This window comes from Pinus tabuliformis, chromosome 8, assembly GCF_031772625.1.
Source record: "Pinus tabuliformis cultivar Carrire ecotype Pingquan chromosome 8, CPIR1, whole genome shotgun sequence".
Lineage (NCBI taxonomy): Eukaryota > Viridiplantae > Streptophyta > Pinopsida > Pinales > Pinaceae > Pinus > Pinus tabuliformis.
In genome coordinates, this window is record NC_142294.1 from 1230510676 (window position 1) to 1230582764 (window position 72089).

Sequence of the window (72089 nt, forward strand, 5' to 3'; positions counted from 1 at the left end):
GAGCTAAGTGCATCCTCTCATCACAAGGAGTTTTCCTCACCCTTGGTCACAAGTGTGGAAATTCTATTGCAAAGTATCACTTTTGTTTGCTTTTGTCATTTTTAGTGCTTCTTTTTCTTTCCTTAGAGGCGTTTTGATAAGATTTTTGCATATTAGGTGTGATTTTTTATGTATTCTTGCTCCTACAAGTCTCATCTTGTTGTCGCAAGTGGCAATTCTATTAAATCTTCACATTCCATGACCTTTCACCTTCTAGTCATGATTGAGACAGGATATATATTAACAATTTCAAACTTGTTTCTCTCACTTTTACTGTGCTATTGACTTGTTAATGATTATCACTTAGTCATTCTGGATTTTGTCTCTCTCTTTAAGCAGAGAGCACTTGCAGGTAACAGACACTCATTGTGATAATGACCTGCACCCGACTGATAAGAATCCCTCCTTTATAGTGCATGGTGCTCTTCGAAGTCACACTGAGGCATCCCTTACCCATTGCAATTGCAACCTGTGCCCTTTCTAATCCTCCTTAATGCATTGCACCCTTTTAGTCAGCAATAGGTCTCACCCTTTCTCACTGCAACTGTGACTTGTGCTCAAGAGAATCCCCTCTCTCTCACAAGTGCACACTAAATAGTTATAAGCTCTAAAATTAACCCCCCTTGTGCATTTTCATCTTGACTTGCACCCTCTTCGACCCTCTCTTCCTTGCCTAGGTGCAATGTCCACTTCCAATGGCTAGCGAAGCCACCCTATATCATCCTTGTTCAACTTGTGCAATTCTCTCCCACTCAATGTATTATGCATAGATTGCATGTGATAACTAGGAGATTTCTAAGAACTAATATTTGTTCACCATGAGTGATATTCCACTTGAATATGCTATAGATAAAGAATACGTTAGCGTTTCATATTATGTAGAGACAATGCCTCCCACCACTCGATAGGCTACATCAAAAGAAATTTTAGAAAACAATACTAAGGAGGTATTGGAATGTTCCAAGCCAACCATTCCCATCTTATCAGACATAGAATGCCTCATTGATAAATCTCTCAAAGTCTCATGGAATGATATAAAATATGCCTTCATGCAAAAGTAATTCTCAGAAAACCTAGAAGACAAGGAAGTATACATAAACATTAAGAGGTCCAAATTGCATAGAGTAGCATGTTGATTTCTAGTACTATCCTATGCGGAAGGTACTGAATGGATCTTGCTATAGATGGATAGCAAGAATATGGTTCTCAACATTGAAAGGTTCCAAGGAAGTATTTGAATAAACAAATCTATGTAACATGGGCTAACTTTAATACTAGGGAGATTATCAAGTCATGGTTGTAAGAGCCTACAAAGTTTCACCAAAATCCAAGTGTGGTTTATAAAACTAAATCCTTGAGAAAAGTCTGTCAATATCTTATGGCGATGTTGTCGATTGCATGGGCAAAAGAACAAAAAATATCTTGAAGAGAGATGGATTTATTCATTCAACTTGGTTGTTTCTAGAGGTATGATCTTCAACTAGGCTGAAATCCTCTCTCACCAACTGCAAATCAATGTACCACAAGGCAAAACAACTTTATAAGCCAAAAAATATCCAAAATTCTATATGTCTGCTTATTTGCTGGATGGAATTTGCGATCACTATGCATTTATAGGGATTAAATGGAATTGGACCCCTCCAGACAAGTTTCCTGCCAATTTCCATTGTAGACTATTGTCAGAAGTAAGTTTCTGAGGAGTATATACAAGACTGGCCAAGAACTTCTGTGCAGTTTTATATCAAATGATTTATGAGGTGGAACGTCCCTAAATGACAAATTAGGTGAGGGAGACCCTTTATGAGATTGTGGATTGGTTTTCTTCACCAGAAGGCACATACATTACAGTTTTCAGGTGCGAGACTACCCCTCACCTTATGCCAAGGCATGTGACTAATAAGGTGGTTCTATAGGAGGTTTCCTATCAGTTGAACAATAATTTGTCTACACAACTCCAAAAGAAGAAGAAGTCTCCTTGTCCCTCTTTTCCTTCACGAATTATATTATATGAGATTAAGAGCCTTAAGGCGACTGAAGCTGAGATTGAAAAAACTAAGCACATTCATTTTGGAGTAATGAGATTTCATATGTGTGACTCCAGAAATGTCTGCAAACAACTTTGTACCAAGATACATTACACCTAGTTGTATCTACCTATGGTAGTTTTAGAAGGTGAGAAGATTAAGAAATGGTACAATGTATTATGGAAGGATGGGCCAAGAGATGAGGCAGGGCCTTCCCATGTTTCAAAGGTATCATACACATACATGGAGTAGATTCAATAGGAAGTGATTTTGCAAGATGAAATTTTATTATCAAAGAAAATACCAAAGCACAATTTAGTAGTAGAGGGAAGCAAAATTTTTAAGGAAGATCCTATTTGCAAAGGTGCAATAGAGGTGGAGTAGAAAATAATCTAAAGGAGGAAGGCAATAAAAGACAAACAAAATAAAAGAAACAAGACGAAGAACATAAAAGAGAGGAAGAACAAAAACAAAAGGAGGAACAGGAGAAGAAGAAACAAGATGGCTTGTTGAAGAAGAGAGATAAAATGAAGAAGAGAAAAGTGGAGGAGTTGTAGAAGAAATAACAAGAATAAATCTTAAAGACGCAGAGAGCAAAGGAATAAAGAAAGTAGAGGAAGAGGAACAATGAAAGCAATTGTAGGAAGAGGAGATGAAGAATAGACAAGAAAAAGAAGCAACACAAAATTGGAGGAAGAACTAATGGCCCGTGACTTAGAGGCAAAGCTAGAAGAGGAGTAATATATTGAACCAATTGCATATGAGCCCAACATTCAATCTAAACCTCCTCTCACCAGTGGCCATCTCGCATTCAACAAGATGGGAAAATTTCCTCCACCCGATGATAGTGTTATGGATACATCAAACTTTATCTTTGACTAACTTAAGAAGAGGATCATACACGAGAGGCGAAGGTACTACCCTGATGACCTTGTTCATCCTGTTTCAATAGACACATAAAGGGTTATATTATCCAACACCAAGAGGAATCCTCAAGAAATCATCATAACAAATGCGGCCTTTGTGATAACAACACATGATAATACAAAATATATTTTGAGTTAGAATGAACAACTGCGAAATGAGCTGGTTATCATAAATAAGTAGGTTGATCATGCTGTTGCGAAAAAACAAAAGTTGTCTTCTATCCGTATCAACATGACAGGGATGTGGTCTGCCATACTTGAAGAGTTGAAACTAACGGAGGATAATATGAATCAACTTTACAATGAGATGATCCTTTTACATGAGGCGATAGTGCCCTTGGTTGAAATCCAAAAAATATCTCAAGAAATACTGAAAGTTTTGAAGGTTGTAGGAACGACTATGGATTTGGTGGAGGATTGGGGCATCAAGTATCTTAATATTTCTAAGTAATTGGTTAAGAAAACATTAACATTTGAGCTTAATAGAATAGATTTATGGCTACACAGTCAGAACTACAACCAACTTGGTGAACATGTGACCAACACTATAGTTGCTTATGTTCAATTCCATAGTAGTTTAGAATCCCTAACACGAAATCATAAAGTACTTTCTATGGACTCACTTGGAGAAATAAGGAGCAAGGATGTCATCATGTAGGAGTTGAAAGAGTTCATTGAAAAAATTGAGAAATAAGTAAATCAAGAAGGCTTAGAGGTGATCAAAAGTACCATTCTACAATATGTGATTGGGCCAACCAAATTTCATATGAAGTTATTTATGTTGTGGAGTAGTATACAATCTAAGTCCAAATCTAGACTATCAGATGCATTGGAGGTGAAAATGTAGTACATTGCAAATCTACCGACAAGAGTCAAAGTTATTGCAATAGATTTCAAAGCATGGTGCTCCTACATTACCAATGAGCTCCACTCTCAAGCTATTGATTTTTCTTTTCCTCCTACATGAGGAGTTTTGTCTTATTGCGATTTTTTCCTATATAACCACCATTTTGAAATGTAATTTATATTTTATGAGAGTAATAAATTTGATGTAAAAGATGTCCAAGAGACACATGTGGAATATAACTAGTGACATAGAAGTCCATAAGTTGTAGAAGTCAAAGAGTCATGAGGAATCTCAAAGGTCATTTTCATTTGTTATAAATAAGCCATCATAACTAAAACAAAGGGCTTTAAATTTGGGAGAATTGTCCTTGGCTTCCTTAGTTGTGCATAGGGAAGAAGATCATTCTTTGGAGAAGCAAGTGGTAGCTTCATGTTCCACTATTGGGGCTAGTGTTTCATCATTGTAACAATGTACTTAGATCCTTCATTTAATCATCAGAACCTCTTAGAGTCGATGTAATTTCATGCATCTATAATGAATATTGTAAGACTATTCTGTAGATGTTTGCGGTATATGTTTATGTTATACATACTAAAGAGAATGAAATTTTCGTTAACTTTAGATATGAATCTTGTTAAATGTATCAGTTTTTAAGTGTTTTCATGATTGTCATTATCTTGTGAACTATTTTTTAGGTTAATTAATGATTCTTCTATTGTTTCTCTTGTGTGCATCTCTTAGGATGGTACAACTACTTTTCTATTATAAGACCGCCTCTTATCTCCCTTTCATGGAAGCTCACTTTACACTTTACAATCAGTGTAACACAAATCTTACACACTTTCATTCGCCAAAGTTATGTGTATGATATCTTGTGTGCGTTGTGAAACCAAGGCATATCTCTAAGATATCTTACAGATGTTAGCCAGACCTAATATCTAAATGGGGCTCCTACTCCAAAAAGTGTGAGGTCTAATTGGGAATTCACATGGGGGAGACCCCCTGTATTTTGGCGGTATCTAGCACCGTTAACATTCGATGCAAGAAAGAGGGCTAGATGGAAAGTTAAGCCTGTGAATTCTGTGTGATCCTTTAATATTAAATGGCTTCATCCCAAATATTAATCCTAACATTTTTTTCAAATTCTTTATATGTTTCAATTCTCGCGGAATGTTTACATAACTTGTCACATTTAAAGTTTGTTGGAAAGCGCCAAAAAAATGCCTCCGATTATGTGGTTGAATGTGTTAAATTTTTCTTTTCAAGTGGAGTTTATTTTGAGGATATCCTTGCTAGGTTGTTTACCCTCACATTGGAACGTCATGCCAAGCAATGGTGTTATTCTTTACTCACTTCTTCTATTCACTCTTTTCAACAACTTGTTAAGGAGCTTCATAAATATTTTGATAGGTATGAATATCGAGATGTTTGTAAGAGAATTAATAAACTAAGGATGAAATTAGATGAACCTTTAGAAGAATTTTCTAACTGATTTCTTCATACTTTTTATGATTTTCCTGATGAATATATGGATTAGGAATCTATGAATCAGAAATTTCAGTATTTGGTTAGGATTTCCACAAAAAAAATTCAATCATATTTTTTGGATAATCCCTCTCTTCCAATTATTTCTAATCAAGAGGAATCTCAATCTTCCGAGGATGAATTTATTACCAATTTTGTTCCTTGTCCTTCTCCATTCTTAATACCTTGTTAAGTTCCCCATGTTAATCCTATTGAAGTTGAAAAATATGAAAACCAAATTACTTATATGTTTCTTTCTTCTTCATCCCCTATCCATGAATATGATACAACAATTTACTCCTCGATCTTTCTGAGTAATGGTATTGTCTCAAATGAAAATTTAGAATCTAATTTGAATGAAAGTAGTGCGTCTACGAGAGAAAATATTCAACTTCCACATTCTTTTGACCCCATGTGTATTGAATCGTGTAATCATCATTCTCCCACTAGTTCAAATGGTGATCAGAGAAATGGGGGTTGTATCTTTGAGTTTGAAAAGTTCATTGATGAGGAGATACTTCATTTATTCTCTTTATCAAGATGATGATTCTCCTTCCTCCATTACTAATTCATATTGTAATCTTGGTAACCAATATGATGATCTTGAATCCTTTATTCATGTTGAATCCTTGGACGAATATTATCCTGATCATCATGTTTATACTGAATTGCATGATGTTGATTGCCCAAGTTTGATGGATGACTCTTTGTTTTCGCAAGAAGAATCAAATTTGCATAATTTTCAATTAGAATCATATATGATCTTTGAAGAGTTTCTTACAGGAATACCCTTCCCCGTTGATCATATCTTGTGTTAGTATGTATGTAATGAATCAACAAGTTTCTCAAGACCCGATCTTAAACTGACATGAGGAAGTGAAGAATTTCAAGAGGATGATATGCTAATCAGGAAAAAGTTTTATAGGAATGATGTATGCATGACAGATTGTGATAAAGCATCAGAATATTTGTGAGATGACATGTTTTTATTATAGGGATTATTGAATATATGGTTGAATGTTCATGTTGGAGAGATTTATATGCATTATCATGTATTTTGGATGATTGAGTCTCACTGTGGGGCTGTGTGTGTTGAGCTCATATTCACACCTTGTATAGTTGTCAAAACCATGTAATGCAATACTAAGTGCGAGATTGATGTATGTTGCTACTGTTCGTGTTGAGATTGAGTATGGTTCAAATGTATTGTGATGGCCTTGTTTATGCTACCATTACAGTTTGATGGCTTAATGAGTTGAATTAGTATATGTATGCTGCTTGATTTTGTAGAGAGTATTGAGTATGCTACTAGGGTTTGAGACAAAGTGTATCTGAGGGTAGATTGATTGTATAAGCAAAGAGTTGTAGTGTAAAGAGTTGTTGTATTCAGTTGATGAGCATAGATTCATAGTGGGTCCAATATGAAAATAGGATGAAATAAGACTCACAATTAGTTTGTGCAGAGTAGAGTGGATCGTAGTTTGAAAATGTATGAAAAGTGATCCATGATAACTTGAAGGTTGGGGCCTTTAGTGGGCGAGTTGTGGCTTGTTGGAAAGTGGTGGCTTGTTGACTTGGGGAGTAGTGGCTTTCTTCAGGTTGTGGCCTAAGAACTTGGGGGTGGTAGTTGGAAAAACTATTGGCTGTTGGGTCATCTAGTGGGTAGTGACTTGATAGTTCTAGGAGTGGTGGTTTCCACAGGTGGTGGTCTACAATGTTTAGGAAGTGAAGGCTTCCATCAAGTAGTGGCTTGGAGTGAGTGGTTGCTCGCATGCAACGCAAGTGGGGGCTTGCACATTGGTGATGGCTAGTGATATGATATGAGAATATTTTTATAATAATAAGAGGAAGCAAAGTAAACTAGATGGCAGCTTTTCTCTCGCAAGGATTTCCACATATCCCATGTTTATGTGTTAATGGTTGCTTTTCTGTTCTATGTGCCTTGATGTGCTGTGTGTTTAGATAGGTTGTTGTTGCACTAATGAATGATTCAATAAATTGTTAAAGAAAGGAAAAATTTATAATTTGGTGATCCACTGCACAATACTGATTGTCAAGCTTCCAACACTTTGCACTCCTGATATAAGCTAATTCGTTTATCGCCGTAAAATAGAATCAACGCGAGACAAGGATTGAAATTGTTAACGATTGTTGACGAACTCCTGACCCACCAACTTCCGCTTTCTCTCCTCCATTCTTTGTGCACTGGAGGACCCGAAATCAAGGAGAATGAAAAAATGGGCAACACTTTGAAATCTCCGGAGCAAAGATGTGAAGTAAGAAGAATTAATGACAGAATAGATAATGCTTTTAAGATATCCAAACAACATTCCTTTTAAACAAAATAGACGGAGCAAGTGAGACCTTCTTGAGATAACGCTGCAACGCCTGTGTGTCGATACAACGCTTCCACCATGTATTTGAAACAATCGATCTGTCCATGTCAAGATTTGAAACGATTACTGTTACCACTTAACATGTGGCATACGAACTCTGCCAATCATTTAGAAACGGAAAACTGTGAAGTTCCATTTCCCAAACCCTTAATTTAGTCTCTGTGATTGGGATTCTGAAGAAGAATATTTCAAGCTTATGAAATCACAACCATTCAAACAAATTTTCAGTTATAAAGAATTAAAATTCATGCACCTCAATTTCGATATAAACTACGTCTATGATGATTAAATTTAACATACAATTAAATACCATCTGTTTAGAATTTTTTTGAGAAAACTAAAAACGTTTCTTTTTAGAAAAACAGATTATAATTTTGAGAAAACTAAAAACAGGGAAGAAAATAGACTCATGGGCAGCTGCTACTATAATGGTATTTGAATGGACACTTTGTGAGTTATTGATTCTGGGTAGAGGTAGAAGAAATAGGAAAAAAAGGTACTCAAATTACTGTTACCATTACGTTGTAACTCTGAAATTTACAACGTTGGCTTATTGTATACTTGAAGTATCTGAAATTTATCCGTGGGGCTGTGCTCAACATGCGTCATGTCAGGTTTCAATAAGAGCAGCAGTTTTGGAGATGCGGCCGAAACTCCATAGAGTAACATCCCCTTAAAAGAACGCGCAAAGCATGATGATTATGTGACTGTTTTAGCGTCGTTTCGTTTTCAATTTTGTAGTTGATTTTTAAGAATTGTTTTTAGCAAGATTTTTTGGAAGTTTTTTTGCTGGGTTTTTTTGTGTAATTTTTGAAATTTAACAAGAATTTATGAAATTATAAGGTGATGAGTAACCTTTACACAATCAAAATACTTTAAAGTTTTTCAAAACACTAAATCTGTATATAATAAAAAACAATTTAAATAACACAAATCAAAATTTAACTGAACAAATTCATATACCAAAAATTCCAAAAAAATTACACTAAAAATAACTCAATTTTTAATATAAATTTTAAAATATTTTAAAATTATAATTAATTTTAATGAATCTAACCATAAAATAATATTATCCTTTAAATTTCCAAAATATTTAAAAAAATTAAATTCAACAACGCGGGTATTAATGGAATGAAAACGTGAAACGTAAACTCGCTGACTGTTCTCTTATAACATCGACTTTTTGTTCGAATTCCATTGATGACCAAGGCAAAAACGAAGTATACCATTACAAAAGAAAAGCATGTTCTGATTTTCGTTGAAAATTGAGTGACTTTTGAAGAAACACGTAAACATATATGGAAAGTTTCAATCAGTCGAATGGAATTTTTCTATGCTGCGCGCCTGAAACGCATTGACCAAATATAATGCGGAAGGTACGATAACAATAGAAAGTGGAAATTCATAAAAGGGCTATCAAGATTATGGCAACGGGTAAAACATGAGACCGTAGTCTGACCAGAATGTATTTTTGTTTTAAAAACTATAAAATATTTGGTAATATTTTGATGAAATTTTGTACAAATTTAAGTTGGTTGTATTGCAAAATCGGAGAGCATCTTCACATGGTCTAGACCAAATCGATTACACTCCTTACTACTAGAATCAAGCTTTCACTTCCTCCCGCATAAAACTGAGTTGTGCCAAAATTTCTTGCCAAGCCACCCGATACTTAGATCGCTTAAGTGGATACATAATCACTGTTTCTCCCTTTAAATTAGGTTTAGTCTAGGTTTCTTAGGTTGAGTTAGTTTTAATTGTTAGAACAACTGTAAAGAGAAGAAATGAATTGAACTAACCAACAATTCAAAGGTGAACAAGCTGCATGCATAAACTGGAGAGTACACTCTCACATCAATTAATCAAATATGATTTAATAAATACATCACAAAAGAATAGGAAGGTGAGAATAAACTCTTACAACCTAGGAACTAATCCTAACTTAAGGAGTTATAATCTCACATCAATTAACCAAATATAATTCAATAAATACATCACAAAAGAATAAGGAGGTGAGAATAAACTCCTACAACCTAGGAACTAATGCTAACTTAAGGAGTTACGTTACAACCATGTAACCATTTCTCCATTAATACAATATAATATTAATTATTTTCAATTATCCTAAAGTCCTAACATCCTCCTAAACAATTCAAACTTCACTTTCCCAAGAGGCTTAGTAAAAATATTAGCCACATTGTCCCATGTTTTATAGTATTTAATAAAAATTTCTTTTGACTGGACCTTTTCTCTAACAAAGTGAAACTGAGTATCTATGTGTTTTATGTTCTTATGAAACTCTGGGTTGTTCACCAGCTTAATGGAACTCTAGTTGTCACATTTGATGATGGTCGATTCTTTATGCTCTTCTCCTGCATCATGGAGAAGCCTCCTCAACCAGATAGCTTCATGTCGCTACACATAATACTTGGTACTCGGCTTCATCTGAAGATAAAGACACAATGCTCTTCTTTCTACTGCTTCATGCTATGACCCCGATCCAATATTGAATGCATAACCTGTGATATATCGTCGATCATCTAGGTTACCTACCCAATCAGAGTCTGAAAAACCTATGAAAGTAACATTAGATGTATTAGTATACAGAATACCATAATCACTAGTACCATGAAGTGATCCAGGTGGATGTTGGTGGCTACCCACCTATCCCACTTGGACTCCCACAACTGTCTCTTTCAGTTTTTTAGTTTCCTTATTTGTAGCACAATTTACTATTTTTTGCAGTTTTTCGAAACGTGAACTTCCGAAGCCATTTTGAGGCCCTAAACGAAGTTTTTTGGGAAATCTGGGAGTAACATGGGTCCATGGATTGATGTTTCTCTTCCCAAAGTTGTAGTTCTTAGATAGATATTTCTAACGAGATATTCTGCGCGGCAAATGAAGATCGTATTCCAAAGTTATGACCTCGGGAAGTTGATGTACCAATTTACCCAAATGGGGCCCATAGTTTGGCGTTTCATTTTCTAGGGTTAGGTTTTTGGATGTTTAGGGTTTCCATTATTTCTCAACAATAAATAGGCCTTCGAGCCTCATTGTAACACAGTTAAGAGGCATGTAGCCACCGCATCTCTTCTCAGAGATAAGCTACCATCACTTTAGCGGTTTATTTCAATTTCTGTTTGGAAGCATATTTTAGTATTTTACATTAATGAAATGAAGTATTATTTCCATTGCATATATGTATTTATGGTTATTTCTGTAATTTGTTGCGTTCCTGTTTAAATCCGGATCCGTGGTATCAAAGCAGTCTCCTTTTTCTTTGTTTTTCTTTGCATGTCCCCAATGAGGTCGAGATATAAGGAGTTAGGGCTTGAACTGGTCGAACCTTTGCAAGACCAGGCTCACAAATCTTGACGACCTCCCATAGCGGATGAAAAGAAAGATAAGGGGGTAGGAGATCCTATCAAAATCTTGCTCGAAGAAGCCCTCGAGTGACAAAGGAATGCGATGATCGACAACTTTTCCCAGATCCTTCAGCAGCTACCCAGAGGTGACGCATCGGCTTCCAACAACTACTCTGGAAACGACACACCCTTTAAGGTACAAATTAATTTTGAAATCCCCATTTTCAAGGGTAAGATAGATGCAGATGCCGTAGATAAATGGTTAAATCTACTACAAGGGTATTTTTCTGTTCATGAATTTTCTAGTCGGGGAAAGATTATTTTCGCTCTTCTCAAAGAAGGCCCCCACGTCAAAGACTGGTGGGAAACCTATTGCGAGCAAAAGGATGAAAGTACGAACTCACTATTTTCAGCCGCTCCCACTTGGAATTCGTTCCGGGATGCCATCAAAGAGTAGTATTACCCTGTCAAAAGCTATGAGGACAAATACATAAAGTGGACCATGCTGCGGCAGGGAAGGGACCAAGATGCGCTGAAGTTCACAAACATTTTTCATACCCTTCGCACACAGTTGGGTATCAAGGATTTTGAACTGCATTTGGTACTCAAACATTGTGGCTACCTACATAGGTACATCCAGGACGAGATGGAGTTCTTGGACATCTCCTCGCTCGACAAGGTGTATCGATACGCTGTTAAGATCGATCAAAAGTTTAAATAGAAGAAGCGAGACTTTGGATCTGCGAATTCGAAGACCAAAGGACAAAGCCAAGGTAGGGTGACCTAAGACAACCCGTTGAAGTCGCAAGAAAATAGAAACATCACAAAGTTGAAGAAGGACACAGGAAAGTGGTGTGAGTTCCATAAGAGCCCCACTCACAACACAAGTGAGTGTCAGACCAAGCAGTTACTGGTGGTCGATTTGAAAGCTTCAGAATCAGATGCATGTTCCGACCCTGAGTCAGAACACGACAAGGGGAATGGCAAAGGGAAGCAAATCATTGATGCAGAGCCTAGCGCCATTGTTTCCATCACCAAGATCCAGAAGAATGAGTTCGAAGATCCAGAGGAGGCGGAGCGTCTTTTCTACTCATAGATGTGGGTGAAGGGTTCGCTGTTGCAATTCATTGTCGACAGTGGCAGCCAAAAGAACCTCATTTTAGCAGAGGTTGTGAAGTGATTGGTCCTACCGACTACACCACTCCCACAGCCATACAGTAACGGGTGGATTCACCAAGGACGAGATCTCTGAGTCCGACAACAGTGCCGCCTTCCCTACAACATCAAGCCCTTCACAGATGAGATATTGTGTGATGTTGCACCTCTGGATGTTTGTGATGTATTATTAGGCCAACCATACTTATTGAGGTGACATGCTATGTATGAGTCAAGGCCTCGCACTGTTATTATTACTTTGGGTAATTCATTATACAGGATACCAGAGATAGCCCCACCTACCGCCACCTCTTTGATCACTACTAAGAAATGCAGCAAGCTCATCTCTTAGACTAGGAAATTCATTTTTTGTTTGGTTCACTCCCAAAGTAAGGGAAAGATCATCGCCACATCCATGACCCCCGCAAAGGGTTCCTCCATGCAGCAACAACAGCAGATGGATACGATCATGAAAGCAGACATGAACATCTTCTCCTCACCCACAAGGACACCATTGCACTATCATGTCAAGCATTCATTCGATCTGACTCCTAGAGCACCTCTACCCAACAGGCCGACCTATCACCACTCCATTATGGAAAATGCCAAGTACAAGTGGCAACATGATCAACATCAGGTACCACACAAGTTTCAGGTGGGCGACAAAGTCTGGTTGCATTTGCAGAAAGAACGCCTTACAAGATCCCATTAGAAGCTCAGAACACTGTGACATGGTCCTTACACCATTACCAAGGCTGTGGGAAATAATGTGGATCGCCCTCGACCATGCTTCCCACCATCACTGGACACATCGGAGATTGCAAAACAACTCACGAGGGACCAAGTTCAGCAGATGGAGGAACTCAACGCAATGGGGACCATTGCTTCCTAAGGGGGGGGGGAATGATCCTGGTGGATGTTGGTGGTCAACCACCTATCCCACTTGGACCTCCACAACTGTCTCTTTCAGTTTTTCAATTTACTTATTTGTAGCATAATTTACTATTTTTAGTAGTTTTTCAGGTCCTGAACTTCTGGAGCTGTTTTGAGGCCCTAAACAATGTTTTTTGGGAAATTTGGGAGTAACATTGGTCCATCGATTGATGTTGCTCTTCCCAAAGTTGTAGTTCTCAGATAGATATTTCTAACGAGACATTGTGTGCATCAACCGGAGATCATATGCCAAAGTTACGACCCCGGGAAGTTGATGTACCAATTTACCCAAACGGGGCCCATAGTTTGGTGTTTCATCTTCTAGTGTTAGCTTTTTGGATGTTTAGGGTTTTCAATTGTTTTTCAACAATAAATAGGCCTTCAAGCCTCACTGTAACACAGTTCAGAGGCATGTAGCCGCCACATCTCTTCTCAGAGATAAGCTACCATCGCCCTAGCTGGTTTATTTCCATTTCTGTTTGTAAGTATATTTAAATATTTTACATTAACGAAATGGAGTATTATTTCTACTGCATATTTGTATTTATGGTTATTTCTGTAATTTTTTGCGTTCCTGTTTATATCCGTATCATGAAGATACCTTAGTACACTTTTTTCTGTCACCCAATGACTTTCAAGAGGTTTAGACATGAACTAGCTCAACACACTAACAAAGTATGCTAAGTCTGGTCTAGTTGTAGTCAGATATATCAGACTACCAACTAGTTGCATGTACAAAGTAGCATCCACCTTTTTAGAACCATCATCACTGCACAATTTCAGGTTCTGCTGCAAAGGCATTGATGCTGTCTTACATTGTTCCATTGTGAAATTTTTGACCAGCCCTCTGAAATACTTCCCTTGAGTAAGGAAAGTCTGCCCAGAGTCTCTCCACACTTCCAGACCTAGACAGTAATGTAAACTTTTGAGGTATTTCATTTCAAAAACCTGTGACATCTGTAATTTGATTTCTTTGATTAATGCATCTGTGTTACCTATTATAATCATGTCATCTACATACAAGGAAATCAAAATTATTTGCCCCTGTTCATCATACATGGTATATAGATTTGGATCATTATTACTCCTATGAAAACCATGCTATAAGAAAAATGAATCAATCTTCTCGTACCAATACCTGGGTGCCTATTTAAACGATAAAGGGCCTTTTTAAATCTACAAACTAAATGCTCCTGCCCTTGTTCAACAAACCCTTCAGGCTTCATTAAATAAACCTCTTTCTTTAAATCACCATTTAGAAATGCAGACTTAACATCCAACTGGTGTATCTTCCACTGATGTTTTGTAGCTACAACAATTAACATTCTAATAGTATTCAGTTTGGCTATAGGAGTAAAGGTTTCTTCATAGTCAATTCCCTCTTTCTGTGAATAACCCTTTGCTACCAGTCTAGCTTTAAACGTTTCTATACTCCCATCTGCATTAAATTTACGTTTGTAAAGCCACTTGCAACCTATGGGTTTTTTTCCTTGAGGCAATTCTACTAGTTCCCAAGTATTATTTCTAATAATAGATTCAAATTCTTCATTCATTGCGACCCTCCAGTCATGAGATTGACTAGCTTCTTTATACTTTGTGGGCTTTATAAAATTTAAAATTTTTGACATTAAAGCATAGTCTTTCAATCTGGTTGGAAGTTGAGTCTGCCTACATGATCTTCTCAGTAAGTGACTCACCTCAAATCTGTTTGCTTCAAACCTTAGCGGGCTTGACTTACTGATTACATCACCTGCCTCTTCCACTTTTTGCTATTGTTGTTGTTGTTGTTCTTATTTCTTGCTGCTAATTGTCCTCACTGTTTTCTTCCATCAACAATGGAATTTGCCACTCTTCAAGGTTTCTCCTTATTTCCTTCCTTAACCTGCTCATGAAATAACACATCTCGATGCACAAAAAATTTATGAGAAAGGATTAAACTTATAAGCTTTAAACTCAGTGTAGTATCCTACAAAGATGAATTTCATGGCCTTAAGGTCTAACTTCTTCCTATCATCCTTGGGAATATGGGAAAAGGCTTTTGACCCAAAAACCCTTACATGATTCACTGTAGGCTTATATCCATAAAATTCTACAAAAGGAGTTTTAAAGTTTAGACATTTAGTTGGACTCCTGTTTTTCAAGTATACTGAAGTGTTGATGGCTTTAGCCTAAAAAACATTGGATAGACCCTTACCTTGAAGCATACTTCATGCACAATCCACTAGGGTTTCGTTATTTCATTCTTCAACTCTATTCCGCTACGGAGTGTGAGGTACTGTGAACTGTTGAATAATCCCATGATTCCTGCAAAATTTCATGAACTCTCCTAACTTGTATTCTCCCCCTTGATCAAAGAGGAGAATCTTAATGAATTTCCCTGTCTGCTTCTCCACCATATTCTTAAATTCTTTAAAGAATAGAAATGTCTGGCTCTTTTTCTGATAAAGTATGCCCAGCAAAATCTAGTGCAGTCATTAGTAAAGAGTAAAAAATAATATGCACCACCTAGCGACCTAGTCTGCATAGGTTCACATATATCTGTATGCACAAGCTCCAGGATATCTCTTTTCTCCCTATCAACATTCAAAGGAAACTCTTCCCTATGCATTTTCCCTAATGCACATCCATCACAATATAAATGAATATTCTGAAAAGCAGGAAGTCCATCAACCATACATTTTCTTTGTAGCAGCATGAGATCTTGTAGATTAAGATATACCAAAGATTCTCGGCTGTCAATCCTATTGAAGCTAGATCTTGGTGTGGCATGCTCTTGATGTTCAACCTATACATGCATCCCACAAGAACTCTTGATGCAACTATTTCCTTTTTGTTGTCCTTTATGACACAGTATTTTTTGAAGAATTTGACTTGTAGGTCCTGATCTGCCATCATTGAAATAGAGATCAAGTTCTTCTTGATCCTGGCTACATACATCACATTTTTAATATATCTGATATTACCATCAGGCAACATCATCGGAATATTACTGCACCCCTTAATTTGATAACCTCTGTCATCACCTAGATAAATGTTAGCTCCACAAGTAGTTTCTTCAAAATTCTCGAACCAAGTGTAGTGTCCTATCTAGGGTGCAAGATTAGGCTATATTTATTATCGACCAGGGTCAGTAAACTTCGAGGCATGCGTCTACAATCTATAGACATAAAGGATTCCTAACTAAGTGTTCATGATGGTAGGTTACAGAACTTCTTTACGGAAGGTTGAGGTATGCTCCCTATCACCTGGACACTCAGGTCACTCAATTCATCTACCTATTCTAAAAACACTGTGTATTACTTAAACCAAGATTTTAATCCCATTACGAGGATGCTATGCATAAAACCCCTGTTCAGTGAACACTCAGCATTCAATGTTTATCATTCGTGAAAGATTAAAACGTACTAAAATCATAAGCACACTTAAAATTCAAATATATGAGAAACAGAGTTCATGAAGATGCTTTTAAAAATAACGAAAGATCAGATCCCTTACAGGATACAATTCAATGATCTCAGCGATGAATCCTTCAAGCTACCATCATAAACATTACTCATACAAATTTCTAATTAGATCAACGAAAACATGAACTAAACTCTAATCACTGTGCATACTATTGAATATTCAGAAGTTGTAAATGAAATGAAATGACAGTATACCCGTTCCACGCAGGGCCCATCCGCGTTTCAAAGGTATACTGGACTGTGCTCAAGCAACTATAGAATCAACGCAACAATGAAATCGTGACTGCAACCGTGTTTTTGGTATTAAGTTCAAAAGCTCTGTTTTCAAAACGATACAATGATAACCACTTAACTAACAACACATAACTGTGTTTACATATGTTTTTCAATGTTTACATTTCGGAATGAATGTACATTCGTGATGCGGCTGTTGCCGCTTTTGCTATGGCAAAGTTTTTAAGTTGTTTCCATTCTGAACCGATTTCAAAAAGGAACAAAACTAAATCGATTTAGAACCCTATGCTGTTGCTGCTTTTGTCGCCAACATGCTGTGCTTTGACCATCATTGACCGCACATTCAGGAGTGTTGTTTCTGCTAAAGGATAGGTGTTCGTCCATGCTTGTACATTCTATTTTTCATCCCTACCCTTTGCTCTCGCTTAGCTGTCATGCCATATGTCAAACAATAAACCAATTACAGGATGTTGCAACTTCCTGTAGTATTTTTATCAAAAATCCCTAATTCTTTAACATAAAACTCATAAATCAATTCTAATGTATTTAACAACTATAATACTGTTAACTAATCAATTTCAAGGGGTCTAAGAGATGTATGAAGGAAAAAGGGTAGGCAAACGATGTGTTTCAAGAGGAAAAAGGAGGTCAAGGAATGGTACCAACATCTCTTCCCGACTTAATGAATTAGCATGACCTCATTCTAACCCCGATGTGCTTCCTCTGAACTCTGTCCCTGCCTGTACCTCTGCTGCCTTCAACAATGTATCCACATTCTTCTTCACCTAGGCATCTTTCTGACCATGGAGCTCATGCTTTAAACTTTTGTACTTTTCCTTGAGGACCTTCTTTTGGTTGTACCATTTAGTGGCCCACTTACAAATATCTGTTTGTTTAGCTTCAAGTTTCTTAATTTGTTCCCTTAACTTTTCATTTTTCTGTTGAGTCTCTTTACTCTGTGCTCTGAGCATTTCATTTTCTTTCTTGATGACTTTTTCCAGCATATTAGCCTCCATTAGTTCTTCCTTTAACTTCTCAATTTGCTTCTCCAGTTTCTTTTGTTTCTTTATGGCAGGTGGTGAATCTTTTTCTTGCCTGTTATTGGTTTCAACCTCCATCTCAGCTCTTGGTCCAGGTTGTGAGTGGGCACTACTTTCAATATCCATCGGCATAGGTGCATTTGATTCAGGCTGGTCTTCTTGTAGCTGGGCCTTTGATGTTCTCCTGGTTCTTCTTGAATAGGTGGTAAAAATTTTATCTTGCTTTGCTTTCCGAGCATCCTCTTTTCTCATTTTCCTCGTCCTTATACTGTTAACAGGTGGAGGTACCTTGCTTGCTTTGTGTATAGGAATCTCTTCATCGATATCATTCATAAATCCTGAGTTTTCCTGTGGTTCTTCCTTGTCCTCTTCGTCTTTAATTTTGTTAGCAGCCAAGAACTCCCTCCACGTTTTCCCTCTTCTCTGTAATTCATACTCAATAAGAATTTTAATTAGCCCAAAGTGATATAAGCTCTTGTCTTCATTACCTTTCTGCTTTTGGATGGTCTTCGACATTTTGGTTAGGCTTTGCAAGAGGAAGTATGGTAGACTGATAACACACTGCCCTTTCAAATGTAACAGTAACTTGATATGGTACAAGTAAACAATACTGTAGCGGCCTTCACAAGTTACAAAATTTTGGATGATATAGACCATCTCGTCCCAGGGATGCACCAGCCAACTCCTTGGGACGCCTTTCTTCCAATTAACGGATGAAACCCTGGATCTGGACATAAATTGAGTCCATGATTTCTCTTTAAATTGCTTTGTCTTGAAGTACTTCTCCCCTTCTGGGCCGATCCCTAGGGCTTGAGCTATGGTGTCTTCCGAAACTCTGAATGAAAAATTACCTATTAGAGCTTTCTCTCCGTTGAATGTAAAAGCGAACTGTTTGGTGACCTCTTCATTACTTCCACAAAATTTCTCTAAAAAGGGCAGCCACTGTATTTCTTTAAGAATTGAAATGCAATCTTCGTGATACTGGGAACTGTCGAATATGCTTGGTTCGACCCTATTGGTCATTTTGGCAGAGAGTTTTGCTCTAACTCTTCTTTGTTTATGTTTTGCAAATTAAACTAAGAAGTTTTGATTTGTTACCTTTTATCTTCCACCTCAATACTGCTGACCTGGTGGCGTCCTCGGCTCTTTAACACTAGCTCCTTTAGTAACCCAAGCGATGCTCGATTGACTGTCTTGTAATGGAGGTCGAACCCAATTAACTACATTTTCCTTTTGTGGTGCTTGCTACCTTCAGTCTTTACTGTTGAAGTCACAGGAGTCGAATGCTAACATAAAACAACTGAAAATGATAATGAAATAACCGGCTTAACTCAATTCATAACATATTCATCTTTTGAAACAGAGGAATGGCTGTACTGGTCATATGGATGCCATCATATAAGCACTAGAAGCATATATGAAGTACTGGGATATGATTTCAGGTAGTCGTTTGCATCATTTGGCTTCGTCGGGTGGTTAAATCATAATTCGGCCGTTTCAAACATAATGAACAAGCCCGCATGACATTTGGTTTCCAAACAATTCACCACGTGTCCTGCTTCTGTTGGTACCCGGCCAAATAGAAATGTTGGGATGGCTGTAGGGTCTAATTGGTTGGTAACAGAGATTGAAAAGGTGATATGAGAGGGGATTAACAAAATCATATAAGTATGAGATGGGTTGGAGTATTGGAAGATGATAGGGATTAACAATAGGATAAGGAGTGATAGGTATGGAGGTGTCTCTGAAATTGATCGTAGCAGTCACAGTTATTAAATTTAACATTAAAAATTAATCTAAGAATTTAAATGTTAAGAATAAGGAATACATTACACTTTTGTTGGTTGTTCAAGCGTTGCATTGGCATGCTAGGTAGGACTAGTCTCTTTTGACTATTCTTTGCTGTTCATAACAGGTCCCCTGAGATAGATTCGAATGCAACAAGTCCCTCTGAGATCTTGAAAATGTTCATGCAACTTCTTTGAAATCCAGAAAAAGAATTATATGTATACAGGTGCCTTGATCTTTGGTATTTGATGAAGTCTTGGTGCCCAGCAACATGTGGATCCTTGTTGAAACTTGATGAAGCTTTGTTGAAGTAATCTTGAAGTAACAATCTCTTAACAGGTCCCTTTTATGTGTCTTAAACATGCCCCATTACTGCTGGTGTTGGTAACATGGTCTTCTGGACAGAACAGGTCCCCCTGCATAATGTTTTTAACCAGGTCCCTCTGAGATAAAACAATGACAAAACAACTTCTTTATTGAAATCTGGAGTGCTGAAACAATCTTCTTTGGAAATTTACAGTGAGGAGATGAGATAAGAAATCTTTAAGAATTTACAATGGAGAGATAAGAAAACAAAATGCTGATGCTTCTCTCCCCCACTAAAGTTTTGACTTGTCCTCAAGTCATTATTCAATAGATAAAGCAAACAGGAAACAAAATAAAAGGAATTCTTACCCGCCAACGAATTGGTTTTCAAGTAAGAATTCGGGGGTTAGAATGTGCGAGAGTCTGGTTTTCATATCTAACCCATTATTATTATTTTTTTTTTTGTTGTGTTTTTTTGTTGTTTTTTTTTTTTTTTTAGATTTTGTTTTGTTTTTTTTTTTTTTTTTTTTAAATTTCTTTTGAATTTCTAAATTGAAATGAAATGAACTAAGGCAGAGATACTGCAGCTGAAGGCTACAGTATCTCAACCTCTCTTTGTTGAGATACTGTTTGGAGAAAATTTTGTTTGCTGATGGGCTTAGTGTAAAGTTTCAGGCGATGACCGTTGACAGTAAAGGAATGACCTTCTCCATCAATAGTTTTGGACTGAACCATTGTCGTAAGCCTGAATAATTTGGTATGGGCCCATCCAATGTGTGGTAAACTTGGCTTTATGATCTTTGAATTTAGAGTCAAAAAGTAAAGCCCAGTCTCCTTCCTTGAACTACTTCTTCTTGATATGTGCATCATGCCACTGCTTCCTTTGTTTTTCCATGAGGATTGTGGTTTCCTCTGCTTGCTGCCTCATTTCATCCAGCTGGTTCAACTGCTGAATTCTTTCTTGTTGTGCTTGGTCCAGGTCAATTTGCAAATTTGCAGCCAGTTTAAAAGTATGTATTTGAAACTCAATAGGAAGCATTACCTCTTTGCCATACACCAACTGATATGGTGTAAATCCTGTAGTATCTTTCCACGTAATTCTGTAAGCCCAGAGTGCATCTTTGAGCTTCTCTTCCCAATTCTTTCTGTTCATTGCCATAGTTTTAGTGATGATCCCTTCCAAAGTTTTGTTTGTGGACTCCACCTGCCCATTGGCCTGTGGATGGTAAGGTGTACTTCTTATGTGCTTGATTTGGTATTTGTCTGTGATGTCCTTCACTAACTTTGAAGTAAATTGAGTACCTTGATCAGTCACTATTTCCCTTGGTACTCCATACCTTACAAAAATCTCTTCAAAAAGGAAGTTTACCACTGTTTGTTCGGTGGCTCTAACTAGTGCTTTTGCTTCAGCCCACTTTGTGACATAATCAGTACATACTAAGATGTACTTCTTGCCATTGGAGGTTGGGTTAATGGGTCCTATAAATTCTAGAGCCCATTTTTCAAATGGCTCTAGGTGAACTTGGGGCTGAAGTGGCATCTCATCGGTAGCTGTTGGCCTGCCCATTCTTTGGCAGCTGTCACAACTCTTCACATACTTCTTGGAATCCTTAAAAATGGATGGCCAGTAGTATCCAAGACTAAGAACTTTGAATGCTGTTCGCTTAGCTGCAAAATGCCCACCACACGGTTCATCATGGCAAGATTTTAAAATATCAATTATCTCATCATTTCTTACACATCGTCTAATAATCATATCATAACCAGTGTAAAATAAATCGCCATTAATCCATGAGTATCGAGCACTTTGTTTGACTAGTCTCTTCTTTTCCTTTGGAGTAAAGTATGGAGGTGTCCTTCTTGTAGACAAATAATTGGCCAAGTCAGCATACCAAGGATTCACTATGGAAATTGCAAATAAATTTTCATCTGGGAAAGAATCTTCAACCGGAACAACCTCACCTGGATTTTGCAGTCTAGAAAGAAAATCTGCCACCTGATTCTCTTTACCTGGTCTATCTAACACTGTGATGTTAAATTCCTGTAACAATAATAACCATCTGGTAACTCTGCCACTAGTTATTGGTTTATTCATTAAATGTCTAATGGCAGAATGGTCAGTATGTACAAAGACTTCATAACCAGTTATATAATGTCGGAATTTATTCACAGCATATATGATGGCAAGTGTTTCCTTTTCTGTGAGTGTGTAGTTTGATTTTGCAGGTGTTAGATTTTTGCTAATGAAATAAATGGCATAATTACAAGATTCCTCTTTTTGGCCTAATGAGGCACCTACTGCAGTGTCAGATGCATCTGTAAAGATATGAAATGGTAGGCTCCAGTTAGGCCCTCTTAAGACTGGTGCGGTTGATAACTTCTTTTTGAGTGCTTCAAATGCTTGCTGGCAGTTCTCATTCCAGTTGAAAAGTACATCTTTTGTTAGAAGCTTAAACAAAGGTAAAGCTATTTTACTAAAATGTTCAATAAACCTTCTGTAATAGCTCGCATACCCAAGGAAACTTCTTACCTCTCTTTGATTCTTTGGAATTGGCAAATCAACAATGATCTGGATTTTTGCTGGGTCAACTTTGATGCCTTGAAAAGAAATATAGTGGCCTAATACTATCCCTTCGTTTAAGATCATAAAGCACTTTTCATTGCTCAGGGACAAATTAGCTTCAATACATCTTTTCAAAACTCTTTCAAGGTTCTCTAATGCATGTTCAAATGAATTGCCGTACACTGAAAAATCATCCATGTAAACTTCAACACAATCATGAACTAAATCAGCGAAAATAGCTAATACAGCTCTCTGAAATGTAGCTGGAGCATTGAAAAGTCCAAATGGCAAAACATTATAAGCATAAGTGCCCCAAGGACAGGTGAATGTGGTTTTGTCCTGGTCTTCTGAGGCTATCCTGATCTGGTTGTAGCCACTGAAACCATCAAGAAAAGAAAATGATGATTTCCCAGCTAATGTGTCTAACACTTGGTCAATAAATGGTAGTGGGAAATAATCTTTGAGCGTTGCTTTGTTCAATTGTCTATAATCAACACAAATGCGCCACCTACCATTTTTCTTGGGCACTATAACCAATGGGGATACCCACTGACTGTCAGAAATAGGATATATAAAATTAACTCTCAACAGTTTTTGCAATTCTTCTCTGACAATATCCTGGAGCATGGGGTTCATTCTTCTCTGCGGTTGCCTCACTGGTTTTATAGTACTATCTGTATAAATATGGTGAGTGCATGTGTCAGGGTGAATCCCATGCATATCGGTGTAGTCCAAAGCAAATGCTTTCTGGTATTTTCTCAATAGTCGAATCAATTTCTCTTGCTGAGATGAGTCTAGGTGATTGCCTATGTTCAGAGTTTTCCCTGGACTAATCTCTATGATCTGACTCTGTGTGTTTGTGATGGATTGAACTGGAAAAATATCGTGAAATGTGGTTTGAAAAGATTGAATGGTGCATGTTTCTTGAAAATTTTGGGCTAAAAGTACATCTGCAGCATGATATTGGTCGTTTCTCAAATTTTCGGAAATATCAGGTTGAGAAAGGAACAATTCTACCAAATTATTATTATTTTGTTCTTGGAAATCATAGATTTGGTCAATGCTAAAAACAGATTGTACTTCTTCTTTATCATTGTATTTTATCATCAAGCCATAAATTGTGTGTTACTGCTGGTGATTATGCCGATGGATAAAGAGTGAGTTGTTTTCTTTCGGTCCCTCTTGAAATGATCATGTTGCCCGATCGACATCCTATGAATGCATCAGCAGTCGCTAACCATGGTCTACCAAGGATGATAGGGTGCCCTCCTAAATTGGATTTGGGTTGAAGAACTAAGAAGTCCACTGGATACTCCCAAGAGTCTAGTGAAACAATTATGTCCTCCAAAATCCCTTCAGGAATCACTCTAGACCTATCAGCTAGTTCTAGAACAATCGTTGTGTGTTGCAAATTTATGAGCTGGAGTGTTCTCATGGTTTCAAGAGTCATGACATTTATTGCAGCCCCAAGATCTATTAAAGTGTTTGGAATCTGTATGTTGTTGATGATTGTAGTAACTCTGGGGATACCAGGATCAACATACTTTTCCATTGAGATGGTATTTGTCATAAGGCCAGCTAAATGTCCTATAACATGAATGGTTTGTGGATCAATCCTTTTCCTAGTGGGCTTCTTAAGACACATTTCTTTGATTGCTTTAGTGTATATGGGAATGTATTTTATGGCTTGCAGTAGCGGAATTTTTATATAGACATTCTTGAGCTCATCTAAAACATCAAATTGTGGTATAGACATTGGAAGTTTCATTTGGACCAATCGGTTTGGAAAAGGTGGATACAATGGTTGCATTTGCTTATCTTTGGTATCATCGTTTGGTTTTCTTTGATTTGTCATTTCATTTTCATTTTCTGTGTTTCTTCTTGTTTATCAGTCATTGGAGAATCTTTGTGGAGTACCTTACCAAACCTCAAATTGATATTTTGTAAGGGTAGTGTGGGATATGAGGTTCCCTCTTCTACATTATAGGCTGGCCTCTCTGCTCTATTATTTGGATTTGGGACAGTTTGAGCAGGAATTTGAGTAGGTCTAGGAGGTTGTGAGTTAGATGGAAATTGCAGTTGTGGTGGATTTATTGGTGGAGGAGCAGGCAGTGCTTGTTGAGTAGGTTGAGGTTGGTAAACAACTTGCTGCTGAGGATACTGCTGATATGGTTGAGGATGTGATGAGTATGGCTGATGATATTGTTGATATGGTTGCGAATATGGTTGGTATGATTGAGGATATGTATGATATGATTGAGAGTATTGTTGAGATGGTCTCCATTGTTGCTGTGGGTGATTTTGGTGCTGGCATGGCATGGGTACATTCCATGAATTCTGAGCATACATATGATCATTTACAGGAAATTGAAAATTTTGATTTGGAAACATACCTTGAGGTGCTGGCCTTGGCTGCCATGGTCTCTTTGTGCCCATGTAATATACATTTTCCATCTCTACATTAGCTACCATATTACATTTCTGCAAAACCTTAACTTTAGGACAATTAAATATATCATGATGTTCAATACAGAAGGCACAAACTTGGATGTTTTCTAATGGGCAGTCTTTTAAGGCATGTTTCTTCTGGCATTTTGGGCAGAAGATAGCCATTATCTGATCTTCATCTTCTTGTTTCTTCTTAGCTTTTAGAGTGTCAATTTGATTCCCTAAGGTGCTTAACAGATCTGTTTTAAACTCTTCTAACAGATTCCCTATTTCAGCCCTTGTGACACTTGCTGAAGCAGATTTTGTGACTTTGGATGTCAAGGTTCTTTTCCCAATTTTAGCTTTGCTCCTTGAATAATTTTCGCATAATTCAGCGATTTCCTCAAAAGGTAAGGTAGAAATGTCACCTTTGCCCATCAAATTAAGATCATCCATGTATTCCTCTCGGATGCCTTTCAAGAATATTGTGCGAATCAAATCAAGAGGCATAGTTCGGTGTTTGGATTTTTGTAAGTTGTGGATAAACCGTTCTAAGTATTCCTCTAAGGTTTCATCCTCTTGTTGGCTCATTCTAAAGATATCATCTTTGGAATCTTTGGATCTACAATAAGGTTGATATTTCCTTAGAAATATTCTTCTCATGCCATCCCAATCAATTATCGCATGCTCACCAAGCCTCATGAACCATCTTAAGGTTGATGCCTTTAATGTCGTTGGGAAGAGTCTAAGCCTATGGGCATCATCTGTGTAACCATATGTTCGACATACAATGTCAAACTCGAACAAGAATGAGTCTGGGTCTTCTGAAGCCATACCATAAAACTTTGGTAGCACGGATGGAGGTATGTTTTTCATTTTGATCTCATCATCTTCTTGTGGTTCATGAATAAGAAACTTAAAGGTTGACTCTTCTTCATCTCTTCGTCCTTGATTTGGTACTGATCCATCTCCTTCCTCAGCCATTTTAATAGGTTCCTCTGTGTCAGTGTGACTTTTTTTAAAGAGAATATTAAAGAAAGATTGTTCGGTCACTGTGCTACTTTCTCCTTGTGTAGAGGATCTAGGAAAGTGTTTCTTCTGCGATTTATGTGCTAATAAAGTTTGCCTTTCGATGAGAGTAAGTCTTTGCCCTGACTTTTTTTTATCCTCTAATGCTTGTATGGTGACTTCCTCAGCTGGTTTTGTATTTCCTAAAGAGTCTGCTCCTGATGATAGGTTAGTTTTTGGATGGGGGGTTTTTATGAATCTACCTTGACTATCTCTAAATCTAGGCATAAATGAACATGATTTCTAAATCTATGTTTTTGCTCGTTTTTGTTTATTGAATTTTTTTTCTTTTTAAATCCTTTAACTACGCCTCCCCGGCAACGGCGCCAAAATGTAGTGTCCTATCTAGGGTGCTAGATTAGGCTATATTTATTATCGACCAGGATCAGTAAACTTCGAGGCATGCGTCTACAATCTATAGACATAAAGGATTCCTAACTAAGTGTTCATGATGGCAGGTTACAGAACTTCTTTACGGAAGGTTGAGGTATGCTCCCTATCACCTAGACACTCAGGTCACTCAATTCATCTACCTATTCTAAAAACACTGTGTATTACTTAAACCAAGATTTTAATCCCATTACGAGGATGCTGTGCATAAAACCCCTGTTCAGTGAACACTCAGCATTCAATGTTTATCATTCATGAAAGATTAAAATGTACTAAAATCATAAGCACACTTAAAATTCAAATATATGAGAAACAGAGTTCATGAAGATGCTTTTAAAAATAACGAAAGATCAGATCCCTTACAGGATACAATTCAATGATCTCAGCGATGAATCCTTCAAGCTACCATCATAAACATTACTCATACAAATTTCTAATTAGATCAACGAAAACATGAACTAAACTCTAATCACTGTGCATACTATTGAATATTCAGAAGTTGTAAATGAAATGAAATGACAGTATACCCGTTCCACGCAGGGCCCGTCCGCGTTTCAAAGGTATACTGGACTGTGCTCAAGCAACTATAGAATCAACGCAACAATGAAATCGTGACTGCAACCGTGTTTTTGGTATTAAGTTCAAAAGCTCTGTTTTCAAAACGATACAATGATAACCACTTAACTAACAACACATAACTGTGTTTACATATGTTTTTCAACGTTTACATTTCGGAATGAATGTACATTCATGATGCGGCTGTTGCCGCTTTTGCTATGGCATAGTTTTTAAGTTGTTTCCATTCTGAACCGATTTCAAAAAGGAACAAAACTAAATCGATTTAGAACCCTATGCTGTTGCTATGATTTTACCATCATTGACCGCGCATTCAAGAGTGTTGGTTCTGCTAGAGGATAGGTGTTCGTCCATGCTTGTACATTCTATTTTTCATCCCTACCGTTTGCTCTCGCTTAGCTATCATGCAATATGTCAAACAATAAACCAATTACAGGATGTTGCAACTTCCTGTAGTCTTTTTATCAAAAATCCCTACTTCTTTAACATAAAACTCATAAATCAATTCTAATGTATTTAACAACTATAATACTGTTAACTAATCAATTTCAAGGGGTCTAAGAGATGTATGAAGGAGAAAGGGTAGGCAAACGATGTGTTTCAAGAGGAAAAAGGAGGTCAAGGAATGGTACCAACACCAACGTCTATTACCTGTCATATGTGATGATGCGCTTGAATCTATGAACCATGTTTCAGCCTCATCCTCCTCAAGAGCTGAACGAGAATAACCAGCTATAAATAATTGAATATCATGACTGTGACCTTCATTGGTAAAGTGCCCCGTGCACTTTCTCTGTTTATTTCTAGCCTCATCTGTCTGTCTCTTAAAACAAAACTTAGCTAAGTGACTGATTTTCCCACAGTAAAAACATTTAATGTCATATTTGTTACCACCGTAACTTGGAGCCACTGCTTTTCTATCCCTGTGGTTGTTTCTCTTTGTATGGCTTCTTATTCACCATTAGAGCAAGATCGACACTCTGTGGTCTCAAAATTTTCCCCGCTCTTCTCCCTGTATCAAGATTCCTGTTAATTATTCAAATGCAATGGTTTATCTCTTGCAGACAAGCCTGTGATGAACATATGATATTCATCCGTCATCCCATTCAATGTAATTGTGACAAGATCTGAATCAGACACCTTCTCCCCAATGTCACCCAATCTATCCTTCAGGTCCTTGACCCATGCAATGAATCCAATAATAGATTCATTCTCCTCCATCCTCATGCAAAACAACTTTCCTTTGAGCGAAAAAATGCGATTGGTGTTCCGTGTTTGGTAAAAGTTGTTGAGTGTAGTCCATATCTCATTGGACGATTTACAATCTCTAATATGTGGGATAATTTTGTCTTTAACAGACATATTCATTAAGACTTTCATCTTATTCTCCCTCTTATCCCAATCCTGTATTAGTGTTGTCATACCACCTACCGAAATGGTCAGCTTCTGCTCATCGTCGCTAACGATCGACCATGCGCTCGATCCCTCAAGCAACGTCTATAGCTTGATTTTCCAATTAGTATAATTGGTCCCATCGAGATTGTTTGTCTCGTTGAGATAAGCTTCTGTAAAATTGTTCATTTTCGACAGATTGAATTCCAAATCCTCCAATCTTCAGTCGATTATAACCAAGTGAACAATTACAATTATATCTGTTTGGTTCTTTTTTCCTCATTTTTTTCTCATTATATAAAAAAATTATTTGACTCTTTTTTCCTCATTTCTTTCCATTATATCAAAAAAAATTCTTTTTTTATATAATACTTTTGATTTATATTACTTCAATTTATTTTACTTTATAATTGGGAGATTTACCAGATTAGATATTTTCCCCTTGCATTATAGAAATGCACTTTATGCTATTTATTCATTCATGTGCTTAATACATATTCCCTCCTAGTTCTTTGTGCTAAGTCTCGTTTCCATAATTTTAATATTTTATATATATATAATTTTATTTTTTTACAATATTTTATAATATTAAAATAGAAAGATAAAATTTCAAAAGAAAATGAGAAAAACATATATAAAATTTGATTTATATGGAACCATAAACATTTTTCCAACCATAAAATTAAGTAAGTATTGTGGTGTAATAGTTAAAATCCAATCAAAAGTTAATATCCGAGTAATACCCAAAACACAATTATATTTGTTTGACTCTTTTTTCCTCATTTCTTCTCATTATATCAAAAGAATCAAAAGAATCTGTTTGGCTCTTTTTTTTCCTCATTTCTTCCCATTATATCAAAATTTCTCTTTTTGCTTTAACTATATAATGCTTTTGATTTATATTACTTCAATTTATTTTACTTTATAATGGGGAGCTTTACCAAATTGGATATCTTCCCTTTGCATTATAGAAATGCACTTTAGGCCATTTATTCATTTTTTCCTTTCACTGCATATTCCCTCTTTTATTTTTATTATATTTTTTTAAAATGTCTTTTTTATTAATTTCAATATTTTATTTTCTAATTATTAATTATTTTTAAAGATTTTTTTTAATATTATTTTCTTTAGTGTGAAAATTCATTTTTTTCAATAATTTTACTAAAAAATAAAATAAATAAATATTCAAAAGAAAGTAATAATAATATTATTATTATATATAAATAAAACATATAACTACTATACATAATCATAAGTCCACACATAATTATAGACATTCTTTCAACCATAAACTAAACATTACCGTGTGATAAAAATCAATGGTGCAATCCCAAAGAGCATATAAGCTAGATGATAAATCTACGAAATGCATTTTTCTAGAATATGTGGATTGTGAGCTTAGTGAGTGGATTATGACATTTAGTTAAACATAAAATTATTAAAAGCATGTATTTCATATTTAGTGAGTTATATATGTCTAAGAAGTCTAGGAAATATGGAAGTCAAGAAATTTGTTTAACAAATAGATATTCCACCAAAGAAAATGGTCAACATATTCAAGTACAATCTAAACAATAAATGGAAAATGATGAATAACAACAAGAAATAAATGTGGTCCTAACAATCAAGAAAAAATGTAAACCTGGCGGAGATGGAGTCTGCAGCGTGAGGCGGTTTTGGTTAGGGTTTTGGTTTCGGACGTATCCCTAGTCTGCAGCTCACCGCGCCCGTACCCGGTTACCTCTCCCGGTTCCCGCACCTACGTCCTCGCCGCGGCTAAGAGTCTACCCACTATCTGACGCTCTGCAGTTACCGTCTTCGCATCGACCTGTTTACCTTCCGTTTGTTTGCCCTCCCCGCCGTTACGCCTCGCTATCGATTCCCGCATCACACCTTGGTTACCTGTGCTCCAAGGTTCTCGCCGTTTCGAGGGCTCCGCTAGCTGGCAATATGGAGGAACTTGAGGCTGTCGACTACACCGAAGATCCTTTGAACGGCGTCTCCATCTGGCGTACTCCCTCCTCCAGCTCACAAGGTATGAATCTCCCGGAACCTCCGGTCGATTTTGCTGCTTACTCTGCCGGTGACTCCCCGCAACATCCTCCTGTTATTCTCCCGGATATTCCCCCCACTTGGCCTGCATTGTCTACTCCTCCCTTATCGCCGGCCTCCCTGGGGTTTGTCGCTGGGTGCCTAAACCCTAACCCTAGTTCTTCTCATTCTGCAGCGTATCAATGGCCCTACACTTCCACTCCGTTTTCGACTCCCGCTCCCCCCGTCGCCAACTCACACTTGGGTTGTTTCACTGATATTCCTCCTCTCTCGGATCCTCTCCCCGTCTCTGGTACCTTACCCCCTTCCCTCGCACCTATCACAAACCCTTCACATGGCATCGTCTCCTCCCCTGCTCCCTCCCCCCCTCTGCCTCCTCCACCGAGAACTGGACCAGGTAAAAAGTACCGTTGCTTCAGATCCAGGGAGGAAGACATATTCCTCCGACTCGAAGAGGACATCCAGTGGGGAGACATCATGGAATTTGCTGATAGGGTTCTGGTGGGTCGCATCAGAGGACGAAATTACTCGGCTGCACGATTAAAGGCTTGGGCTACAGAAGTTTGGGGACAACACTTGGTCGACATACCCTTCGTGCAAACCTTTGTGAGGGGATGGTTTGCATTGCGCTTCGCTCGTGCCGATCACACAAATTGGGTACTTTCCTCTTTCTGGCACTTTGAACATTCTCTGGTACTTCTGAAACGCTGGACTCCCATGTTCGATCCGGCCACGGAACAGATCAGAATCGGCCCTGTTTGGATCAGACTCCCGGGTCTTCCCCTGCAATTTTGGTCCGAAGATATCTTTCGCAGAATTGGCAATGCAATTGGGGTCTACATGGATTATGATAAATCATATCTTCACACTGGCATGATGGCATATGCGCGGCTTCTCATCAATCTGGATACCAGGGGGGGTCTACAAGAATATATCACTATCCAGTGGAGGGACTTCTCCAGGAAACAGATCATAGACTATGAAGGGATCCCTTACAGATGCCGCCGTTGTCATAAGGTTGGTCACCTCTATCGGGACTGCCCACTTCTGAGAAAAGGGCCGACACCAGCACAGGATGCGACACAGGATCGACCCTTCTCACCTCCTGGTCAACCTCAGACTGCGGTGCCCGCGGGGACTCCAGTACAAGCTGAAGCTGATCCTCCCTTACCGACTGCATCACTGGCGGAAGCTCCCACCCGTGCATCGCCTGCTCCCGTCCCAGATGTCTCTGATCCGGCGGGCGACGATACACCGGGTATGTCAGCTGTCTCCACTTCTAATTTACTCTCTTCTTTGCATGATCTGGCTGCATCTGTCTCTATGCATCGGGTTGTACCCTCTTCTCCCCCCGCATCGGTACCTTCCTTCCCCTCCCCCCGAGTGCCCTTTCCTTCCTCCTCTCTCAATTGTCCCATCCCCTCCCCCTCTCTCTGTGAACCGCCTTGTCCTCCATCTCTCCCCCCGCTGGCGACCGATCAGCTACCAGAGCCCATTTCCCCGGCACCCCCTCGGTACTCTCTCCGCCCCCGGACTAGAGGGATTGGTTCTGGCGCTATTGGGTTGGTTCTCGACCCACCGCCTTCTCTCCAGAAGCTCTCGCGAGGACGACCATCCCTTCTTTCAAAAGCCAGACATGCGGCTGATGCCGAAGTCGCACTTGGTCGACAACAGACCATCTTCAGGGCCCTTAGAGAAAAAAGCCCTGCCACACATCCGACATGAAGATCATATCCTTCAATTGCAGGGGGTTTGCTAGTACACCCAAAAAACTAGCCCTTCGGAGACTTCTCTCCCTCTCTCTATTGGACATCATCTTTCTGCAAGAAACGCTTTGTAATGCAGACTCCCTTATATCATCCCTCGAGGCCTGGTTACCTAACTGGACCTTCCACGCTATAGATGCATCAGGGAGATCCGGGGGTCTGGCAATTGGTATCAATAACAGAGCGTTGAGAATTATAAACACATGGGGTGGCAGAGGATTCATTGGCATCGATGCCTATGTTCAGTCTATGGAAACTATCCTTAGGCTCATCAATGTATATGGCCCATACTCTGACAGAGAGGCCTACTGGCATTCTCTCTTGTCCTCTTCTCTCTTTCAACAGGATAATATCATCCTGGGAGGGGATTTGAACTTCACATTGGGCTTCTGCGAATCATGGGGGCATGTTGCCAGGACTGACCCTTTCTCAGATACCGTATCCACCCTGCTGGAGGAACACCACTGGATCGACACCCCCATGACTAAACTGCAACACACATGGTCAAACAACAGGAGTGGTGATCAGAGTCTGGCCAGGAGGCTTGATAGATTTCTTATTAAAGAACCCCTCCACAACAGGATTGCTCGTATAAGGCAATGGGTGGGATCTGGGGGCATATCCGACCACAGACCTATTTATCTCGAATTCTCTGATATTCATAATAAAGTAAAAAGCCCCTTCAAATTTAACTCCTCCTGGTTAAAAGACCCATCCTATATTCAGATGGTCACAGAGTACTGGTAGAGCCGCCCCATAGAAGAGGAGGAACATTTCATTGAGGGCTTCATCAGGAAATTATCGGAGCTTAAAAGGATCTCTAAGGCCTAGGCACACCAAAAGAGACTCCGTGATGATCAATCTTTGCGGGAGGCTGAGGACTTCATTGCTGCTCATGAAGAGGAGGATGGTGGTATCTTTCCCACTCAGGAAAGGAAAGACCTTTACATGTCTCATATTGTAAAGAGATCCCAGATCCTGAAGGACAGGGAGGAAAGCTGGAGACTTCGCAGCCGAGCCATTTGGCTCGCTGAAGGGGATGACAACACTCGTTTCTATCATAGATTCGCCAATGGGAGAAAGGCTATCAATACCATTTGGGAACTAAAAGACGAACAGGATCATGTGGTCACTACACAGAGGCATCTATCTAAGCTCGCATCAGACCACTTCAGAAGCATCTATAAAGCCCCCCGCGAATCTAACATTCTTGAAATCATGAGAGTGGCTGAGCATTTCCCCAGATTCGTTGATCCAGAGGAACATGATGATCTCACTAAGGAGGTGACTTTGGCAGAGCTGGAAGCAACTATCAAATGGTTCAAAAAGGATAAAAGTCCAGGACCTGATGGCTGGACCATTGAATTCTATATTGCCTTCTTCGACATACTGGCAGATGACCTATTGAAAGTCATTGAACTCTGCAGACAATCGGGCAGGATCTCCATGGCCATCAAATCCACCTTCATCGCCCTTATCCCCAAATCTGATCAGCCTGTATCTTTCAATGACTTCAGGCCCATCTCGCTTTGCAATTGTCTCTACAAGATTATTGCAAAGATTATAGCCAACCGACTGAAGCCTATATTATCCCGCCACATCTCATCTGAACAATTTGCCTTTCTTGACCATCGTCAGATTCATGAAGCCATTGCCATTGCACAGGAACTCCTCCACACCCTCCACATTAAAAAGCAAAAAGGCATGATCCTCAAAGTCGACCTCACTAAAGCTTTTGATAGAGTAAACTGGTTATACATCAGACTACTCTTGACTCACCTCAGATTTCCCTATACTTTCATTAAATGGGTCATGTGTTGCATTTCTGAGGTTGCCTACATTGTTCTTCTTAATGGCGAGGCCACTCCCTTCTTCACCTCGGAAAGAGGTCTCAGACAGGGCTGCCCCCTCTCTCCTCTTCTATTCCTACTAATCATGGAAGACCTGAGCAGACTTATCACAACAGCTAAGGACAAACATCAGCTCTCGGGTATTTGCATATCCAATAATTTTCACCTCACACACTTACTGTTTGTGGATGACATTCTCATTTTCCTCAATGGAGGATTGAGTGACACCACAGCTCTCCAAGTACTTGGGGTACAGGCTGAAACCCCTTGGCTACAAAATAGCAGATTGGACTTGGCTCCTTGCCAAGGTGGAGAAAAGACTCCATATCTGGTATCATAGATACCTCTCTAGAGTCGGGCGCCTCACTCTCATTAAAGTTGTCATCAAAGCCACGCCTGTATACTAGATGACACTGGCTTGGATACCCCGAGGAGTCCTAAACAGAATACAGATCATATGCTCTAGATTCTTATGGAAAGGACAACAACCTGGGAGAATCTTCGCCTGGGTAAAATGGGACACCATTGCCAGACTTAAGAGATGGGGTGGATGGGGTATCAAGCGACTTGATCTGTTTGCTAAGGCCCTAGCTGCCAAACTAGGCTGGCTACTCCTGACTACAGACAGCCTCTGGTCACGAGTGGCACAAGCAAAATATATCAGACCCTCCCATCTCATGGACTGGTTCCGTCGACATCACAACCCAGGTCCCAATATCTCAAATATTTGGAAGGCTATATTACTCTCCCTCCCGCTTCTCAGGGAAGGCATCACTTGGCGCATTAAGAGTGGACAGGACGTGAGGATTGGCATTGACCCCTGGGTAGGATGCGGCAACCTACACAGGCTCTCGGATGATCTCATCAGACACCTTCATGACAGGGGGATAACTCACATCAATCATATAGGGGACAATGCAAACTCTACATTCCTACAACAGGCCTGGTTCACATCCGCAACCTTGGACATCCCAGAACAGTGGCAGCCTGAATGGAGCGCATTTACTGAGGCCCTCACTCAAGCCAACATCAGACTATCTGAAGGGCCCGACGAACTCATATGGGCCATCGCTAAACATGGATGTTATACTCCAAAGGAGGGATATCTGAAGCTTATGGAACCTTATAAGCCCCCGGACATCAATCCTCAATGGAACAGGATCTGGAAATTGCAGGCCGCACCTCATTGTCGTTTGCTCATGTGGAATATCATTTTCGACAAGGTCCCCACAGGAGTAAACCTCTTGAAGAGATCCTTCCACGGCCCTTTCAGATGCCATCTCTGCTGTTGTGAAGAGGAGAGCACTGATCATCTATTCATCCACTGCTCTGTCATACGAACATTCTGGCACAACATTTCTGCTCATATACCTGACCTCAAGGATTGGCATGGATCTAACAGCAAGGAAGCTTGGAGCAATTGGATTAAAGACCACGCAGACAGACTCATTAACTTATTCCTGCTCGTCTGTTGGGCCATTTGGATTGCCCGTAATCACATCATCTTTAATAACAGGCCCCCTAATTGGCCTTCCATCTTGAGTCACACTATTGCTGACTTCAACCTTCTGCCTACGTCTGTGAGGAGCATTCCTACCCGCACTATCACCCCCCTCACCATAGACAGAACCAAGCCTTGGGCCTTCTTCGACGGCTCTGCCCAGGATACTAGATGTGGCGGGGGTGCTGTCCTTTATTTGAATGAATCCCACTGCTTTAAGATACAGATCAAATACCAAAATGGCACCAATAATTTCTCTGAGCTCAGCACTGCCAAACACATCATATATTTTGCTATACAAAAACAGTGCAGACATCTCCAACTATTTGGCGACTCCCAGATTGTTTGCAATTGGATAAATTCTGCATCACATTGTTATACTTACTCTTTGAGAAATATCCTTGATGAAGCCAAAAGACTGATCACTTCTTTTGAATCTTTTGAGTGTCGTCATATCTACAGGGAGCAGAATGAAGAAGCGGACCAACTGTCAAAAGAAGCAGCGCACATCCATCTAGAACAATGGATGATACAAGAGAAGATTGATGGAACCTTCCATCAATATTATCACCTGCCCTTCATAGATCATAATAGGAATGGGTCACCGACCCATCCATAACTATAGATATGGAAATGGCTATCTCTTTTTGTGATATGGTTCCTTTTTGTTACAGTTCATCATGACTATTACAGTACTCCCTGCGTGGAGCTAGACTTTGATATTTAAAATTTTGTATATATAACATACAGACTCCCTGCGAGGAGATCCAGAACACTCAAGTTATTTTTTTTGCTGAACTCAGGATGGTCAATGGCCACATATGAATATGCAATATGCATATGCAAAATGTAATTTCTCCCTTTTAATAGAAATTACGACTTTTTCCTAATGGGAAAAAAGAAAGAAATAAATGTACAACAAACTTTACAAGAATTCTAATTTATAAATATACTACCATGATTGGTCCATGGGGCTATAAGGCCCCACAAGTCTTCATAGAAGTCTCCTCCCTCAAATTATATTTTATTAACTAGTGGGGTGAAATTGATCACTTTTAGGGTGCTTGTAACGTTAATAAAAATAGAAAATGAAATAAAGCATTGGAGGAAGAAATGATATCCTTATTGAAAAACAAAGCTTTGGAGTTGGAAAAGCTTCCTTATGGAAGAAGAAACCTATAAAATAAATGAGTATACATAATTAAATATGAGGGAGAATGGAGAAAGGAAAGATATAAGAAAAATGTTAATTTGGTAGATTAGTGACAAATTCCAATCATGGGACTAGATTCCTCTCTCTGAAAGGACCAATTTTTACCTTTGAAGCACTGGATTTGGACAAGGGAAAGTGTATTTTTGAAGTGAAGCCCATAATGTCACATTTGATCAGGTCGACCCTAAAAGAAAATTGGACACCCTTGGAAGCCTTTAAATACAAGTCTAGTGAACCTCATTTGGACATCATGATCAAGCATCTTCTTCTTCTCTCTTCTTTGGATTGGTCTGTAGAGGTTTGAAGTGAGTTCGCAAATATTGGTTCATACAAGTCCAAAATTGTAGGGTCTAAAGCTTGCATATGTGATTAGAGTTTTTGGGTTCCAGCCATAGGGTTGAGACATGATTTTTTTGGCTACAACTACATGCACACATGCCTATTTATGTGACTGGAAATCTTCGTCTGCACACATGACTCTCCCTCCATGTGGTTGGGACTTGAGGTTTCATTTTTACAGGTGACCGCAATTGATCGCAGATTGAGAAAGTTAACTCCAATCAATATTGTTGCTGGGATCATATTTCTGGGTATTGTTTGATTGATTTTACTGGATAGTTTTGTATTGGCTCATTGTACTCTTTGCTGAACATTTTATGACAATCTAATAAAATAATAATTACAATGGGTTTTCCCCTCTGTAGGGTTTTCCCCTAATCATTGACAAAATCTGGTGCCTCTTGTTGATGTGTTGATTTTCTCCTATTGTCATAGCATTATTGTTCTATTTTTAGTTATTATTGATTAATGAAAATAATTAATTCCCATTGAAAGATTTCTAATTGAATAATTGAATTTGACTAAAGTAATTTTAAATAACATATAACAATGTAAAAGTTAACAATAAGGTCAATGGTGAAATGATTTACTTAAAATAAATGTATTTATTTTACAAAAATAATTTCCTTTATTGTAAAATGACTTCACATAGAACTAATTTAATTATGGTGGCAATAGAAATTTTTTATATTTGACCAATTAGATAAAAATACAACTTTTCTCCACTTAGATTTGGAGGAAGGTATTTATATGTAATAGCCACAAGGGTATTAGGTTAAAATGAAGGAGAAATTGATATTTAGGTTGACGAAGAGATTGTATGGCCTAAAATAAAATCGAAGGTAGTGGTATTTGAAATTCAATAGGTTTATAAAAAATAAATTATAATATATGTCATTGTGACCATTGTGCTTATTTTAAGAGACTAGATAATCATAATTTATTATCTTGTTATTATATGTAGATGATATGCTTGTTGCAGGGTTTAACATGTAGGATATAAATGTACTCAAAAGAAAATTAGTTAATTCATTTGTGATGAAGGATTTGGGTTCTCAAATCCTTGGCAGGAGGGTAGAAGAGACAAGAAAAATCATAAATTGACATTGTCTAGGGTGAGTACATAAAGGTGTTTAAAAGGTTTAAAATGCAAGATGCAAAACCAATTGGTATACCTTTAGCGAGTAATTTCAAACTAACTAAGGAGATGTATCCCAAAAAATATAAGGAGATAGTATACAAGTCTAAGATTATGTATTCATTGGTAGCTGGTAGTTTGATGTATGCAATGGTGTGCACAAGGCTAGATATTGCACATGTAATGGGAGTTGTGAGAAAGTACATGCATGATATGGGTAAAAAGAATTGATGGGTAGTAAAGTGGATTCTTAGGTATTTGAAAGGTATAACTCAAGAATTATATTTTGGAGGTTCAAATGTTGTTTTACATGGATATGTTGATTAAGATATGGTAGGTGATACATATTGTCTAAGGAGCACCAAAAGGTTTGTTTTTACTTTAGACAAAACAATAGTAAGTTGGATTTCAAAATTGGGAAATATTATTGCGCTTTCAATGAGGGAAGGAGAGTATGCTATTGCTATAGAGGTTAGTAAAGAGATGATTTGGTTATAAACGTCTATGAAGAAATTGAGAAAGAAGCATGAGACTAATAGGTTTTAAAATGATAACTAGAATTCCATTCATATTTCAAAGAACTCAACCTTCAATTATAAGTAAAAATATATCCAATTCAAATAATCAGTTTTAGAAGATGGAAAATTCAAGTTAGAAAAAATACACTCTAGCTAGAATTTTGTAGCATAGTTCAATAGGTTCCATAGCAGTGGAGATGTTGTAGTCATTCTACAATTAGGCGTTTTTTTTTGCATGTAAATGAAATATCACTATATGACCTAATTAGGCATGCATACACTTTATAAAATATAGAATGATAGGAGTCCTTGTAGGTTTTTTGGATACCTTTGTTTGTAAGGGACTTAGATCCAAAGACTTTCCCCAAGTCAAGTGTGAAACAGGGATTGTTATGTTAAAATTGACTCAGTAAAATATTCAAATATATTTTAGGTAAATGAGTTTTTTTTAGGCCACGATATTGGAAAACCATGTTTTTTTATATCCTGTAATATTGTTTCATTGGATTTCATGTGATAAAATATTTAAAAGGAATATAATATTTCAATATAACATAGTCTTACTTATTATGAGAGAGACTGTACAAATGAGAAGAGTGGGTTACACTAAATATGGTAGGTGATATCCCTCATTTAGCTATAGGAAATTAAAAGGTCTCTCAAATTTCTTGGAAGTAGCTCATATAATATCAACCACATTATAATGGTGTCTCGTTTTATATTATGTTACTTTCTAATTTATTTGGTAGGTGATATCCCTCATTTAGCTAATATATGAAATAAAAAGGTCTCTCAAATTTCTTGGAAGTAACTCATATTATATCAACCACATTATAGTGGTGTATCCTTTTACATTATGTTACTTTCTATTTTATTTGAATGTCAGTCTTATTACTTTGTGATAATATATTCCCAACAATATATACTTATTAAAATTAGAAAGCAACTTTAAACTCATATTCGTTAAGCTACAAGAAATTTTTATATTATATAAATGATTTGTTCCATAAATGTTTAGGGATAAAGAAAATTGTTAACTCAAATCCCAAATCTAAACTGACAAGCTTATAAACATAGTTAGCAGACATGTTTTATTCAACAATGTCATTGTTTCTTTGTAAGTTTATTGGGATGTTGGATCTATTTTTTATAAAAGTAAATATAAGGTTGTAAAATCTTTCACCTTAGCATGACAATGACTATAAAAGAATATTTTCTAGTGTGTGTCATTTAGTATTGACACATAAAATAGTAGAAGTTTTTTTCCCAGTAAATAATTGAAAAACGAATTCATATATCTAGATTTCATTCCAAATTGAAAACAACTTTAAGACATGAATATGTGAATATGGAAAAATTAACTAATTAACTTCATATATCCAAATTTCATTTCAAATTGCAAAAAACTTTAACATTTGAATATGGAAAAATTAACTAATATAAAATTAATTATAATCAATGACTAACTTTATTAGCCTCTCTTTAAAAATAATAGAGAAAACACTATCTTTAATGAGAACAAGAGTGAAAGTAAGGGAGGATATGAAGCAGCAAGTTCCTGCCAATGAAACATGTTTGACAAAGGCTGTGTTCGAAAAAGCTAAATACTTTTTGACACATGTAGGTAGGCAATGCATGCTTCCCTAGTGACAACGAGAACACAAGTGCCTACTAAAAAATGAGTGCTCTGTGTTTCAAAAAGCTTGTATTTAAAAGGTGAGAATAATGTTGAAACATTGCCTGAAGAATTTTGCAATCTAAGGTCATTAAAGGCCTTATGATGGTCAAAATTGAATTCACTGCCTGATTCACTTGGTCATTTAAGAAATCTCCAACAGATCGATCTATCTGGCTCTAGCGAACTGGAGTGCCTGGCTAATTTAATAAGGCTTTAAAACCTTAATTTGTATGCATGGGTCTAATTTGAAAATCTTCAATGAAACACTAGAAAATATTAGCATGCTTGAAAACACAAATCTTTGCTCAAATAAGGAAATTGAAGTATTGCCTCCTCAAATAGTGTGTCAACAGTTCCTGGAAGGATTATATTTGGAGGGTACACATTTTAAAAAATTACCAAGTATAGTTGGAGACCTAATCCATTTGGAAATTCTGAGATTAGGAAAACCTTTGCTAGAAACATTTCGGTCTTTTCTCAGAGAGCTAAAGAACTTTAAGGAATTTAAAATCTGGGATTGCAAGTCATTGAAATGTTTTCTAGATTCCATTGGATTGTTGACTCAGTTGACCACGATGATAGTAGAGGATTTTCTGATATGCGAAGTTCCATTTAGAAATTTGAAATGAAAAGAGAGGACATTAACAGAGTTGAAAAATGTCCAACTAGAGCAGACAACACTTTTTTCACACATCAACTCTCCAATTTTATTAATGCTTCAAACTTGTCTTCATGCAATTAAACTATAAGAAAGAAGTAATCCTAATCCACTCACATAAGGAATCCTAACCTATATGAAAATATCTAAACCCACCTTGTTGGAGGTATCAATATTGATTCATGTATTCGTTGGACTCAGGACTAGCTCAGATGTTGATTACTCCACTGATATATCGAACTTATCCTCATGCAAGTGAATTGGAATAGATTGGAGGCCATGCAAATGTTGAACTAAAGGTGTCTGTGGTGGTGGCTTCCATGCACCAATCCCATATCATCTTCTTTAGTAGGTCTAGTCACCCTCACCAAATTTAGCTTTGGTTGTTGTTCATCATCTACGACTCATTCACTCCAAAGCCAACCATGCTAGTTTTCCTTCCAAAATTACTTCCTTCAATCTTGCACCAGGTACAAGACCAAGCAATATAACGAGTACAAGCCTAAGTGTTAATGTTAATAGATTAAATAATCGAATACTATGATGACTATCTCAGCATGTATTTATATGTGCAACTGCATAAATAAAGTCAATCGGGTGAGAGTTCGTATCATAATGTATTATAGTTTAGATTGCAAGAAGATCTTTATCAACTTTACTTACAACTAGTGGTATATGTGTGCCATGCATATATTAGGGTTTTTTTAATATTTGAATTAGTCCAATAGGTTTCTTTATAGTTCTCATTTAGTGCATAGATCTTCTTAATGGTTCAAGCCATGTATTTTGATATGTTATATGAATGTATACTTAAGATGTGTTTTTCATTATATATCTTGGTTGATGAGATATACTACATACAACAAATATGAAAAAAATACCTATTAGAGTCATTGATATCATGCATTAAGGAGATGACATTTCAAGGTTTAATAGGACTCAAACCTAAAGAAGTTGTTAAGGTTAGAAGTAAAAATTCCTTGTGACAGGGAAGCAGGTGGCATGAAGCACTCAAACTTAACAATTTTTCGAAAAGTACTGAATTGTTAGTTTAGGGCAAATGACCATCATTGCAAGCGTGAGATTTGATTGATGCTCCCATGATTTTGTATTGGTAGGAAATATGTAGTTTCATTTATATTGAATACAAGGAAGGCATGTTGTTTGCAACAAAGACAATAAGAATATTAATTTTCGATCCATTTTTTTTTTTTTTTTATCTTAGCATCATACAAATAGGATCCTGTAAAGGATTTCTATAAAATCTAGGTCACCAACAATCTGTTTCCAGTATGTTCCTTATCTTTTCCTCATATTATAGACTGAATAAAATTCCTAGAAATCATTTTTTCTTTGCGTTGTTTCCTTTAAAGCAAATATGGGACTGCACTCATATATGGCCTAAGCTCACAACTTATTTGACTAAATGTATGAAGATACAAATAATGTAAGATTGTGCATCTTATATATGTGAGTGTATGTATGTGTATTGATAAATAGATAGATGAATAATATATAGAACCTAAACACAGGAAGATGAAGTGTATTAAGAGTAGCTAAAGAAACCCCCCATTTCAGCCATAAAAAAAAATAGTATTAACCAAAAGTAGAGGAAGTTGCTTGTATGTTTATCACCCTTTGTTTTTCTCCAGATAAAGAGAAAATTAGTATAGAATTAACTAAGCTATCCATCACATACATTACAAAGAATAATAATTTTGTCATTTACAAAATCAGGTCATCAATAACATGCTAGTTTTGTTGCAACTATTTTATACAACATATCTTATTCTTTCACTAGATGAAGTAACTTATCCTTGGAAGCATTCCAAATGAAAATTATAATGTGTCAAATTCACCAAGGACAACATATGATAGCATTATATGTTATTAGTGAATGAACTTTTTGTCTCAAGTTTCAAATAAATTATGATAGGAAAAAGTCCTTACTATGCGACATACAAAGTGTCTACAGTGTCATGCTAGCAACATTTTTCTGCTTGTCTTAGCTGTTTCCTTTATCATTGTGTTTACCACATATACAGGAGTGATGTTACAAATGATGTGATTGCAGATTTTACTCTATAGTTTTTTTAGTGTTTCTGCCTAAAGCTTAATCAATAACAAAAAAGCACAACTATTCAAGAAAAATAAAAAATCATTACATAGGAAGACCCATCATACAACCAAAGATAACAAAACTAACTTATGTAAACCCATCATTTAGGAATCATAATGACAACCATGGGATCCAAATTTGTGTAATGGTTCCAGATATACACAAAATTGGATTGATCTGAGAACACAAAAAGCATATGTATCATGTAAGGATGTGAACCAAGCTACAATTGTAGGGAAGAGATTGTAGTTATGGAAACTTTCTATGTTTTCATATAATTTTACCATTACCAGGTACATGGTGTTAGGTTCCTATACCAATAGGAGTCATAATTTTGAATGACTAAGGTTAAGCCTTGTAATATTGTACATACCTTTGCTTTCTGCAAATGTTTTCCATATTAAAAAATTAAAAAACGTAAAGAGGGTATGTCCTAAAAGAATAATCAAAGGACAAAAAAAATAAAAATGAAAAGGTAAAAAAAATGAAAATATATGAACCCTAAAAGACAAAAGAGACCATGAAAGTGTGCAAGTCAAAATGCCACTACTATTTACTTTTTATACATAGCAAATGATTGTGTGCAGCTTGTTACTTATGCCACAATCCATGATATTAAAAATGTTTAAACTTGGCTATTTCATGCTTTTGATTTTATGTTTATAGGTAGTGAATAAATCTGACCAAACAATGTAATCTTGGCAGATCATTAGATAGGTAGAGTGAATAAAAGGAGCTCATCAATTTAATCTGAGCCCTTGGAGGATATAAGGTTAGAATTAGATAGTTTATTTTGTAAAGAAAAGAAAAATATTGATAAGGGTTTGCTAGCCTAAATGCACCCAAATAAAGTGAAGAAAAAAAATGGTAGGATGAGTAAGTGGGTAAGTATTAGAAAGGTTGCAGAAATATCATGTCATTTGATACAAAAATCACTTATGTCATTGTTCCAAATGCATCATTTAAATATGCATAAGTGGTAAACAAAACAAAAGAAATGGTTCAAAATTTGGTTTACTTAACATCCCCTCATTCATTTTAACCCCTATGACACTCACTAGCTTCCCTTTCATAATAAAAATATTAATACCTATAGTTTTTAAGTCAAAAAGGCTCAGAGAATTTCTCTAACTTCTGGTGGGACTGGACCCTCGACTTAATGATTTAAGAAGGACATGTGTTAAATTCCCTTATAATTCATTCATCCCCCTCACAAAACCCCTTTTCCTAAGGTTAAGTTCTCTTGCCTAGGAAAAGCACTTTATAAACATGTTTTATGTACAAAAACCCACCAAATACATTTATACTAAAGTACTAAGGGTATGGAATGCGCATAACATTTCATACACCTAAGAACAATACCCCTTCCCCTCATTTCACTTCATATTAAATTTTTAATTAAATATATAAAATTCCCGAAAAACCTACTACCCCGTATATATTTAACTTCTTTATATAAATTAACCCCACCCCTTAGTTTACTTATAAACTATATTACTATCCCATATCCCACAAATATATTAAATCTTGCCCTCAGTCCTTAATCCTTTGTTAAAGAGTCCCCGATGAGATTAAGCTCCAAGTTAATCTCATACTACCGATGATTAGACCCATGGGCCCCCCAAAAAGATTTATGGTAAATTGCCACGTAGCTTCACCTCCCGATCACCCTACAATCTCCCTACCCCTCATCCAACGGTTCACATCCATATCGGGCCAACCCGACGTCCGTCCTTTACCCAATCGATAAGGTGGTTTTCCTACTGTCCCCCGTTGCTACGTGGCAAACACTGAATGGAATCGAGCGACCCCTCCCGAATACCGCTTGCACCACAAAAGTGGTGCAATGGCCCTCCTAAACCACTATCCCCATTCAACCGAAAACTGTCACTATTCATCAATTAGTGAACCTGCCAAAATTAACCGTTTTTCCTATAAAAACCTAATTACCCCTCTTTTCACTCTTTTCACACATTTTCCTTTGAGAACTCAGAAAATCATTGCAACCCCTGCAAACAACCAAATTGCTCACAAACCTCCGCCATTGCTCCACAGACATTGCAGATAGTCCAACTCGTTCATCAGTCTGTACCAGTACCGTACGAACCTTTGCAGCCACCATCAACCACCTGTTTACCATCAATTTCACCCAAATTCTAGGTATTTAACTGTGGAATTCCAACTCCATTATCAAATTCAGAGTCAATTCATCCTCGTGACACTGTTAGTTAAGTAAACAAGATCAAATTTACTTAAATTTTAACACTGTGAGCCATAAACAACTGCAAAACCTCCATTTCCCTAAAACTCTGAATCACCCCCCACACTCAAATCCATAATAACTGAGTATGGCTGCCCCAATTGCAATGGATGTAAGGCCCATAACTACACCTCACTTAGACCTGGACGACCTTCCTTTTGCTGATAAAGATTTCCAAATAAAATATACCTCTACCCAAGAGTCCCCACTTAAAGTACATTGCCAAAGTAGGGACAAGTTCCTGAACCATGTTGATGAAATTGGCCTTTGGGAGTCAAATTTTACCAAGTACCAGTTCCCCCAAGTCCACATTTCTCTTGAGATTGTTCATATGTGCTATGTTTGCTACGTCCCCAGTCACAGAACTATCATGTCTATTAAAATTTGCAACTAGGGCTAAACTTCATGTGGGTCATCTTATTCATGGCTAATAATATTTTTATTAGATCCCTCTCATCGAGAGGTATAGGATTGATATAAAGATCATCTGATTCCAATAAGTATTCATGGAGATATGAATTTATTTTGATTATTAACTTATTATCAAGCCGACCTACAACTCATGTAGGCTCAGAAGCCCAACATTCGCATCTATTCAAACACCAACATTGTGTATAAATATAAGAGGACTTTTCCTTATTTGGACTCACTCATCTCATCACATCTCTCTCTCTCTACTGCGTAGAAAAGAGTCTCTTCTCTACTACACAGAAAAGGGTCTCTCTCTCACACACATGTGAAGCTGGAAGCTGTTGAACCTGAAGCTGCAAATGCAGATCCAAACTTTGACCAGCATTGACCATCAGATATCCTCCTTAGAACTACGCTATAGGTCCATGTGGATCTCCTCTGAAAGCCACAACTTTTGGTGGTGGAATCAGGTCAATTCGACAGACGATTTGCAAGATATCCACTGCCCTAGTTTGAAGTCAGAAGCTGCTGAAACTGAAGCTGCAACTGCAGAAGTAAAGTTTGACCTGCGTGGATGAGAAGATCTCTTCATCTGAACTGTGCTATAGGTTCATCTGAACCTCCTCTAGAAGCCGCAACTTTTGGTGGTGGAATCAAGTTGATTCGACAGTAGGTTTCTGAGATATTGTCTGCCCTAGTTTGATAATGAAGCCGCAAATGCTGATGCTATTGATCTAGGGTTTGCTACTGCTGATATGAATCAGATTTATTGTACTATTTCTCTCTGCTGAATTATTGAAGATAAAAGAATATTTGATCAAAGGGTTTCCCCACACATTGTGGGGTTTGTCCCTGGCTAGCCGCCACATCTTGTGTCTCTTGTCTTGGCTTGTTTTCTGACGATCATTTAATGTTCTATCTGCACTTACTTTATGTACATGTGATTGCTAATTTGTGGAATATAATAAGAAAAAGAAGTAAAATGTTATAAGCATAGAACATACCATAACTTAACATGGTATCAGAGCTGAGGTGAAGACAAAGCCCAAGTAAGAGCAAGAGCAATCACCGAAGAGAAGATTGGCAAAGCTATCATAAAAGAACGATGGGGTCATCAACACTCTTTCCTGTCGAAGACAAGCTCCGTGAGAAAGCTGACTATCACAGATGGAAGATGTCTATAAATCTAACCCTTGATGATCAAGGAGTGTTGGATCATGTGAGAGGCAATATTATTGAGCCTCCATCAAATGCACCTCCTGCTGCTAGGAACAAATGGAAGAACGAAGAAATTAAAGTGAAGAAGATCATCCGGGACTCTATCGATAAGTGCTTTGTGGCCTACATCTCTGATCTAGACACCTCCAAGGAAATCTACGATAGACTAGTGAGTTTATTTAAATTTAATGATGCAAATCAAGTTTTGTTTCTTAGAAATACGTTGAGGGAAATCAAGAAGGGTAAATATCAGAGCATGCAAGCATACTTATTAAGAATCACCGAGATCAAGAATGATCTCCTATCTATTGGGGAGACTATTACTGACAGAGAAATGGCACTCACAACTCTTGGAGGATTACCATCCGAATGGTATGTGTTCAAGACTACTCTTCTGAAAAATAATGTAATTCCTGGTTTTGAGGAATTAATGGCTAGATGCATTCAAGAAGAAACAAGGGTAGAAGAGCAAGAAATTCCCTTGCCTAAAGGTCCTCCTGTTGCTTTTTCTTCTCATGCTAAGAAAAGAAATAATTCTAGGTCTAAATCGAAAAGAAAGGTTGGACCTAAGGGTGGTAGAAAAGGACGATGTTTCATTTGCAATAAAGCTGGTCACTATGCAAGGGAATGTCCTAATAGAAAGGACTCTCACCATGACAATGATCAAAATCCATCTCATGGTAATCGAAGGAATGAAAAATTCAACAGTAAAGGTAAAAAGAATGCTGGAAATCAAGGAAGAGGGCAACCATTCAAGAAGGCTAGAAATTCCAGGTATGAATCTAACACTGTTGACAATAAATAGGCTGAATATTATCTACCAGCTGCTCTATCTACCTCCGCTCCTTCAGACTAAATGGGAATTTGGCTTATTGATAGTGGTGCCTCAAGACACTTCACTGATTACAAAGAAGTACTCAATAATCTAGTAGAGAAAGAAACTAACCTGGAAATTGTCCTTGGAGATGACATGAAATACCCTATGAAAGGTGTAGGCAATGTTTCTCTCAAATTGAATCAAGGTAATATGATTCACTTACAAAATGTATTATATGTACCTGATCTCAAAATGAACCTGGTGTCCATCTTGGCAATGGAAGACAAAGGCTACAAGGTAACCTTCAGTGATGGCAAGGTACGTATATGGAAAAATAATGTTAAAGATGCTTTCACTCTTGGGTTTCGAGTTGATTCTTTATATCAGGTCGGTGGAAGTCCGCTAGGTGTCATGTCTTGTGACACAACTCTTTAGTCCGAACTTTGGCATCGGAGGTTTGCCCACCTTCATTACAAAGCTCTACCTCATGTAAGACAGGTGGTAATAGGGATGCCCCAATTCCAAGTAGAGAAAGAAGGTGTATGTCTGGGATGTGCTGAAGGAAAGCTTAAAAGGGGACCATTCCCTTCAGGTCAAAGCAAGACCTCCCATATATTACAACTAGTTCACTCAGAAATATCTGGTATGATGCCTGTGAACTCCTTGGGAGGATATTCATATTATCTCACTTTTACAGATGACTATTCTCGAAAGACCTGGATATACTTCTTGGAAAAGAAGGATGAAGTGTTCTCTTGGTTTCGACACTTCAAAGCCCTAATTGAGAATCAAACCGAAAAGAAAATCAAGATCTTAAGAACTGATAATGGGACTGAATATGAATCTAATGAGTTCCATGATTTTTGTATAGAGGCTGGCATCAAGAGGAAGACTACTACACCATATACTATTGAACAGAATAGTGTGGCAGAAAGGAAGAACCGCACAATTATGGATGCTGTCTGGGCCATGTTACATGATCAAAGACTTCTGAAGTTTCTATGGGCTGAAGCTGCAAACACTGCCGTATATGTACAAAATCGATGCCCCTTCATCAAGCATTGGGTTCAAAGACTCCTGAAGAAAATTTCACCGATAAGAAACCTGATGTTTCTCATTTTAGAATTTTTGGAAGCCGTGTATAATTTCATGTGCCGAAAGAGAAAAGAAATAAATTGGGTGCATCTGGAAAGAAGGGAATTTTTGTGGGCTATGGTGAAAATACTAAAGGCTATAGAATTTATGTAGCTGGTCAAAGGGAAGTCTTAATTAGTCATGATGTCACCTTTGACGAAGATATGGCTCTCAGAAAGGTGAACAATCTTCCAACTTTGAGGAGCTCTCAAGAAGCCGACACCAAGGAAACGAAAGAAAAGGATGATGAATCAATGCCTGATGTAGAAGAACCCTTGGATCCGATTGATCCTCCTCCACATGAGCCTTCCTCCTCTAGGAAGAGGCCTTCATGGCTTAGGGGGCTACTTGATGATGCTGAAGGACATGCTGCATCCCGAGGAACCTTTTGTGAAAGTAAGAAACCTAATAGGTATCAGGGATACCTGACCATCATGAACATGATCATACAAAATGAGCCTTCATCATTCTCAGATGTCGTCAAGCACCGAGTATGGAAGGATGCTATGAGCAAAGAATATGAGTCTATCATGAAGAATGATGTCTGGGAAGTAGTTCCCAGACCCTAGGACAAGACAGTAGTTACTTCCAAATGGCTTTACAAGATAAAGCACGCAGCAGATGGAAGTATGAAAAAGTATAAGGCTCGTTTTGTAGCTCGTGGTTTCTCTCAGAAGGAAGGTATAGACTATGATGAGATATTTGCACCTGTTGCCAGATATACGACCATTCGCTCGATCATAGCCCCTGCCACTTCACAAGGATGGAACCTACATCAGATGGATGTCAAGATTGCGTTCTTGCACTACTTGATCAAAGAAGAGGTCTACATGGAGCAACCCGAAGGATTTGAAATTTATGATCGGAAATCTCATGTATGCAGGTTGAAGAAGGCTCTCTATGGGCTGAAGCAAGCACCCCGAGCATGGTATGAGAGGATCAACAACTACTTGATGAAGCTGGGATTCACTAGGAGTGAAGCTGATCCTAACCTTTACTTTAAGGTTGAAGATGATAAACCTCTCATATTGGTGTTGTATGTGGATGACCTCTTTCTAACAGGTGTAGACCCTCTCATTCTCAAATGTAAGAGGGAGTTGGCTTCTGAATTTGAAATGAAGGACCTAGGACTGATGCACTATTTCCTAGGACTTGAAGTGTGGTAGAAGCCAGGAGAAACTTTCCTATCTCAAGGAAAATATGTGGTGAAGATATTGGAAAGATTCGGTATGGTGGACTGCAAGCCTGTAACTACCCCGACGGAGCTTGACTTCAAGAAGTTAAGCAGTAGTGCTGTTGGACCTGTTTTACGAAATGCTATCGAGTATCGGCAACTCGTCGAAGCATTAATGTTCTTAGTGAACTCTCGTCCAGATATATGTTTCGCAGTCAACACATTGAGTCAACATATGGTTGAACCCCACCACATACATTGGATTGGTGCTAAGAATCTGTTGAGATATCTTCATGGCATTATCATTTATGGGTTAAAATACACTGCCGGAGATGTGAGACTATTTGGATACACAGATGCTGATTGGGCAGGCAATGTGGAGGACCGTAAGAGCACTTCCGGGTGTTGTTTCTCCTTGGGATCTACTTCGATATCCTGGATGAGCAGGAAGTAGAAGTCAGTGGCCTTGAGCACCGCCGAAGTAGAGTATATTACTGCCAACATGGCCTCCTGTGAGGCAGTTTGGTTGCGAAATCTCTTCAGTGAGCTGTTTGGATTTACATTGGATACCACCGTGATACTTTATGACAACCAGAGTGGGATTTATTTGTCACAGAATCCTGTATTTCATGATCACTCCAAGCATATCGATATCATATACCACTATATTCGAGATATGGTGCAGCAGGGAGCTATAAGGCTCCAACATATCGGTATAGATGAACAGGTCGCTGAAATTCTAATAAAACCCCTTGGGAAAGTAAAATTTCTGACTTTCCAAGAACAACTTGCAGTTGTTCAAAGACCCTCTGATGAGGGTCGTGTATGATGCATTGAGCTCTGGGATCTCCAAGGGGGTGCAGGGTGCTTCTTGGAGCAGCATATGACCATAGGATGATTCACTATCCCCTAGTGGTATACATGTACACCCCGTGGAGACATTGTAGCAGGACCAATGTGTTCTCCTGTGAGGCCTGGATTGATGGCGATCGTATCAGGATTGATGTGTTCTCCTGTGAGGCCTAGATTGATGTGTTCTCCATGACGGCTTGGATTGATGTGTTCTCCATGGTGATTGTAGCAGGATTGATGTGTTCTCCTGTGAGGACAGGATTGATTAGTTCTCCTGTCAAGGCATCCTACCCATGCAGTATGGGACTCATGGGAAGTACCTCTCATCTGATCAATGAGCAAGGAAATGAAGTTAGGGACCATAGTAGTATCGATGGACGCATCATTTTATCTACCATACTCCCTACGCTAGGATGACCTCCATTGATCTGGGATCAATGATACTAGTCTGGGACCAGTGGTAGGAGTTGTACCATACTATGACATTGACTTCGGGTCGGTTGAGACTGGTCTGGGACCAGTGGTACATACTCTGAGACTGACTTTGTGTCAGTGCAATACTGGTCTGGGACTAGTGAGAGTGGTACATACTATGACGCTGACTTCGAGTCGGTTGAAACTAGTTTGGGACCAGTGGTACACTCTCTGAGACTGCGATACTAGTCTAGGACCAGTGGTAGGAGTGGTACTTACTATGAAGCTGACTTTGGGTCGGTTGAGACTGGTTTGGGACCAGTGGTATGCACTCTGAGACTAACTTTGAGTTAGTGGAGGATGATACTGGTCTGGAACCAGTGGAGTTGTACTCACTATGACGCTAACTTCGGGTTGGTTGAGACTGGTTTGGGACCAGTGGTACATACTCTGAGATTGACTTTGAGTTAGTATGATACATCCTCGATCATTTCTTCTTCTTCATAATTCGGAAAAAAGCAGAGCAGAACAGAACAATGCAAGAGCATAATAGGAAGAATAGAGCAAAGCAGGGCAAGGGATAGGCTGTATAGGGTAGTGCATTTGATGGATGAATAGTAACGACCGATAGACAGATTGCAGATGAAGTTCTACCTAGTTGAGAGGGAGTGTTAAAATTGGCAAATAGGGCTAAAATTCATGTGGGTCATCTTATTCATGGCTAATAATATTTTTATTAGATCCCTCTTGTCGAGAGGTGTAGGATTGATATAAAGATCATCCGATTCCGATAAGTATTCATGGAGATATGAATTTATTTTGATTATGAAATTATTATCAAGCCGACCTACAACTCATGTAGGCTCAGAAGCCCAACAATCACATCTATTCAAACACCAACATTATGTATAAATATAATAGGACTTTTACTCATTTGGGCTCACTCATCTCATCACATCTGTCTCTCTCTATTGCACAGAAAAGAGTCTCTTCTCTACTGCGCAGAAAAGGGTCTCTCTCTCTCTCACACATGTGAAGCTGGAAGCTGTTGAACCTGAAGCTGCAACTGCAGATCCAAAGTTTGACCAGTGTTGACCATTTGATCTCCTCGTTAGAACTGCATTGTAGGTCCATCTGGATCTCCTCTGAAAGCTGCAACTTTTTATGGTGGAATTAGGTCAATCCGACGGACGGTTTGCAAGATATCGACTGCCCTAATTTGAAGTTGGAAGCTGCCGAAACTGAAGCTGAAACTACAGAAGTAAAGTTTGACCTACGTGGATGAGAAGGTCTCTTCATCTGAACTGCACTGTAGGTTCATCTGAACCTCCTCTAGAAGCCGCAAATTTTGGTGGTGGAATCAAGCCGATCTGACAGTCGGTTTGTGAGATATCGTCTGCCCTAGTTTGATAATGAAGCTGCTAATGCTGATGCTGCTGATCTAGGGTTTGCTACTGCTGATATGAATCAGATTGTATTGTACTATTTCTCTCTACTAAATTATTGAAGATAAAATAAGATTTGATCGACGGGTTTACCCACACATTTTGGGGTTTGTCCCTGGCTAGCCACCACATCTTGTGTCTCTTGTCTTGGCTTGTTTTCTGTTGATCATTTAATGTTCTATCTGCACTTTACTTTATGACATGTGATCGCTAATCTATGGAATATAATAAGAAAAAGAAGTAAATTGTTATAAGCATAGAACATACCATAACTTAACAATGTCTCATGACTAGAAGGTCCTTTTCACCATCACTGCTGAGTCTATTAATGAAATGTTGCAGCTCCAACTAGGGCCAAACCTAACCCCACTCTCAATTGGAGACTTGTTGGACCTGTATCCTAAATTAGCTCTGCAAAATTGGCCCAACTATTCCAAACCTTCATCAGAGAAGACAGACACATCCCTAAGGACTACCCCCCATATGTAGCTGCTATTTTTTCCCCATGGGGCCAGAATATTGTAGCCATGATATCGTACATTTTGGGGTACACCACTAGTGAATACATTGATGAGTTAATCCTTGCCTTCATGTCCATCTACATTCCAGGATAGCCTCCTGCTATCATTTATGACTATGCCCAATTTATAGTTGATAGGATGCATGGGAAATTCCTTAGAATGAACAATGAAAGGGTTTTCAAGTACTCCTCTATTTTATACCATATGTTCTTATGTTACCAACCTGATAAGTTCCCATTCACCCTTCAGAAGCTAGACACCAAAGGTCAACCTAGGTCAGTCATTTTTTGGACCCCATTGATTCACCAATCTCAGTCTCCATACTCTTATTCTGGTTTTGTTGATTTATTTGTACACCTAGTCATGCCAATGTTGACTGGAAGCCCTCCCCCTTGAATCAGTCAAGAAATAAGGAGAGTACTTCAATTGTCTAAGTAGACCAAAGTGGGTTACTGGTACCTTTATCAGAACCATACAAAAATCAAAATCTATGGTTGCATGCTGGTACCATACAAGCTACCAAGATACCTTCCAATGAGGTTGTTTGCATTAGAATACTATAGACAAATCATCAATGCAGATGAAGTAAAATTCATCAATACCAAGAAGAAGGCCAATTTCAAAATAAAAGACCAACTAGGCCCCTTCATATGCAACTATAGGGAGGTAGGCAAAGAAGCAGACCTAATTCTGTAGAGAATGAAGTTCCAAAGGAGTTTTGTTTGGAGATATGATCCTTTGGAATTCATCACAAATAAGAGACAAAAGGTCAAGCTAGGACCTTTCATTCACCATCCCATACCTGAAATAGAAGCATATTAAAATCAGACAGAATGGGTGGAGGGTATCCTAGTATACCAAGACAGCACCAGAGTAGACGTAGAGAATGCTCTAATTGATTTATAAAAGCAGCTTGATGTCAACTCTTTTCTGTAGGTACCAGAAGAACAAGAAAGAACCATGAGTACCCATCCAATTATACAGACTCCTTAGAATGAGGAGAAGATCCCAAAAAGAAACAGAGAAGGGGCTTCCACTTCAGGAATAACCACCTCTAAGTTGCAGCAGGAATCAAACAAGAGGCAAAGACTAAATCTAACCTCTGATCAGGAATATACTGAAGACTCAGCTGAGGTCACAAATACAGGAGCAGAAAGAAGTAGGCCTACCACTCCATCTGGAGGCATGCAAGAGCCTTCCACATCACAAACTCAGATTTTGGAAAGGAAGCTCAGTGTTGAAGTATCTTCCTTTAGAATGCTTGCTGACAAAGACCAAGATATCAAGGAAAGATATAAAGAAATCAAAGCTAGAAATGAGAGGCTTAAAGCCCAAACATATGCATGTTGGCATTATGAGATAAGTGTTGTCCTTGATGGCAAACCACACTGATGACAAATCATAGTGCAGAAGGTCAGCAGCAAGGAATTGATGATCAGACTATAAGAAGAAAAGAAAATTCATATGCGCAGGTTCATTAAGCCCAAGTCGCGTATACACGCAGGTTCACTATATACCAAGTCGCGTATACGCAGGTTCGCTATATACCAAGTAGGGTATACACGCAGGTTCATGAAAGAAAAGAGCGTACATGTCAGAAAGCTTACTTTTGGTCCGTGGTAGTTAGTCCTCGGTACTTGAGCCTATGTTTTTGGACCAAAGTATCTCGACAGACGTGTTGATCCCTAGTATTGAGTTGATGGTATTGTTTTACTATGGCTTTGGACTGTGGTATTGTGAAGGGCCTAAGGCTATATAAGGAGAAGAAGATCATTAGGAAAGTACAATGAAAAGGTCTTGAATATCTGATGAAGAAAGAGATCAAGTATGCAGGTTATGGGTTGAGGATGCAGTGCTGGATCTGAGCTAAGGAGGGATCTCACCGGTAGATGGAGAACAAGATCTAAGGAGAGATCGGGATCAAATGGTTTGAAATGAACTATCTCTGTATGATTGACTATGTTCATCCTAGATCTGTATACTGACGCTTATAATGATCTGATCTGAGTATATCTTAAGTTAGAAATAGCTGCAAGTCATGATTGATAATTTATAGATCTGTATGCTGGTTGGCTTTGGAGAAAAAGCGTATGTACGCAGGTTCGGCTAGTTAAAGTAGCGTATACCATTTGAGTTATGATTTTTAAGGTTGCAGGTAGTTCTGATTGTTAATGACAGTTTAAAGGTGTCTGTATCCTACATATCTTGGTTGGCTGATTGTGTTTGGCTTCAGTATTGTTGGATGAGGACTAATATTGGATCAGGATCATAATGACTCATATTTATGTGATCTGATGGACTAGATTTGGGTGCTAATTCATTATAATCCTTGTATATGTAATGATCTGGTTATGTCTGAAGTCAGGAAGTGCAGTGAAGTTTCTGTATGAGTAATTAATGACATATACGCTGGTTCACTTTGATGAAGTAGCGTATACATGCAGGTTCAGCACTTCCAAGTAGCGTATGCCCTCTGATGCATGATTTTGATGATACAGTGAGTTCTGAATGTTGTTGCAGAGTTCTGCTCTGTGTTCTGTTGACTGTTGTTGACAGGGTTTCAGTGATTCAGTATTGGGAGATTTAGAGATTGATGATGCAGGTTGTTTTATGGATCCAGTATGAAAATATATGAAACGTGGTCTCGGGAAGAACGTAGAGTTCAGTAGGCTGGCGCCTACGTACTGGTAAACATATCAGCCAGTACAAGAGTCAGGGGGTTGTAGCTCCCTTCTAGGAGTAGCTGGAGAACGAGTAAAGGTTGGAGCATTCTGTAGGCAGGCACCTACGTACTAGTAAATGGATTGGATAGTACAAGAGCTAAGAGGGTTGTAGCCCTCTGCAGGTTGTAGCCTGCGTGCTAGTAAAGGACTGCACCAGTACATTGTAAAAGAAGTTTCTTATTAAAGGAAGATAGAAACAAATTGTAGTAGTTGGTTTCAGGGAAAATTTTAAGAACCCCCCCTAAATTTATAAATATAATAAATGGGCGAATCTCCATGGTATATAGGAAAAATGGAAGGCGATTTTATCAATAATATAATATGTATATATAATTTTTTGGCGAATCTCTCACCAGGCATGGCGAATATTTTACTCAATTATAAAATCTTCTAAGATCTTGGCGAGTCTTTCACTAAATAATAAAACTTTGTAAAGTCCTAGTGAATCTTAGCATAGGCTACATGCTGGTTTAATTCCCCCATTTAAATAGGCTACATTCCAGGTGAATACCATGGGTCAATACCATGTGCCATTTTGGTGAATACCATGGGTCAATACCATGTGGCATTTTTATTTTCATTAATTCTAATATTAGGGTTAATAATGGTTTTTGCATGGTATTAATAACAATCTAGTCCATGGTATTTGTCCCATAGTATTTTGGCCATAGGTTTCACCTAAATATAACCCATTTTTTGAGTGTTCGTAAATATAAGGTGACTTATGGAGTCAATATAAAAAAATGTTTTATTTGTTTACCATACCTCTCGTTTATTTATATTTTTATTAATTTACCATACCTCTTTTACAAATATGGTATTTGGCCCATAGGATTCACTTAAATAAAACCTATTTCTTGAGCCTTCATAAATAGAACGAGGGTTATGGACTAAATATAAAAAGAGGTTTTATTTATTTATGATACGTCTAGTTTATTTATATTTTTATTTATTTACAATACCTTTTGAGTAAGTATAAAAAGACGTTTTATTTATTTACCATACCTCCACTTTACTTATATTTTTATTTGTTTACACCCTTACATGTATATAAGGTGACTTATGGAGTAAATATAAAAAATGTTTTATTTATTTACCATACCTCTCATTTATTTATATTTTTATTAATTTACCATACCTCTTTTATAAATATGGTATTTGGCCCATAGGATTCACTTAAATAAAACCTATTCTTGAAAATGGGCGAATGGATTCACTTAAATAAAACCTATTCTTGAAAATGGGCGAACGGAAGGTTGTAAGTCCTAATTTCAAGGGCTAAATTTACCTTTTTTACCCTCTCCCTTAAAATAAGGTGGGCTATTTGAGGTGATTTGTAAAAATGTACTATGATACAAAATATTCGCCCACTAAAAATTTAAAACCCCTTAATTTCGCCAAAGGGCGAACATTCGCCCCTAAAATTATCCTTGGTTGGTTTTCACCCACATTGGGTTTCCACCTTATATCATGGTGTTCATGTGTGTGCCTTATGAGTGATGATTTGTTCTGTTATACTGCACCTGTTTACTCTTAATATGGTTAATAATGTTCTGATGCATTTACTGAAGATAAGCTAACTGAATCATAAGATTACTGCATGTACGCTAGTTGCCCTTAACTAAGTCGCGTATATACGCTGATATCCTTAACTGAAGCTGCGTGTATGAATCTGAGTATGAAATTGAAAAAGTTTTATCTGATCTGATAATACTAATTCAACCCCCCCCCCCCCTCTCAGTGTTATTTCCAACAATTGGTATCAGAGCAGGTCCTTTGATAGAATCTTGATTGCTTGAAGGAGATCTGTGGAACAATGGGAAAGAAGCTTAAGAAGAAAGCTCATAAGAAGAAGAAGACATCTCAGAAGGACTATGACAGTGGGAGAATCGATTGGGGATTAGGTATAAGAAGCTCTTCAGATTCAGAATCAGATTCAGAATCATTATCAGGTATGAATGTGTTATCCTCTGATGGTCCAGCTATATTTCCTTGTGAAAGAGATGGAAGTGATAGTGAAACTACTGAACTTGCTTTTATGAGTGAGCAAGAAAAGTATCAAATAGAGGCAGTATTCAAAAGGCTTACAGACAAAATTAAAGATCAACAAGATCTATTGAACAAAAGGGAATGTGCTTTCAAAGAAGAAGTTACCAAACTAAAAGCTCAATCAGAGGAAGGAAACAAGGTAAGAAAGTTACTCAAGGACAAGGAAAATCAATGTCAAAAATTGCAGGGTGAAGTGACATCATTAAGAGATGAAGTCATTGAAAGAAGCACAAGATCCAGTTACTATGAAAGTCTTGAAGCCACGATCCGCTCGCTAGAGGAAGATCTTGAAGAATCAAAGAAGCAGAATAAAGATCTACTTCAAGCTCTTGAAAAACAGGTAAACGAAGATATCAGCTTAAAATATGAACTGGAATGTGCCTTCAGAATTCGTCAATTGCAGCAGGATCTGAATGAAGAGCAAGAAAAGGAGATTCTCAAACTAAGGCATCAGTTGGAAGAAGGAAGGAAAGCTGAAGAAGACATGAAGAAGCAATGTCTAGAAAAGGAGGAACAACTTCAAGTTGAGGTAAACATCTTGAAAGGTAAATTAGAAGAAAAGGATAAACTGTTGAGATTTCAAGATAGTACTAAAGCCTTGGATGATATTCTTAGTAGTCAAAGGTCTCCTGCTATCAAGACTGGTCTTGGTTTTCATGAATCTGTTGAAGGTGAATCTAGTTCACAAGGTGAGGCAAGGAACTCAAAAGAGAAATCTAAAGTGAGCAACAAGGAGAAAAGAGAGATGAAAGGTCAATCTCATCATCAACCAAGGAAAGAAATTCTTCAAAGAAAATCTTTTACTCCTCCTATGAATAATGTTGAATGTTATGTATGTCATAATCTTGGACATGTTGCAGCTAGATGTGAAAGAAGAAGGGTTCAAGACCATCATGTAGAAAGATCATCACATTCAAGGTACTTTAATGGATATTGTTTTGCTTGCAATATGTTTGGTCACAAAGCTGCTGATTGCTACAGGAGAAATATGAAACATGTAAGATGTTATGCATGTAACAAGCTTGGACATGTAGCAAATAAATGTAGGAACAAAGCACGGACTTCACACCAAAAGGAGAAAACAACATCACGCTTGAAGATATGGAAGAAGAAGGAAGTACAAACAGAAAGATGTGGCACAGCACAAAATACTCAGGTTCAGCACAACACAGACATAATAAACTCAGAGGGAGCTGAAGGTGTAAAACTTCAGTGTCCTGAAACTCATACGCAAGTTTCATAAATGGAAGTCGCGTATATATGCGAGTTATACACTGCAAAGTCGCGTATATGTCAGTTTGTGGAAAAGCAGTGGGGATAGACTCAGAAAAGGGGTCTGATATGTTTCAGTCCAGTATATGCTCTATTGGTTAAATAGTTACAGTCTGCTGAGGATTTCTAGAAATGACTTAAGATGCTAGAAGTGTTTTAATTCTAACTTGATGATGATGATGTCTTGATGCTTACTACTGATGTATGCATGTTCAGATCTAACATCAAACAGATGGCACAGGTTGAGGGGGAGAATATGCCTTTAATATTGCATTGTTGGCATTATGGTTGATAGTCCTTGGTGATGATGCTTATGATATGTTGTGGCTATAAGTTGATCTCATATGTTTCTTGGGGATCAGATCATATTAGTGGATTGGTTCTTAGATGTGCATATATGATGATCCTCATAAGGATAGGGAGCAGTACAAAGCTTAACTCACAATCTTCATTACTTGATGCTACTGACATATAATATTGTTATGATGCAAGATTCCTACAGTTCTTGGTGCCCTTATGAATGAGGATTGTTGATGTTGATGATAGTGTTGGATACATGAATGATTGATCAAAGTTGGTAGAGATGATGATGATGAGCTCTTATCTATATGATGATAGGTTGATACTTACATATGTTGATGATAGTTGGATCATGTAGATCTTGATGTTTGATGAAATGGCTATGGTGGTTTCACACATGATATAATGTGAATGACTCTGAATTCTGTTCAAAGGGATGAATTGATGCAGACATATCTTGTTATAAGTTGATGACTTATTCTCTACAAGACATTTACAGGTTGATGATCTAGAATGTGTTGTACGCTAGTTTCATAAAGTGTATCCGCGTACATACGCAGATTTATGCAGGTGCAGTCGCGTATATGAAATTTTGAAGAAAATCAGCAAGGACAGAGAGTCTGGTATAGGTCTGACAGAGACAATCCGGCACAGGAGAAGGAGCACAGAAGGAAATCTTGGTTACTGATCTAAAGTTGCTGCTGCTATCAGTTGTTGGTGACTTTCATAAGTCTTGGTCTAGATATTTCATCTCTATGTCATGTATCTCTTTTGTGATATCTCTTTTATGGTGTCTAGGTCATGTAACGACCTATGTTGGTTTCCCCACTATGCCTGGGATGAAAATGTAATACTCTTGCTCTATCATGTGATGTATCCCCACTTGGTTGGGTGGATGAGTCAATCCTAGTATGGATGTATGTATTGAGTCTTTTGGTGATAGGAAGGTCTCTTATGATGTATAAGTCATGGTTCTTCTTGAAGAACATCTTTTTGCAGATCTTGCCTTCAGTCAAGAAGAGCATGAATAGCACACTTCAGCAGTACAGAGACTTGGCATGTACTCAGGGGGAGCATGGACAGATTGGTACACTTTGGCATATACAAAGGGGGAGCACATTTGGAGATTTCAGTAGGTACTCAGGGGGAGTATAGACAGCAGAATGTTTATCAAGGAAAGAGAATATGCTGGTCCACCCTTTGCCCTTGATGTCAAAGGGGGAGAGTGATTTGGTGTTGTTGCCATCAAGTCCAAAGGGGGAGATTGTTGGCATTATGATGCATGTGTTGTACTTGATGGCAACCCTCTCATAGAAGAACAAATCACTTACATATAACTAGATGAATCTACAGAAGGGATATCAGATGTGACTGAATGCATGGGATGCAGGACAGCTCAAATGATAAATTCATAAGTGTGACAAGTTAGCTTTGCCATCAAGTCCAAAGGGGGAGATTGTTGGCATTATGAGATAAGTGTTGTCCTTGATGGCAAACCACACTGATGACAAATCATAGTGCAGAAGGTCAGCAGCAAGGAATTGATGATCAGACTATAAGAAGAAAAGAAAATTCATATACGCAGGTTCATTAATCCCAAGTCGCATATACACGTAGGTTCACTATATACCAAGTCACGTATACGCAGGTTCGCTATATACCAAGTAGGGTATACACGCAGGTTCATGAACAGAAAGAGCGTACGTGTCGGAAAGCTTACTTTTGGTCCGTGGTAGTTAGTCCTCGGTACTTGAGCCTATGTTTTTGGACCAAAGTATCTCGACAGACGTGTTGATCCCTAGTATTGAGTTGATGGTATTGTTTTACTATGGTTTTGGACTGTGGTATTGTGAAGGGCCTAAGGCTATATAAGGAGAAGAAGATCATTAGGAAAGTACACTGAAAAGGTCTTGAATATCTGATGAAGAAAGAGATCAAGTATGCAGGTTATGGGTTGAGGATGCAGTGCTGGATCTGAGCTAAGGAGGGATCTCACCGGTAGATGGAGAACAAGATCTAAGGAGAGATCGAGATCAAATGGTTTGAAATGAACTATCTCTATATGATTGACTATGTTCATCCTAGATCTGTATACTGACGCTTATAATGATCTGATCTGAGTATATCTTAAGTTAGAAATCGCTACAAGTCATGATTGATAATTTATAGATCTGTACGCTGGTTGGCTTTGGAGAAAAAGCGTATGTACGCAGGTTCGACTAGTTAAAGTAGTGTATACCATTTGAGTTATGATTTTTAAGGTTGCAGTAATTCTGATTGTTAATGACAGTTTAAAGGTGTCTGTATCCTGCATATCTTGGTTGGCTGATTGTGTTTGGCTTTAGTATTGTTGGATGAGGACTAATATTGGATCAGGATCATAATGACTCATATTTATGTGATCTGATGGACTAGATCTGGGTGCTAATTCATTATAATCCTTGTATATGTAATGATCTGGTTATGTCTGAAGTCAGGAAGTGCAGTGAAGTTTCTGTATGAGTAATTAATGACATATACGCTGGTTCACTTTGATGAAGTAGCGTATACATGCAGGTTCAGCACTTCCAAGTAGCGTATGCCCTCTCATGCATGATTTTGATGATACAGTGAGTTCTGAATGTTGTTGCAGAGTTCTGCTCTGTGTTCTGTTGACTGTTGTTGACAGGGTTTTAGTGATTCAGTATTGGGTGATTCAGAGATTGATGATGCAGGTTGTTTTATGGATCCAGTGTGAAAATATATGAAACGTGGTCTCGGGAAGAACGTAGAGTTCAGTAGGCTGGCGCCTACGTACTGGTAAACATATCAGCCAGTACAAGAGTCAGGGGGTTGTAGCTCCCTTCCAGGAGTAGCTGGAGAACGAGTAAAGGTTGGAGCATTCTGTAGGCAGGCACCTACGTACTAGTAAATGGATTGGATAGTACAAGAGCTAAGAGGGTTGTAGCCCTCTGCAAGTTGTAGCCTGCGTGCTGGTAAAGGATTGCACTAGTACATTGTAAAAGAAGTTTCTTATTAAAGGAAGATAGAAACAAATTGCAGTAGGTGGTTTTCACCCACATTGGGTTTCCACCTTATATCATGGTGTTCATGTGTGTGCCTTATGAGTGATGATCTGTTCTGTTATACTGCACCTGTTTACTGTTAATATGGTTAATAATGTTCTGATGCATTTACTGAAGATAAGCTAACTGAATCATAAGATTACTGCATGTACGCTAGTTTCCCTTAACTAAGTCGCGTATATACGCTGATATCCTTAACTGAAGCTGCGTGTATGAATCTGAGTATGAAATTGAAAAAGTTTTATCTGATCTGATAATACTGATTCACCCCCCCCCCCCCCTCTCAGTATTATTTCCAACAATGCACAATACCTGAAGCTGACTCCCACCAATCAAACAAGGCTAATGTCAGCCTTTGACATTAAATAGGGAAAGCTGTAGATGACTTTTGTTAAACCCATAACTCAGCAGCCCAAGACAGCATCATATTTCAAAAGGGTAGATTTTGAAGTGTTGGCAAGGGATATTCATCCCATAGACCAGATTGAACTACACAAACAGGCTGGAGAGATGATATACTCCACTCTAACAGGTAAAGCCATAGCTACCCATCAGCTACAGAACTCTCTAAACAACATCTCAGCACAATTTCTTGTTAGAGAAGCCCTCCTCATAGGCCAAGGGTACCAGGATCAAGTCCTCAGAAGACTTAGTGATTGAATTGGGACACGATCCCAAGGAAATAAAAGCTATAGATCATCTTATTAAGAAGAAAAGTGATGATATAGCTGCACTGAAGAAACAACTAAAAATACCTCAGCTACAACATCCATAAATATTGGAAGCCCAACAGGGGCATGAAGAACTCATGGACTTGGTCTTAAAAATTGAATGATCATCTAAAAGAGGCTGAAAAGGAATTGGATGCTTTGATCCAATTAAAACAAGCAAATGTGGCGAATTCTTCAACAAATGTTATCCCCACAGTCTCCATAGCAGTGCCATCCACACTAGAAGCATCTTTGGCACCTATAGCTCCACTTGCAACAACCTTGCCAACAACAACAAAGTCTACATCAGCAGCAAGTGCAACAGGAGAGAAAGCAACAAAACTAGTCAAAGCCATGGAAGTGATGTCTATCCAGGCTACTGAAATGAACAGGTTAACAGAAAAGATTGAAAGTTTGGAAACAGACTGCAAACTTGCCCAACTAAAGCAGAAAGAAGAAGCACAAAAGTCCCAAAGAATGAGTGAAAGGATCAAAGTCTTAGAGAAAGAATTAACACTGGAGAAACCACTTAGGCAAACCAAGGAAATGCTGTGGGCCAATATCATTGACTCCGTCAAGGACATTTAGCCCTTAATTCAAATTATTTTTGAACAAACAGAGTTAGTGAAGATAGCTACAGAAGCTATCGAAAAAGTGAATAAGGAGTTGGGAGATAAGCCAGAGGATGCCAATAGACTCATCCACTTCCTCAATAGCAAGAATAGATATGAGCTCCATGAGCTAAATATAAAAGATAAGACTGCAACAATTTTAGAAATAAGGGAGGTTCTCTCCAAAAGGAACCTTATGCTTAACTTAGAAGAGAAATGCCACAATATGCAGGTAGCCATTGATAAGTTCATGGCTAAATTCCAGATTTTAAGGGAGAAAAGTCTGCCCAACTATGGTTATTAGTGACAAACTCATGACATAGTTAGACTATGAAACCAGGCTCAGGCAGTTGTGTTAGTGTCAGTCTTTCCAGCCTTCCTCCAGTGATCAAAGATGCTCTTACAAAGTGATTTTAAGGTGTCAAGGTCAAATTTTGTCATTTCAATGAGTATTCAAGCAAAATTTGGTCACTAGGCATTAGGTCCAGGGTTTGCTTTTACTCCTGTCAAAGTTTTCCAAATGTCGATTCATGTCACCATTAATCTGGGTGTACTATCATTCAGAAGGTTGTCATCATCATGTCAGGTTCCAATGGGTCATTTTACACCTTGTTCATGCTTCAGTTGCGCCTAGGTAAGGTTCATTTCCCTCTCCCAGGGTTTTGAAGGCAATTTCTCTTGGATGGTCAAATCATCAGCAAAACTTTTATCCTGATGTTCATACACCTTCCCATATCCTTAATGTACCTTATTAAACACTTCCCATCACTGAGATCCCCTAAATTCCTCATTTTCACACAAACCCTAATTTCTTGCTACAAATCCTATTTTCTAGGCTAGGCTTGTGTTTTGCCCTTTTTCACCCTTCCCCTCACTCAATTGCTGAGATTACACTTTCCCCTACTTCCTAACATCCCTCCCTACTTCCCAAAATTTCCTCAAGAATTTAGAAGCTCCCTATCCCCTTCATTTTGCTTCATTTCGACAAATCTCTTGTTCCACACATCGGGGTAGGTTTACTCAAATGATGTTTCTGAGCAAGGAATGATGAATTTTTGAAACCTAAGAGAGGTTTTTATGCACAACATTCCAAGGAAAAAAAACCTCCTTCACTTCTTACACAGGTGTCATGGTTTTAGAGAAATGTCAAAAATACAGTTGCCTTGGGAGAATTGATGCACCTCTTAAGTTACCTTGGGAAAATAACGTTTTCCCCTAGCTTGGTTGGTCAAATGACTTGCTTGATGAGTCAAATGATAACTAGACACAAAGATATTTCCAATGAGCTGTCATGAGTTCAATTTGAAGTTGAGGAAGGCATTCAAACGTTGACTGTAACAACACTCTTCCTTTAGGAAGCCTCATTTGGCACATTTTGACCAGTCTTGGGAGATTTGATTTTTTACAGTGAAAATTAACTCCAAAATGAAACATTTTAGTCGGATTGGAAAGTATACTCAAAGATCTTTCCAATGAGCTATCCTGCGCCCAATTTTGACACCGGGAAGGCCTCCAAAAGTCTTCCGAAAAAAGCGCGATGCACAGAGCAGGTGGCGCGGCGCACTGGGGAGGCTCGGCACACTAGGAGAAATTGTCCAGTGTAATTCTGAATGGGCGCGGCGCACTGGGAGCGCGCGGTGCACTAGGTATGAAGCGCGGCACATACACCTAAAATCCCTAATTAGCTTGAAATTTTTTTAAATTTCCCATAACTTGCGTGGATTTCCAGGTAGGGTTGTTATCTTGGTTTTTCATCCAATTTTGTGATATGTTATGGTGGTTGGTGGATGATAACAATTGAAAAAAAATCTTAAACCCTACTTCTAAAGTACCTCAAAGGAAAAATTACTGTGGGTTCCAAAATCATTGTTTTTCTACCAAAGTCACTCTTCCATCCCATGTCTCCTTTCTTTCCATCATTCCCTTCTCCCTTGTTCCATTTCTTCCTAATTTAATTCTTCCCCATCTCCAAAAATTCACTAAATCCCTATCCCCAATTCCCTTCCATACATTTCCAAATGTAAAACCCCAAACCATACCCTATACAAAATTCCCAAACCCTCCTAAACAAATTTGTCCCCATAGTCCCTAAACCCCTACTAATTCCCCTCTTCCTAACAGTCCCTTGTTGCATTTGTCCCTTTGGTGGCAGAATTCAATCACACTACAAAAGAGCAGTCCAACACAGTTCCTTAACCCAAAGTGACTCACCCTTGGAAGGACATGCACCCATGAGGCTTCATAGAGGTGGCAGACATATCATTACTTGTCCCGGAACTTGGTGTACAAAGCGAGAATTAGGAGTTTGAAAGCAAAGGTAAAGCGAGCATCAAGGAGGCAAAAAGTGGATGAAGGACTCCAGATATTGGCTGAGGCATCCTTGGCCCACCATTGCCCTTGATGAAGAACCTTCAGTCCAAATTTCAAGAAATTTGGAGCAATTTTTGACATTTTGGAATTTTTGCACTAAAAAACAGGGTTTTTCTCCCTGTGCGCCGCGCCACGTGGCGCGCGCTTATGATTGGAAGCTCCAAATGCAAAAAAATTTATATTTTTGGATTTTTCATGAAAAATCATGACTGTTGGTGCATGGCCAAGAAGTTTGGGCAAGTTTTGAGTCCTCAGGAGGTCAAAAACACTCAAAAAATGACCTCTCTGCCCCTATTTTGACACACAGGAAGCAGTCTTGGGAGATTGAAGTTTTGGAGGGGAAAATGGGCACCAAATTCAGAAATTCTACTTGGGTTGGAAAGTAGACAGGCAGGGATTTCCAACCAGTATGCTTGGGCTCAATTTGGACTTCAGGAAGTGCCTCAAAATCAGCTCCAAAGTGGCACGATGCATACATATTTTGGCGCGACGCATAGAGAATTTTTGCTTGTTTTTCACTGTTCAGCTCAGCAATTCGCCCAGTTTTGACCAATTTTGCTTCTTGATGTTACTTTTTACCCTTCCTGATGTAATTTGACAACCATGATGTAATATTGGCACATTTTTACTTGTTATAGAAGATTCATTCACAAAAAGGTGAAATGTGAGTGAATGAATGATGAGTTAGGCTTGTCTATATTATGTAATTTCTCAGTCATTTTCAGGGATGGACACTTCAATATGGACAGGTCAGGTATTCAAGTAAGCGTTTTATCCAAGACATTTTGTTCTTTGTTCTAAATTATTTCTTCTCTTTTCCCGAGAATGTTAACAAGGCTTTGCAAAGTATACTATGCTTGAGAAAAGATCCTGTTAGCACCTAAATCTGCCTTAGGCTGAAGGAAGGCAAAATTCAGGGTAACCACAAACCATGCTCAGTCTGGTAGCTAGCCCTACCAGAACAGGAGAGGGCTCTCTCCGAGTCACGCTTAGTGAATAGATAAATGAAACGGTCTGAGATGACTTACAGTGAAATATTGATCTTAGGCTAGTAAGTGAATATGGATACAAAAAAACAATTTTTTTATGAATGACTGAGTTTCTAGGATGGTATGGGACCAACGGACAGAAATGAACAGAGAATTTAATACAAAGGCACAGATTACTTCGTGAGGCAATACCTACGGAAAGTATAGCAATTTAGTTTGAAATAACGTGGAATGGAGAGATTGCTTAGGAGAGTGAAAAGGGCATAAGTACATGAATCCTTTTCAACGGAAGAAGAACACTGAACATGAAATTTTCCCACAGGCAGAGGAATATAAATGAATTCTACCTTATCTAACTTAGAAAATTTCACTGGAAATGAATATGAAATGAACTGTGAAACATAATGAAATACATATGAAACATAAGAGACACATTTTCTATACTAACAACCACATGAATCTCATGAAACAGAGCCGCTTCCTTTCATTAATCCTCTGTCAAAATATACAATGAAGAAACAGAGTTTCTTTCCCAAAGTCTCCTAGAAGTTACAAGCCAACCAACCCTTTGCAAATAGTTTGCATACAATATATAGAATGTGACATGAAGAGATAGAACGCCCAAGGGTTGGGGAGTTACTTGAATCATTACAAAATGGAGGTGGAAAGCCAACCATTAGCTACAGGTGCAGCGTTACAAACATGACAAATGGCTTGGGTGACTGTTTGCCTTCCTTTGCCACTTAGATAGGAGCCAATCTGGAGTGAAAATATTTTAAATGCCGCCTTAGGTGCCGAAAAAGTGAAATGTAGATGAGCGGGCCCACTTGGAGAAGTCGCGAATCGAAATTTCGCGAAACGGAGGTGAAATTGGCCTTTTTTCCTATATGTGCCGCGCCACTTTGGAGCCTGTTTTGAGGCACTTGAAGGAGTAAAAAATGTGGCCAAGTGTGTTTATTGGAAAGCCTATCCTGTCTACTTTCCAAAACAAGTGGAATTTCTGAATTTGGTGCTCATTTTCCCCTCCAAATCTTCATTCTCCCAAGACTGCTTCCTGTGTGTCAAAATAGGGGCAGAGAGGTCATTTTTTGGGTGTTTTTGACCTCTTGGAGACTCAAATCATGCCCAAATTTCTTGTCCAAGCACAAATAGTCGTGATTTTTCATGCTGAATCCAAAAATGCAAGCCATTTCCAATTTGGAGCTCCCAATTCTAAGCGCCAAGTGGCGCGGCGCATAGGGAGAAAAAACCTGTGTTTTGACCAAAAAATTACCATGTGACCAAAATTGCCGCAAATTTCTTGAAATTTGGGTTGCAGGTTCTCTAAGAGGCACTATGATGGGCCACAGAAGCTTCAGCCAAGATTCGAAGCCGATCTTGATCTTTTGCCTCTTTTGTTGCTTTGCTCAATTTTGCCTTCAAGCTCCTTATCTGGGCCTTTGCACTCATATTTTGTGCCCTGTAATGATAAACGATCCTCCTCAGTATGGTTTTGTCTCTGTCGGCCTTCTCCAGCAGTCTCTCCAGGTGGATGTTGATCCGCTCTAGCTAGGACTCACGGTCATTGTTGATCTCTTGCTCCAAGGTAGTGAGCTCGATCCTCCTTTGTTGGGCAGCTTGTCGATTCTCACGGATGTTTTGCAGCTCCATGATCTCATGCTGGTCATCAAGCTGCTTGTTTCTCTGCTCCAAATACTTGATGATCCATTTAGCCCTCTCCACATTGAGTGACAAGTCTTGGATCTCCGTGTTCTGCTCCTGAATAGTCATCCTAAGTTGGGCGCTCTCCACATCTGCGACCTCCTGTTCGCCTGATGGCCCCTCGTCATGCATGGGCTTCTTTTCCTTGTCCTCTACCTATGTTGTCGATGTAGGAAGCGAGGCCCCTTCCGCTCTGAGTGGAGATAACACTCGCTTTGCTGCTGCAAACAAGTGCCTACTGCCTCTCTGATAGGTGATGGATACTGGCATAGCAGTGGTCTCATGGCACTCATATTGGTGAGAAGGACTACCTATCTCATGCTCTGCCTCTAATAATACCCGTGGAGTGCTAAAGAAGTCACGGGAGATGAAGTCCTCCCAAGCAATGCCCTACAATCCCAACCGATGATCCACAAAAATCCGGATAAGAGCAAAGTGATAAACACTGTTAAGTTGCTGCTGAGGGGTCTTATGCTGCATGAAAGTGTTCATCCTCTCTATGTTCCTGCAAATGAAAAATGGGAGGTTCATCATCCACACCCTGGTAAAGTGCATGAGCAACCTGATGTGATAGGCATATAGTCGAGAGAACCTCCCCTCACAACTGAAGTAATTCATGATAAATTTCATGAGTGGAGCATACTCATCTTTCAAATATCTGAATGGGAAGACTCTTGTGAGCTGACTCAAGAATCTGGCCTTAATGTAAGGCTCATAGTGTTACCTATCCACCTTCTTCTTCTTATGCCACTGTTCTCCAACATTTGGTAGGCCTGTTGCCACTGAGATAGTTTCGGGTGTCAATGTGAAGGTGACCCCGGCCAAGATAGACTGACCTCCATGGAGGTGAAGCACAAAATGACGGGCCAACTCATGATGAACTCTAACATTAGCCACCCTTTGACAAAATTAAAAGCATGCTAGGTGCTGGAAACATGACATAGCAAGAAGGCATGCCTGCAACTCAGTGAGGGTGTTTGGCTCATCCCTAACATGTTTTCCACTCTTGTGATGTCTCCTGGGAGCCTGTTCTTCCAGGGATGTATCACTTTGAGTCTCCACCTCATACTCTGATGAACCGTCAGATGCCATGACTGCTGTTTATGTACGGTGCTTGGACTGCCCTTTGATGATGGTAAAACTAGGTGTTGTTGTGATATCTGCAACCAAGGGGAATAATGAAACAAAAGGGAGTATTAGGAGGGGAGTAATGTGATGGGAATAGGGGCTATGGGGAGAAGTTTGTTTAGGGATATGTAGGGGGTTTGGGTATTTAATAGGGTAGGTTTTTGGGGTTTTGACAAGGTAGGGCTTTGGGGTGTTTTTTTGACAAATAAGAGGAGGGGAAAGGGAATAGGGTTTGGTAGTGTTTTAGGGTAGGGATAATAGGAAAAATGAGACAGGGAGGATAGGGAAAAATGGTAGGTGAGGGAAAAATGGTGGGTGAAAATGGAACCTTGGCCTCAATACCACAACTATACAACCCTAGCAACAATGGCTTTGGTATTTTCTAGTGGTTGGTTTTATGAATTTTAGTTGCCACTATAACTAGCCATGGACCACCATAACCTTCAAATAAATACATGAGCCATCGAGATTTAGAGCTTACCTGTCGATTTGAGGGGCTTCACAAGAAGTTTGAGGAAATTTGGCATGGTTTTGGCCCTTTGTGGGTGTGCGCCGCGTGCAAAACCCAGTGCGTCGCGCCTTGGGTGTGCGCCGCACCCGTTGAAAATTTGAACTGAGGGGTGGCTCTGTGTGTGCTGCGCCCTCTGTGTGTGCCGCGCCCCTGTGTATATGCACCACGCCTTGAAAACTGCCTCCAACCTTGCTCCAAACACGCACGATGCCACTTAAACACTTTGCAATGTTTCCCTATGCACTTGATTTGCACAATGACTTTGATTTTTTGGTGGAAACTTGTATATAAAGACTTGGAAGTCATGGGTTAAATTTTTCTTTTCAAAATACCATTTTCTAATGTTATGTTTTGACACTTTTTCACTGACTTAAAGCAACACTGATTTTCACTTTTCCTTTGAAATTTTGGCTCAAATGATGAAATTTTCGGCACTCTTTGCAGGGATTGCATGACAGGGTATTTGGCCACGAAAACCATGAATGCATCTGAAGAAATCAACTGACGAATTTTTTGAAAATTTTATCACCAATGACACTGTTTGACTTTTCTTCAAAACAAAGTTTTGAAGAACAGTCGAAGTTTATCAATATGACGATAAAACTCTCTGAATCATTACTTTGTAAGGGCCTCACTCTGCCTTGCATGGCTTCACTAGACAAATTTAAAGACCAAATTGATTGATCCCTAGACCTAATGATCGAAAATGACTTTTGTCCGTTAAAGGACCAGACCTTGACTGTCATGGAATTTAGTGATCCTTGACCAAAGACCTAAGCCAGTAGGAGCCAGACATGAGGGGAAATGACTAGCATGACCTTTTCTGTCAGATTATGGCATGCCCCTAGCAGAATGCAGCTGAGTGAATGGAGCGGGACACCTAAAAATAAAATGCATAAAGAGTTTTGATCTCTGACAGAGGACTGACCAAACTGACTCTAACAAATCCCAGGCCTGCAGTTGATTCTTTCCCTTTGAAGATTGTGAATACCAAATATTTGCATTCCTTTGAGCTTGTTCAAGACCCTTCTTCTGAATCTTGTGATGACCCTCTTCAGAGTGATGAACCTAAAGAAAACAAAACTGATCCTGTAGCTCTTGTATATACTCCTACACCTTTTATAG

The 72089-nt window shown here is 38.4% G+C and overlaps 1 protein-coding gene across 1 annotated transcript; it reads left to right on the forward strand.

Moving 5' to 3' along the window:
* Window positions 1-32230: 32230 nt before the first annotated feature.
* LOC149239830 (uncharacterized) lies at window positions 32231-33022 on the forward strand. The gene has a single exon (XM_089369982.1). The coding sequence runs from the start codon at window positions 32231-32233 to the stop codon at window positions 33020-33022; it is 792 nt and encodes a 263-aa protein (XP_089226108.1).
* Window positions 33023-72089: the final 39067 nt, after the last annotated feature.

What these genes read in the sequence shown, in the direction of transcription:
- LOC149239830 (XM_089369982.1), top strand. Translation starts at nt 32,231, where the DNA reads ATGAAGATCATATCCTTCAATTGCAGGGGGTTTGCTAGTACACCCAAA.